The 72,089-nt window shown below is 44.9% G+C and overlaps 2 protein-coding genes and 1 non-coding gene across 4 annotated transcripts; 1 reads left to right on the top strand and 2 right to left on the bottom strand.

Annotated features, from left to right (window-relative positions):
• Nucleotides 1-4,662: 4,662 nt before the first annotated feature.
• Nucleotides 4,663-4,733, bottom strand: TRNAG-GCC. Its single transcript has one exon. It is a non-coding gene; the product is annotated as a tRNA-Gly (tRNA).
• Nucleotides 4,734-47,653: 42,920 nt separating this feature from the next.
• Nucleotides 47,654-51,512, top strand: LOC125534653 (probable LRR receptor-like serine/threonine-protein kinase At3g47570). Its single transcript, XM_048697819.1, has 2 exons — nucleotides 47,654-50,735; nucleotides 50,886-51,512. Exons 1-2 carry the CDS (start codon nucleotides 47,657-47,659, stop codon nucleotides 51,284-51,286), a joined length of 3,480 nt encoding a protein of 1,159 aa, XP_048553776.1. The 5' UTR covers nucleotides 47,654-47,656; the 3' UTR covers nucleotides 51,287-51,512.
• A 2,331-nt stretch (nucleotides 51,513-53,843) lies between these two features.
• Nucleotides 53,844-58,389, bottom strand: LOC125540510 (receptor homology region, transmembrane domain- and RING domain-containing protein 1-like). Of its 2 annotated transcripts, none has more exons than XM_048704121.1 (5): nucleotides 58,193-58,389; nucleotides 56,843-57,145; nucleotides 56,191-56,415; nucleotides 55,476-55,889; nucleotides 53,844-54,913 (listed from the first exon to the last, which is right to left on the bottom strand). In XM_048704121.1, exons 2-5 carry the CDS (start codon nucleotides 56,982-56,984, stop codon nucleotides 54,111-54,113), a joined length of 1,584 nt encoding a protein of 527 aa, XP_048560078.1. In that variant the 5' UTR covers nucleotides 56,985-57,145; nucleotides 58,193-58,389; the 3' UTR covers nucleotides 53,844-54,110. The 2 variants fall into 2 exon arrangements, with proteins under 2 accessions (XP_048560078.1, XP_048560080.1); XM_048704123.1 differs by having other exon boundaries at nucleotides 55,476-55,880.
• Nucleotides 58,390-72,089: the final 13,700 nt, after the last annotated feature.

Genomic DNA, 72,089 nt, shown 5'->3' with positions numbered 1-72,089 from the left:
GAGGTCAAGAACGCTTTGTTTCAAATGTTTCTCACTAAAGCGCCGGGACCGGATGGGTTCCCGGCCCAGTTCTATCAGCGGCACTGGGAGGTGTGTGGGGATGATGTGACCAACATTGTGCTCAAGATTGTAAGGGGGGAGGAGAGTCCAGAATGCATAAACGACACTGTCCTTGTCCTCATACCAAAGGTTACTAACCCTAATTTGCTCTCACAGTTCAGGCCTATTAGTTTATGCAATGTCCTCTACAAGATAGCTTCGAAGGTGATAGCAAATAGATTAAAACAAAGAAGAAAAAAATATGATCCGGGATGGACCGCGTCTTGCGTGGCGGACTAACCAGACGTGTCCGCGAGCCCACGTATATGGTCTGAGTATGAGGGTTTGTGAACTGACGGGACATATAGGAACAAACTAGGGACGTCTGGTTGGGCCACATTTTTCCTTGAACGAGGCTACACACATGACGTCATCTGACCGATTTATGCACGATGATATTAATCAAGCCATTGATGTGAGAAAGCAGCATCCAGAACATCGTGCGATTTTGCTTCATGCATAAATCGGGCACGCACCCATCGTGCGTAAAGTATTTTTGGTTTTTTTTCCATCTCTCTCCTATCCGGGCAGTGACCGGGCTATCTGCCCAGCTGTTTTATAAAAAATTGTGAACTTCTGTTAAAGTAGTGAACTTCTTTCCAAATTCATTAACTCGAGATTTTTTCAAATTGATGAATATTTTTGAAATTCATGCATCTTTTTAGACTTTGCAAACATTTTTTGGACGTGTGAATTTTATGTCAACTGTTTTGTAAAACTCAACGGTCGACAACTTAGTCAACAAACAATGGTCCGCCATGCTCCATTCAGCCGCCCAACGCTGGCGAGACCCTGCGCACCCGCCACGCCTCTTCATTCCTTCTCCTTCCTTCATCATCCCTCCCTCATTTTGTTTTCTCTCTCTAAATAGTCATGGCCGCCGCCCACTCGATCTTCGGAACCACAGGCGATGTGTGAATGTTTTGTAATTTGAATATGTGTGAACTTTTCTTCGAATTCACAACATTTTGTTTTTGTATTCAAGACTTTTTTCCAACTTGTAAATTAATTAAAACGACCAAACAAAAGATGAAATGAGAAAACCAAATCAAATTGGCGTGTGCCATCTTACGGAGCCCGGCCTATATCACGTTGGAGACGCGGGCGACGCGCGCGTATCGCTCGCAACAAGTGATCTGGACCAGCGCCCTTGCTTAAAGTCATAGGAAAGGCAAATAATTGCACCGGATGTCATAGCACGTGTGGGCTCGTCTACCTTTCTTTAAAAAATCCCCTTTTTCTGGATACCTTCTTATAATATATTATCCATAGGAAAGGCAAATAATTGCACCGGCGATCGCACGAACGTATTGTCTCTCTTTAGTACAATTTAGTATTTATTACTTTTCTGTGTTTGCCTCGGTCTTCATGTATGATCATGCTTCAATGCTCGTCTCTTTTGTCCATACTAAACTCTTCATTTCTGAGCTATGCTCGTCTCTCTTGTCCATACTAGACTCTTCATTTCTGAGCTATACCGAAAAAGAATCTGATTTATGCATAATCATAGTCGCACAAAACACATTACAAGTAGTTCACATAGACGGAGAAGAGCCCGATAATAGAGTTGATGCCACCCTATCCATTTCCCATCTTCACTCCCTCTCGCTGCCGCCTGGCAAAGCCCACATGGCGGCTACGGCTGGGAGATCATGTTCGGGCGTGGGCCGATCTTGATGCTCGGAGGGAGATGGCGAGATAACGAAGGAGATGTGTGTTCGAGTGATCTACGTAAGGCGTGCTCAACGACGGTATTGGTGAAGCCGCCGACGGCGATCTTCAACGATGGCCCGGCCTGGCTAGGTCACCGGAGAACAGGGCGTCCATGCATGTGTCCTTGACGGCAGCGAGCTTGACGCCATACCCGGACCTGTCGTGCACCGGCATGGATGATTTTTTGGGGAGGTTTCTTTAGGGAGACTTCACGGTTTGAGACGGCGAGGCGGCGACGTTGTCCCAGAGAATAATTTTCTCCCCGCCCTTTCCCCATTTCGTTGATGTGCTCGTCACCTGCGGAGGGCATACAGAGTCGTGTCTCCGATGGGCCTTCCGGCACTGGGTCGGTTTAGGTTTCTGATGGATTCGCCCAGCGTTCGTGGTCTTGGCGTTTTCCTCTCCGGACGGTGATCCGTTTCGTATATCGCGATCGTCGGCGCCTCCTGGTCTGCATCGATAACTTCCCGGTTGCCACTTCTACAAGCTCTTGTGTTTATAAAAGTTTGCTCCCATGAGGTAGAGGCACAGAGGCGGCATCAAGCTATGCTTACGGCGCGCCGCTGGTGGATGCAGAAGGAAGAAGACTTCGGTCCGAAGAATTTGATTGTACTTTTATCTTTTTATATGGGTCTGTCTGCAGGGACGCATGATGCTCGATATATGGCCTTAGACATTTTTCCAAAGAAAAAAGTTGACGTGTGCAAGCTCTACTGACAAGTTCTTCTATATGGGTGTGTTTGGTAGGGTGTATGATTCCAAAAGTTCCCTTCTCGATCCACTTTTGAATGTTTGGTAGAGTGTATGGAGGGTACATGAGTCCACACTGGTTCAACACAAATACACTAGGAGCATGCATGAAGAAAGCAAGAATGAAGAGGGGTCTCTTATTCATTAGTCTAATTGTTGATCGGCTTAAATGCAAGAATGATACTCCCTTTAAACAAGATTGTAAGTCGAGAGAACCACCGCAACGCGATGGTTTAATTACACCCTCATGAACTTTTGTTCTGTGGAAATAGCCAATTATCGAACGCGATAAATTGCTCCCTTAATTATCCTACTTAATACCACATCTTTCAGTCTCCACGCAAACCTAACTAGACCACCTCCTAGTGCATGCATTGGCACTACTTAATTTTAACGAGCCATGCAAAGTGGAGTAACCATTTAAGGAGAAAAATAAGGAAAACACATCGGATGCTTCCCCCAAATTAAAGATCACATGACTTACATAACACGAATATCTGGTGCCAACGAACCGACTACAATTCCCATTTGGAGGGAGTAGTGGCAGTGGTGGGCAGTAGATGGGGTAAATCTTTTTAAGTGAATTTGTTTGGTGATAGTAAGATGAAAAACACGTATAATATTGTATCTGCCTCACCTGAATAAAAGAAAATAATTGACTCATTGTCTCCATGATGAGCTAGAGGTGAGGGAAATGTTACTACCTATAACTAGATGATACCCCGCCGTTGTTGCGCAAATTCAAGCCAATAAATTTAGAAAGAAACTTATGGACAAGTATGAAATAACTTCTGAAGTGGGGAACACACTCAAAAGGCTTCTGGCCAACTGATTAATTTGATGTTGCCTATCATATATTTTGCCTTTCTCATTCTGTACAATCCTAAGTGACATTATGCCTTTCTTACCATGAAGTGGTCTGGCGACTTGAGCCTTCGAGCCTCTTCTCCACCGGCTCACTGTATGGAGAGATTTTCAAACCACTTACGCCTTATGACCTCTCCGGTCTTTGGAAGGCTCGGCTTCCGGCTAAAATAAAAATATCATTGTGGCAAGTGGCCCGTAATAGAATAACATGTGGGGATCAGGTGCTGAAAAGTAGAGGCTCGGGCGATGGCAAATGCATTGGGTGCGGTGAATGTGAAGACCACGACCATATCCAGTTTCGATGTATCATGAACCGGTTTGTGTGGAGTGTTGTTAAGTCAATGACGGGGGATCTTCATGGAATCCGAGCAGATACTCGGCATTCTATAGACTGGTGTCGTTCACTGCTGGACCGGGTAGGCAGATGGCCTGGTGACACTGACGGTCTTGCGGGAGCACTGGCTGGCTGCATATGCATTCCCGGTTCCTCCTGTCGCCGGCGAGGCGGCTCCCAACCACCTAGCTAGAGCTAGCGAGGTCCCTGGCTGCCAGCGACCTCTGTACTACTGCACTGCGGAATGGCGCGGCAAGTAACTACAGCGAGGTCACTCTTATTTTCGCGAATCCGCCGCTGCACCTATAGGATCGGCGACACCGGGCGTGCATTCATATCGGACGGTGAGGCGTATCCATTTAAACCAATTCAAATTTGCGCGTCTGCACTGTCCAGATTGAACTGTAGTAGGAGTCAGGCGTGTTTCACGTTGAGAGAGTGCAGACTGACTGGTGAGTTAGGGCAGATGCCAAGACCGGGTGGGCCTGGGAATCTGGTCGCGGGGCTTGGGCTCTGCAGGCCGTACCTCCTCCTCACGGGGCGTTTTGCAGAATGCAGAGTGGCCCAGCTTGGTGTCAGTCATGTTACGTCTGGTCCCAGGTGGTTTTGAGGCTTTTGGAATCTCAAAACAAATAGTAGTACTCGCAATTGGTCTGTACCGCGTATGAAGTTGTTCCTCAGAACGTGTGAAAACAGTGCCACTCAAAAGAAGGTGAAAACAGAACACGGAGGAACGAGAACGGCGGCAAAGCATTTTCGGAAGGAGAAATATGAAGTTGTTCCTCAGAACATGTGAAAACAGTGCCACTGAAAAGAAGGTGAAAACAGAACACAGAGGAATGAGAACGACGGCAAAGCATTTTGGAAGGAGAAAAAAAAGCCGAAAAGAAAAGAGAGAGTGCACCAGCCGGGAATTGAACCCGGGTCTGTGCCGTGGCAGGGTACTATTCTACCACTAGACCACTGGTGCTTCCATGCGTGATTAGCTCACTAATCTTCTTCGCACGCCTCGCTTTGCTGTTCCTGCAACCGTCACATCGCTCATGTACCCGCAGGTAGCTTGTCTATCAATAGACCAGCTCGCTTTGTTGTTTACACGCTACGGGTAAATTTTCAACCGTATGTTACAAATCATCTTCTATTGAAGTAGCAAATCAATACTTGTACTGAAGGAAAACTATAGTTCAGCCTAATGCAATAAACTGTACTTCAGGAGCATGTATACAATAAAGCTGAGCATGGGAACTGCATTATTTTCAACTTGGTTGTTCTTTGCTTACGCCTAATATAAACTGGTCTTTAAGGTTTAAGCCTAACTATATAGTATGAACTAACAATGCCCCTGTAAAAATGTTAAACTTGCACATCACACTGTTAAACTTGAAAGTTGAATGAAAAGCATTTCCCTGACAAAAATAAGAGGATTGAAGAGCATACCGGTGATGTATAATTATAGCGACGCTGCTTCGCCAAGGGAAGCAGCGATCTCATAATACAGCTCCTCGAACACCCTGCACAGCCAAGGGGCAGCACACGGCCTGCCTGGAAGACGAGGAGAAACCAAAGCACGCATACGAACAACCATCCCCCCGACATTGCGCCTTCGTAGCTGCCGCTTGACTGAAGTACGACATACAGGGCAGTTGAGGAAGGTCCAGATGGTCGGACAGCAAGGCCAACAACAGAGACGAGTGTGGCGTGGAGGTCGGAGTCAGAACTGCGCCCCAGGATGGGAAGAGGAAGACATCCAAATTCTACAGCAGAGGAGCAGAGCAACGCTGAGCGAAGGCGGGGACGGCGCAAGACCAAAGGTCGAACATGTGGGGTGCAGCACCCTGGGCGAAGCAGAGGCAGGCGCTGCAGAAAGAGGTGTTGGCGGGGAAGACATCCATGGAGGCGCTCCAACTTGTGCAGAGCCCAAAGAACGCTAAGCAGCCGCACCAGAGCAGAGTTGGGAAGCCCGCCGACAGCGAGAGAAGGCAGAGAGCACTATGGTACCCTGTTCAGATCGTCAAGCTTGCGCCGCCGGTGCGTGACGGCCCTAGTGGAGGGGGCGCCCCCCTCCGCCACCTCCGCCGCCACCCTCCCCGCCGTCGAATGTGGATGGCCACGAGCAGGATCATCTTGGCAGCTCGGTGCAGCCGGGGCAGGACGCTTCCGGCGAGTCGCAAGGATCCACGAAGGCGCCGGAGCCGACGCAGAGAAGGGTCGCCCACGGGCGTGGAGGTGGAGTTGCGAGCCTGCCGCTCGTCGGTGAGACCGGCAGCGAGGGTAGGCCCTCTGACGTGGCCGCTTGCGTCCAAGGCTCTGCTTTGCAGGTGGCCCCTCCCCCCCGCCCGGCTTTACAGTTGGCCCCCCTGGCCTGGAGTGTTGTGGGCGCGCGGCTTCGTCATGCGGTTCAAACGGGGAGGCGGACGGCTGCGTCCCTGTGGATGGCCTGGGCTCCCCGACATCTGTCTGCCTGAGCAGGTGGAAGCAGGGCGGGTCAGGCAAGGTCAGTCCTGCCGTTCTTTTGACCAACGGCCTTGTGGAGGGGGATCCGATGCGAGCCGAGACGGATTTGGCTACAAGACACGGCATCAGGCAGATACAGGTGGCTTTCATCGAGGCCGCGGGATTCGAACCTTGGGTGGGGCACGCTCTGAGAGGGCCAGCGACCATTTGCTGGATCCGGACAACGACAAACTAGCGCGAGAAGACGATTGGGTGGACGCGGCTTTTGAGGACGCGCTCCCATGCAGCGGATGCACAGGAGATAGCTCTCCCCTCGATGCGGACCGGTGGGGAGCATGATTTGCGTGCCCCTCTCCAGCGCTCGAGATGCTCCTACCTGTCCACCCAGGGATGGTGGATCGCCATGCAGTGTGGGTAGCCCATGCACGTCGCCCCAACCAGCCAAGTGGATGATTTGTGCGCCCAGTTGAGGAAGGCCGTTGCGCCGGTTTTGTCGACCCCACCGGCCAAGCCTCATGCAGTTTCACAACGGCGTACTAGGCAGAGGAGAATGCCGGTTTCCAACCCACGGAGGAGCGCCAGAATTGTTAGGGGCGTTGGGCGGGGCTCGACAGCCACAAAACAGCAAGGAGTGCTGATCCGGAAACTATGCCTAGCAAACGAAGCGGAGATCATCACTGACGAAGCGCTTGACGCATATGCTCAACTATTCGACCAGCCACTTTCCGAGGGCCACATCAAGGCAATCCTAGCCTTGTTTGGATGGGAGCCGCTTGGGGACGCGGAGTTGGTGGTGGAGGACCGGCTTTAGGGTCGGTGCTGGTGGTTCCCTGGGTAGGCTTGCAAAATGTGTACGCCATCCCTAAAGACCCTAGTGTGGAATGTGAGGGGCCTCAACACCCCGGCACGTCAGAGTGCAATATCTCAGGTGGTTTACTCGGTCGCACCGAGCATTGTCTGTCTCCAAGAGACTAAAATGGAACATGTATCGGCGGAGGTGGTCGCCCACTGCCTTGGAAATAAAATGGACAACTTCTACTACTTGCCCGCGATAGGAACGAGGGGAGGCATCCTTATAGCTTGGGATACAACCGTGGTCAAACTATCCAACCCGCACTACACGACGAACGCCCTCACCGCGCTAGTCACGCACGCGGGAGGGGCGCAATGGTGGATGACGGGGGTCTACGGCCCACAACATGACCATGAAAAAGTGGAGTTCATGCAGGAATTGGTGGATATCCGTGAACTGATCGCTGGGCCATGGACTGTGATGGGAGATTTCAACCTGTTGGTTAACCCGGAGGACAAAAACAACACGTTGGTGAACAGGCGGATGATGGCACGCTTCCGTGCAAAGCTCAACAATCTTGAACTCAAGGAGGTTTATTTGAATGGCCGGAGGTATACTTGGTCCAACGAACGGGCACATTCGACAATGGAGAAGATTGACCGAGTTTTCACCACGTCACCTTGGGAGGATCTGTACCCGACATGTCGGCTAACTGCCCTGGGCTCCTCAATTTCGGACCACTGTCCTCTCTTGATGGACATGGAGGCAGATCTGCGCATGGGTAAACGGTTCAAATTTGAGGCGTTCTGGACAAGAGCGGAGGGTTTTATGCAAAAGGTGGAGGAGTTGTGGACCTCCGTACCCAGGGAAGAGAACCCCTATGTCACGCTAGATCTCAAGCTGCGAGCCACGGCAAAAGGGCTCAAGAAGTGGAGCGACCGCTGGATAGGAAACATCAAGCTGCAGATTGGCATTGCCATGGAGATAATTACACGTCTGGACAAAGCAATGGATACAAGAGCTCTATCCCCCCAGGAGAGAGATTTGCGACGCACTCTGAAGCTGAAGTTGCTCGGCCTTTGCTCTCTGGAGCGATCAATTGCGCGGCAAAGATCCAGAATTCTCTCCCTCCGGGAGGGAGATGCAAACACAAGCTTCTTTCACCAACATGCTTGCCACCGGCAAAGAAGGAACATGATCACGACAATCCACAGCGGAGACACCACGGTCTGCACGCACGAGGAGATCGCTTCGGAGGTGGATGACTACTATGCGAACGTGTTCGCTGGCACCCTAGGAAGGGCGCACACCATTGATCTGGACCTCCTAAACCTACCCACCGTGGATCTGTCGCATCTTGAGCAGCCTTTCACCATGGAAGAGGTGGAAAAGATTGTGAAGAACATGCCCATGGACAAGGCACCGGGTCCAGACGGCTTCACAGGCCGATTTTTTGCAACTTGCTGGCCTATAATCAAGGAGGATCTAATGAGAGCACTTCACGCCTTTCACCAAGGGGACATGAGAGGGCTGCATGCAATTAACAAGGCGATTGTATCCCTGCTGCCCAAGAAGGATGGTGCTGTGGACATCCGAGATTTTCGACCGGTGAGCTTGGTCCATAGCGCGATCAAGATCTTTGACAAGACTTTGGCCACGCGGCTGGCCGTGGACCTCCCTTCCATTGTGGGGAACCACCAGAGCGCTTTCGTGCGGGGACGTTCGATCCACGACAACTTCATGCTCATCCAATGCACAGCTAGGAGGCTACACGCCCTGCAGGACCCGGCCATCATGCTCAAGCTGGATATATCAAAGGCGTTTGACTCGGTGCATTGGCCTTTCCTACTGGAAGTGCTGCGCAAGGCAGGTTTTGGGGAGCGTTGGATCACGTGGATCTGTGGATTGCTGGCAAGCTCATCAACTAGGATCATGATCAACGGTATGCCGGGTAGACCAATATACAACACCATGGGCTTACGGCAAGGTGCACCATTATCTCCAATGCTTTTCATCCTTATCATGGAGCCCCTACACTGCATGTTTGAGCTCGCGACCACTAGGGGCTTGCTGGCTCCCTTGGCGAGAACCGGACTGCACCACCGCCTCTCGATGTTCGCTGACGACGTAATGATCTTCCTCAAGACAAATGAGCGGGACTTGAGCACCTGCGCATCTCTGCTTACTCTGTTTGGTGAGGCATCGGGCCTCCGTGTCAATTTGGCCAAAAGTGCGGTCTACCCTATACGCTGCTCCGCCGAGACCTTGGAGATAGTGGAGCGGGCGCTTGGGTGCCCACGAGGTACGTTCCTGTGCAAGTACCTTGGATTGCCGCTCACACTCAGAAAACAGTCCCATGTTCAGCTATCAGGCCTTGTGGATCAACTTGCCATGGCGTTGCCAAAGTGGAAAGCTACGAAGATGCCAAAGAGTGGAAGAATGCTCCTTGTACAAACTGTCCTGTGTGCGATGCCGTTGCATGCGATGATGGCACTCGACCTCCCGCAGAAGACAATCTCAGCGATGAACAAAATATGCCGCAGTTTTCTTTGGTGCGCGGAGGCGAACTCATCTGGTGGCAGCTGCGCGGTCGCTTGGGAGTCGGTCTGCGCCCCGAAGTGGGCAGGTGGACTAGGCATCCCCAACCTAGGATGGATGAACAAGGCGGTGCAAGCAAGATGGCCCTGGTTGCAACGTGCGGATACAGCAAGACCATGGGCAGAGTTTGACATCAGGGTGCCAAAAGCCTCAACACAAATCTTTAACGCGGCTGCTCGCTGGACCCTAGGGGATGGAAATACGGCACTCTTCTGGGAAGATAGATGGCTTGAAGGCCACAGGATCGGAGAGATCGCACCCGCGACCTACGGGCGAGTCAGGAGGAAAATAAGAAGAACATGCACCGTCTCCCAAGCGCTTCTGAACGACAACTGGGTCACCCAGGTGAGCCCGGAGGTCACTGCTGAATCGTTGCATGAATACCTGCAGTTGTGGACGATGATACAACGAGTCGAGCTGGACCCAGCACAGAATGATGCCATCTCTTGGACGTGGGAGGCTAACAGATGCTTTTCAGCGCGGAGTGCCTATGCGGCCAAGTTCTGGGGCAGGCAGGTCGTTCCCACGGCTGAGTTCACTTGGAAATCAAGGGCACCGGCGCCATGCCGTTTCTTCACATGGCTCGCAATCCAGAACAGGTGCTGGACCACCGATCGACTAGCCAGACGTGGACTGGACCATCAAGAGCACTGCCCTATGTGCAGCCAAGAAGATGAGAGCATAAATCACGTTCTACTTGAATGCGTTGTCGCGCGGGAAGTGTGGACAGCGATCTGTCATCCCTTGCGCAAGCCGGAGTGGATACCCTCTGCGAGTGAAAGCCTCGGGGCGTGGTGTCAAGACAAGGGAGGAAGAAGGCCGGCCGAGAGGGACGCCAATGCAATCATCATTCAGGACTATGGCAGATATGGAAGCACCGCAACTCGATTGTTTTTGACGGAGCCACACCCTCGAAGAACAAGATCATCCAAGCAGTCGTCCGAGAGGGCGGTATATGGAAGCAAGCGGGCATACTACGAGGAGACACGAACGCCTTCTTTGCAGAGGTGGAGGAGTGGGCAGGGGAGTGTACGTAGACATAGGAGAGGAAGGTGGAGGGTGGAGTTAGTGTTCAGTGTATATTTGTAACATGTAACACTAACGTGGACGGGTTCTTTACCCCGATTCCTTCTTTATAATATAGTATGCACACTCGTGCGTATTCGAGAAAAAAAGAGAAGGCAGAGAGCACGCAAGGCAAACTGTCGAACAGGTGGCGGGCATCACCATGGCCGAAGCAGAGGACGGCGCTGGCAGGGCAGATGGGGATTGGGAGCTCGGCACGGCGGCCGGGAACGAGCAGGAGGGATTAGGAGCCGTGGAGGGGCGAGGGTTGGGCGTTGGCACGCTGCGGCCGGCGACGGCGAGCCAAGAGGAAGGCGCCGGCATAGAGGGAGGGATAGAGCGGCCATTCGCGCCGTCTGCTCACCCTACTCATCATGCATCTCTCTAGTCTAAAATTTCATCTGTTTGTTGTTGTTCATGGATCCGTGGTAGGTGCTGCCGTGTTGTTCTAGTCCGCCCTTCGTAGTCTGCCCAATTTCCCCTCTCCATTCTGCTCGCCTGTGTTGTGTAGGTGCTTGTAGTTGCAGGTTCTAGGTCTGGTAGATGGTGGAGGTAGGCGTACTGGTAGTTGCAGCGGTTGTCAATTTTTCTGCTAGCCTGTGGTGTCTGTTCCCTTGCTGTTACTCACTCCGTTCCAAATTACTCGCCGCAGAAATGGATGTATCTAGAACTAAAATACATCTAGATATATCTATACATGCGACAAGTAATTCGGAACGGAGGGAGTAGATGATAGTTGTAGGTGGCTGGTCTGTTCCTTTGTTGTCTGAATTTCATGCTTCTATTACTGTGTGTTTTTACCCCCAGATTTGTAGTGTACCTCAGAATTTCAGTGTATGTTGCAGAACCGAACTGTAGTTTCCCCTACATTTACAGTGTAATACTCCCAATATTACAGTGTCATACTTTTCTATTTGTACTGGCTGGAGGTAAGCGTACTGGTTGTTGCAGCGGTCGATTTCCCTGTATTTTTCTGCCAGTTCCTTTTCCGTTAGATGATAGTTGGAGGTGATCTGGCTTTTTTTGCGTGATTATGCGATGTAGTTTTTGTAGTTGTAGGTGGCTGCTCATGATTTTCCCCTGGTAGCTCAGGTGTGCGTGGTTTCCACTGAAATTTCCAGTCGAATTTTAGTTTCCTTTCACTATATTATAAGTGTATTTTATAGTCTAATATCAGTGTACTTACCTTGTAACTTGCACTGTTATATCAGTGTACTAACTTTTGTAACTACACTGTAATATCAGTGTATTTACAGTCTAATATCAGTGTACTTACTTTGTTACTTGCATTTTAATATCAGTGTACTAACTATATAATTACAATGTAGTATCAGCGGACTTACACTGTAAATCACAGTGTAATTTCAGTGATTTTACTTTTGCAATCCTAGTGAGTTCAGCATGTGGTGCTTCCTGATTGACTGATTCCTATGATATTTAGTTAGTTATGCAAGTGGATCTCTCTGTATTGTAGCTCAAAATTACAATTGTTCTTACCCCCCAGAATTTCAATGTAACTACTGTGTAATATGTTTACAGAACCTCAGTGCTCTTGCTTTTACAGTGTAATACTCCCATATTTTTACAGTGTAATCATCACATTTTACAGTGTAATTCTCTCATATTACAGTGTAATTATCATGCTTTTGCAATCCTAGTGATGTCAGTGTAACTCTCCCATTTTACAGTGTAATTCTCTCATATGACAGTGTAATTCTCATGCTTTTTACACTTCTCCCATGTTTGTAATTACAGTGTAATACTTCCAAATACTCCTAGAATTACAATGTAACTTTCCTCCCAGAATTACTTTCTAATTTATCATTCGGTTACAGTGTAAATTGTCCTAGCAGTACTGTGTAATTTTCCCCGTAATTCCAGTGTAAATCCTGATTACAGTGTATATCCTGAGTTATGCAAGATTTTTCAGTGTGTATGCAGATTTTCAGTGTATTATGCCATGGAATCACTGTGTAATTTGTCATAGCATTTACACAGTAATTTAGCCCAACTACTCATGTAATTTGCAGTGTATATGCCCAGATTTACAATGTATTATGCACTAGAATCACTGTCTATTATGCACTAGAATCACTGTAGTTTACTTAGTAATTTAGCCCAAATACTCTTGTAATTTACTATGTAATTTGTTGTAGAATCATTGTTGTTTACCCTCCATTTACAGTGTAATACTTCCATATTTCAGTGTAATTTGTGCAAGAATTACTGTGTAATATGGCCCCAAGTTTCAGTGTAATTTACCACTTATTTTTAGTGTAGTTTTAATGTTTCAGTTATGTAATTCCTGATTTTTTTTCTTCTATTTCTCAACTGTGCCCTGTTTACATTGTAATTTCCCCAAGAATTCCCATGGTTTCCACCCCCCCCCCCCATTTTGCAGTGTATTTTTCTTTATTCAGTTATGTAATTCCTGAATTTATGGCTCTCAGTGTACCCCTAGTTTTATACTGTAATCGTCTTTCTTAGTTTATGTATTTATAATGTATTTTTTGCGTCTATTTTGTAGTGTAATGTTCATGCTTTTAGCTCTGTAATTTTCAGGTTTAGATTTATGGGAAAGCATCGGAAAGTCTCTCACTAGGACGTTCCGTTAGTGTCATCTTTTGAGAGTGCAGATTCTATTCGGGAACCATTCGTGCCTAATGACTTTGCGGAAGATGGATCATATCCAATGTCTTCGGTAGTTATTTTTCTCTTATTTTCTTCTAGTTATATTTTCTTTTTGAGTTTATGTAATCAGTTTATTTATCTTGGCTTTGTTGTCCTTTTCTTTTTTTTTTCAGGAACTTTCGGGCCGATGAAGGAGCCTTTGACAAAGCTCTTTTCAAGTTCTATGTTAATCAAGTTGGTTATCTGCTTTCTTTTTCTTGTTCTTGCTATTTTATGTTGTTGGTTATTTTCTATTGTTGAGGTGACTTTCATTTTTATGTTTTTTCAGAAAGTAAAATCATTGAAGAGGAAGTTGTCTTTTGCTGGTAGAAGAAATGTGGTTAGTCCTCCTTCTTTTGCCATGCTCTCATACGATTTTTAGTTTGTTAATATAATTATTTTCTGTTAATATTTCTTGAGTGATGTAGTAGTGTTCTTTAGGATCTTATTTTTTGTTTTATTGGTTTTAGTATTTTGATATATGATCTTTTTGTTTGTTGTAGAGGCAGAAACGTTCTACCGATTACCCTACTTGTTTTACCTTGACTAGATACTCTGGAAAAAAATCTCTGGAGTAGTAGATGGTATGTGTCCTAGGTATAAGAATGTCATCGAAACTTGTGGCATGGGGTGTCTTCTTAATTTTGTGAGGATTGAGGTTCCTCTCAGACTAGTTAAGTGGCTTGCCAGTAGGTTCGATGTCCCTTCTTCTGAATTCCAGTTGAAAAAGAAGTTCATTCCAATCACCAAATATGATATTCACAATATCCTTGACCTCCCAGTAGATGGTGAGCCACTCCTTTGTGATCCCGAGTCAGGACGTGATTTTGTCCTCTCTCTCATTTCAATCTGTCAAGTATTCCTCCAGTCTCTTTCTTCACCAAGAAGCTTAAATCTTCCGAAGTCGAGTTGCCTGACGATGATATTTTCGTATGCTTCATGATTGTTCCTTTCTCCTCCTTTCTATGTCCAAACTCTAGTCTCAGTCCTAGTCCAAAGTACCTACACATCTTCAAGGATTGTTGATCTGTTTGCAAGTTGGATCTGTCCCAGTTTGTTCATGAGTGGTTGCTGTGAAGTATTAAAAAATTCAAGGATTCTACTAAAGTTGCTTCAAAAAGATCTGTGACGTTTGGTGGATGCCATTATGCTTTTGCTGTAAGTTTGATTACCTCTAGCTCATTCTATTTTTTCCTGTAATGTTGTAAGTAGTACTAAAGTTGTAAGTAGCTCTCTTATTTTTGTCAGATCATGGTAGTCTATCCAAATTTTTGTCACTTACTATCGAATGGACTGATGTGTTGTTGCTGTTATGTGTTCTGTTTCTCGATTCACCTCCATTTGTTGAATGTACCTGTAAGAAACATGTTCATTAAATATAGTTCTTGCTGTATTATCACAACGAATGAAACCCATCTCTTTTCCAAGAAGCTGTAAAAGTAATACTGTTATTGTAAGAATATTTTTCTTACCTTGTATATAATGTCTGATTGTAGGAGCACAGTAAAACAAAATGATTCCTGCAGTGTTTTTGTGTGTCAGAATTTGTTTTTGATGTACTCAACATTCTCTTCTCAGTTTTCAACATTTATTGGTACTTAAATTTAGGATGAGATCTTCCTGTGACATTGACAGTGGTTCGTCTTCTGTTATTGCCCTTGTCATGCTCCCCATCTGCATTGTTGGAAAAGAATTGTGAGTATTAGTACAGCAAACATATGTATAGTCCAAAGGCTTCTCTCTTTTCAATGTGCATTGTAATTATTGTTGTATTTATAGGGGATTTGCACTGTAATTACTGTAATCTCTAGGGGATTTCCCCATCTGCCAATGAGTTACAGTATAAGTCGAAAAATTCTGCTAGTGTATTAGAAATGTGTTACAATTTCTAGGACATTTCCACTGTCATTCATTGGCTATTTACATTGTAATTCCTTTGTATTTTTACCCTATGCACTTAACAATGCGAATTACTGTAATTGCTACGGGATTTATACTGTAATTATTGTTGTACTGCAGATTATTTCATAGGTAGTTTCAGTGTAAGTTGACAAGTTCTAGTATAAATAAATGTGTTAAAAATTACAGGACAGTTTCCACTGTAATTCAGTGGCAATTAGATTGTAGTTTGTTACCAATTTACTTGTGCATTTTAACAAGCAATGTGATTTTCCATGTAATTGCTATGGGTTTTACACTGTAATTATTGTTCTGCTGCACTTCAATTCATAGGAAGTTTTTAGTGTAAAGAGTTGTGTGCTTGCAGTGTCATTCCTGTAACTATCCAAGTTTTTTCGCCTGGTGCTTGGGTCGCAAGTTGATGGACAGCTGGTAGTTGTGGTCTAGGGAGGTTTACGGTCCAGGTTTAGTTCCAACGGTTCCAAGCGGGTCAGGGTTTACCCGCCCGGTTTCCTCATAAATAGGAAAAAATACAGTAGACGGTGGAGGGTTTTGGGACATACAGGTGTCAACTTTTTATTTGTCTGTATTTTTGATTGTTGTCGAATTGAAAAACAGTCGAATGTCAAATAGACAGTCCCATAATTTAAGGACCATCTTCAATCAGCTAGAAAAAGATTCCAAACCGGTCATTTCACTCTGCACCGTTAGATCGGAATCCAACGGTTCACCCTTTTTCTTTAACCTCCAGCAGTTCTTCTCCCACACAACCCTGTACCACCCGGCTGCGCACACATCCCCCATCTTGCCCTGCCCTTATTGTGTTGTTGTCGCCCTCGGCCGTCCTACTCTACAGCCATGATTTCGTCGCCATCAACCAGCACACACTCGAACCCATCGAAGCACCGACTCGACACGCCGCATCTAGTTACGTTGTTCATGCCATGGCCGGCTGCGGCGTCCCATCTCCTCCCCTGGCGCGCCAAAAACTGTTTTCAGTTGACTGACAAATCTGATGGTTGACAGTTAAGTATTTTGTGATGAAACCTTCAACCATGACTCCTCTCTCGTTATCAGTCACATAACCCAAAAATCTGATATTTTCCGTAAACAGCGTTACGCTTACTCATCTACTCCCTCCGTCCCATAATCGCTAGTGTCAAAAACGCTCTTATATTATGGGACGGAGGGAGGAGTACTTAAAAGGAGGATGGCAAAATGGCCCGAGAGGAATTTGTTCTGTAGTACAAACATAAGATGAGCGCTCATCATCAGATTTTTACTAGCAACCTTTTTTTCAAGTTGCAATATTATTTGATGATTTGAATCTACAAAGGTTGTGCCAATTCTTTGGTGCAGCTTAAAAATTAAGTTATCTCTCCCTAGCTTAAAAAGTAAGTCTCTCCCAAAATTTGTTGAGCCTTCTAAATTAGTTATCTCATAACTAATTCAGAAGCCTCATTGAATGAGATAGGCGGCTTATGAAAAAAGCTGTGAAGGAGCCGGCTTATTTTTTTAAGCTGCCAAAAGAACTTGGAAGCTATAGCACCAAATTCAACACAAAATATGGTGTGATTGGGAGATTATATGTTTTTGAGGTTCCCTAATTCCCAGGCTCTCACCCAAGCTTGCTTCACATATACTTGATGCAGCAGCTGTTGCCAGGAAACCTGACACAATCCCTATTGAAAACACTGCAACAAAGGAGCTCTTTTTTTTGCTTCACTTTACGAACACCTCATGATAAACTCGCCAAAGTTGATTAAGTTTCCACATGTTTCTCGATAAATCTGGTCAAACTTAAATAAGTTTGATTTAAGACAAGATAAATGAACCCCGTAAACCAGGACAGAGAGCAATGATCAGACAAGATCATATGTACTTTAGGACTGATGCATCTAAAACCAAGTTTACCATTACTTTCACTTCCATAACCACCAAGGCAAAGCTCAAAAACATCATCCCTACGCTGTCTTATATACCTGTGATGTACATCATAAGCGCGGAAAATAAATCCACACAATCACTAGAAACACAACAAAAAATTCCAGAACAAAACAGGAACAAAATCTATGCAGTTCTCTCTCCCTCATTGAGTCACTCCTCAGGCAACCAATTGCCTATGTTACAGTTACACGCCGCCCTGGATGTATTCACAAGCCACACTGTCTCTTTCACGCGCAACAAAGAAGAGTTCAGAGCGAGCTTCGACTCGCCATAATCAGCATCCCGGCAGAGACTGCCCTGACGAAGCCATGGCGGACAGGCCTGTGCCGACGACGCGCCCGCCAGGTTCAGGCTCGCGTCTGAGTCGCTCCCGTGCCGCAGCAGCTGGGGCTGTTGCTGCTGTGGTGACTGAGGGGCCATGGTGGACAGGCTCGGAACCGACTCCCAACAGTGCCTCAGGTACGCCGAAGACCGGTGCTGGCTGGATGAGCCCAGGTAGTAGCCCGACGATGATCCATATCCCGAATTGGAGATGTATTAAGAACCGGCCTGCGGGCTGGGCGACCCATAGCCAGGTGGTTACCGACCAGGGAATTGTAGATGGCCAGCGCTACAAATCATCCGGCAGATCCCTCGCCGGGATAAGCCGCCTTCCCAGCTGCTCGATTGATATACTCATGAGTCATGACCGTTAGATGAAAAGATCAACTCGTTTTTTTGCTTTCACGCGTCACAGCCGCTCGCCCGTTCGCATTCTCAAATACATAGCTTCCTGCTCACGCACTAGTGCTCATGTACGCGTCTCCGGCTTTGTAGTGGCATGCAGCATCGTCCAGTGGCATGCAACATCGTTTGGAAGGACGCTCGCTACAGCGACAACAACCGCTTCAAAACCACCGGCGGAGTGGCTGCTGCAGACGAGGTCCGACGAACTGTAAGCCAAGACGGTGATGCTGCGAGGGTGATCTGGCTGCTACGAGCGTCACTGTGAGGCCGGTTGGCAGTGTTGCGACCCTGACGGCAGTCTTTGTGGTACCCGACTGCTTCAACGGTTGCGGCGACGCTACGAGGCATCCTGCGACGGCCCCAACTATAGCGCGGCGATATGTTTTGAACACCAGTGGTGTGCTTTGATGGCTGCGGTGATGTTGCATCGACGTCCCGGCTGCTTCGAGTATGTTGCGACGACACGCTTGGATGGCTGCAGCGATGATGCATCAGCATGCTGCGATGGCCACGGCGTTGGCACAATGACATGCTTCAAACACCCGTGGTGTGATTTGAGGGATGCGGTGATGCCACAATGACATGCTTTGACGATCGCGGTGATGCCACGCGGCATGCTGAAGCAGCCACTGTGATGCCACGATGACATGCTTTGAACGCCAGTGTTGTGCTTCAACGGTCACAAATGATGTTGCGATGGCATGCTTCGACAGCCATGGCGATGTTGCGACGGGCATGCTTCGAGGACCACGGCAATGCTGCGTCGGCATGCTGAATCGGCCACTGTGATGGCACGATGACATGCTTCGAACGCCAGTCTTGTGCTTCAACGATCACAAATGATGCTGCGATGGCATGCTTCGACGGCCACGATGATGTTGCGACGGGCATGCTTCAATGGCCACGGCAATGCCGCGTCGGCGTGCTGAAGCGGCCACTGTGATGGCATGATGACATGCTTCGAATGCCAGTGTTGTGCTTCAACAATCGCAAATGATGTTGCGATGGCATGCTTCGACAGCCACGATGATGTTGCGACGGGTATGCTTCAATGGCCACGGCAATGCTGCGTCGGCGTGCTGAAGCGGCTACTATGATGGCATGACGACATGCTTCAAACGCCAGTTTTGTGCTTTGACGGCCGCAATGATGCCGCGATGGCATGCTTCGACGGCCATGGCGATGTTGCATCGACGTGCTTCAAACAAACATGGTGATGCTACAACATCATGCTTCGACAGCCGCGGCGACCCTAAAACAGATGTCAGGCTGCTTCGACGTTGCTGCAACAACGTGTTTCACAGACGGGGCAGTGTGTGATGATGGGCATGGCTGCTTCGATGATGGTGCCATGGTGTGCTTCTTCAACCGCGCGATGCAGCGATGGTAACCCAGCTGCTCCGTGATGTTCCGATGGCATGCTTCGAAGGCGGCAGCAACGACAGCGGCGTCAAGGACGCCATGTCCAAAGCAACCTTGAATCCATGAGCTTGCTAGTACCAGATCAAACCAACTCCCACCAGGTCCAAAAGATGGTGTTCTAGAAATCCTCCTTTGGCGCTTGTTGTGCCATAACAACATATAGCTACGTAGCAACAGCGCACCAACCTGTGGTTGAGATGGTTAGGTGGACAGTTGTATCCCCAACCCATTAGGGTTCAAATCCTGGTGCTCGCATTATTCCTAGATTTATTTTAGAATTTTCGGCGATGTGATTTCAATGAGAGGAGACGTGAGGTGCTCATAGGGATAGGGTGTGCGTTCATAGGCGTGAGTGTATGCGTGTGTATATGAGCGCTTGTGTCTGTACTGATGCTCTATAAAAACAGCGCAGCCTGTGCGTGTAAAAAGGATCGTCAAAAAAAGTCACGGAATCGCTGCTACAGGTCACGCGAACGCACGAAAGGGCGTTAGCGTCACGGACATGAAGGCAGTGCACACCACACGATCGCGTGGATCAGACGGCGCCAGACGTTGCTGAAGAAGACAGGAAATCATCCGGTTGATTTAGAACGTTTTTCATTGCAGATGTATGAAGAACTAACGCGTGTAGATGTAGAACCGCGCGTTCGCTGCCAGCAGCGACTACCGCCCGTCCTCCCGCAAATACAGGAGCTCGTCCCGGAGCCTGGCCGCGCGCCTGTAGTCCTCCTCCTCGATCGCCGTCTCCAGGTCGTGGCGGAGGGTCTCCTCATCAACAACGGGGGCTCCTGACGTGAGGGAAGAAGCTCCTGGCTCTGCCTGTCATTTGAAGTCCCGTACTGCTAGAAATGTTTAAAGATAAATTGCAACATGGTCAACACATTAATCATAGTAATATTCCTTGCAACAAACAGACACCATGGCAACATGTTCCAAATTTCAAAAGGGTATAATCGATGTGGAAGTAGACTTTGACATAATTGTTCCTTAACCTAAACAGAGTGAAAGGAAGCAACTCAACCAAGTGGCAAATAATTCGATCAATAAGAAGATGTTACACCGAGGACTAAGCATACCTCAGTTAGACTACCACATTGAGACTAAGGAAAAAGTAGTAAAACAAAGCTATCTACTGGTATGCTGACTGCAATTTTCACTTTAATTGGGACTCGAATTCCTTCCAGGCTAAAAACTCCGAAGGCTCATTTTCCGATGGAGGAGGACAATATAACTCGAGCAGCGATATGAATGAAATCGCCATGATCGACCAGGCCGAGTTCTTGAATGTCGGTATTATCCACACCTCCAAATCAGTACGGCCTGAAAATTTCTTCAGCACCTCCCCTGAGACCTTTAAGATGAACACGGCGTAGACATGAATACCACTTGAGCTTCCAGCCACTGTTACACCTAGTTCTCAGTTAGAAAGTGCAGAGAATATATGATCCGAACAATATTAAAAGAAACTATTGAAAACTATAAATATAGGAACAGTTCCCAAAAAATAACACAATTTCAAAATGTTCATATTTTCAAACATGCTCGGGATTTCAAAAAATTCTCACAATTTCTGAAAATGTTCACTAATTGCAAAAAAATATTCCTAGTTTTTTGGAAGGTACTCAGAGTTTATTGTTTTTTACAAATTGTAAAAACTTCTCGGAATTTCAAAAAATATTTGTGTTCTACAGTACCAACAGGCCAGCCAAGTTGAGCATCCTTACACACCACGCGCGCTGTTGGATACGGCAAACCCTATATGGCGCCTTCTGCGTTCGATACAGTGTATTTTGCAATTCTACGCACACCCTCCTTCCAGTGTTCTGGCCTCGCCCCATTTTCTTTTCTTTTTCTTCGTTCTAGCCTTTCAAAAATTAGAACTGTGTGGGAGAAATTGGAACTTGAGACCTCCTTGATCAGTCACGACAGCGGTAACCTCTGGGACAGCACACTTTGTCCTGTGCACATCATTCTTTCTCTCTTCCTTTTCTTTCTAGTTTTTATTCTATTATAGGCCGTTTTCCCTGTGATTTTTTTGTTTTTTGTTTTGCTTTATTTTTTGTTTTCTTCTCTTAATTTGCAGACTTTTTCATTTCAAATTCATGAAAATTTAAAACTATTCGTGAACTTTCCTTTGAAAATCCATGATTTTTTTTCTATTTCGTGATATTTTTTGCCAAAATTGAATGAACTTTTTCTAATTTGTGAACCTTTTTTTATAAAATAATGATGAATATTTTCAAATACCTTAAATTTCTTTGAACATCGATGCGATTTACCCAAATTCGATGAATTTTTCAAAATCTTAAACCATTTCAAATCTTTGACTTTCAAAATCGATGAACTTTACTCAAATTCAATGTTTTTCCAATTGATGAACTTTTTTCCAAATTCAATAACCTTTTTCAAATCGATGAACTTTACTCAAATTCAATGTTTTTCCAATTTATGAACTTTTTAAAAAATTGATGAAGTTGTTACCAAAATTTATGAACATCTTTCTAATCCACTGGCTTTTCTCATTTGCATGAATTTGTTTTCAGTTTTTTACGAAAAGTTTTCAAATCCGTGAACTTTTTTCAAGTTTGGGTTGTTTTTTCGATTTTTATGCGAGTTAGCTTCAGCTTTACTTTTTTTTTCAATTTTTTATGAACATTTGCTAAAGTCAATAGTTAACTAGTTAGCACTTCAACATGTCAACAAGGAGAACTCCCGATTGAGCGAGTGCAACAACCACAATGATTGTTTCTTTACCGGAGCGCAACGATCGTTAGTGGAACAGGTGAAACAACCAGCCATTTTTTTGCATATAATGGGCCGTCCCACTCCGCGTCACGCCCGGGCGCCAACAGCGCTAAGTGGCACCGAGAGCACCGAACAGGCCATCCCATTGGATACAGTGGGTGTCTAATAGTAGCACCTGTAGCTATGACACATAGAACATTTGGTTTTTGGGCTGGCCTGTTCTACCGCACACTTTCTTCATTGCACCTTTGTCAATTGGTTTTCTACCAAAAAATATCTAGTCTTTGGTTTTACGGGTTTTCGGATGGTTTGTCCATTTTGTTTTCCCGACAACACAGATATTTATTTATTTAAAAATTAAACATATTTTAAATTTATTAACATGTTTTAATAAATTTGTACATATATTGAATAATCATGATCATTTTAAAAAATATATGAATATTTTCTGAAAATTCTAAATACTTTTTGAATTTCATATGTTTTTTATTGCCTGAAATTTTTACAAAATTTTTGTATATTTTTTAAATCTCATAAATATTTATCACAAAAATACAATATTCTTATCAGGAGATCGTAACATTCTTCTCTTGAGCTTTCATTTTTGTTTCCATTTTCTTTCTTTTCCCTATACAATTGGCGTGCTCTCATCCTTTCTCTATCAATGAAAACACAGCTCTCCTGTGTACTTTCTATGCAGCATTCCTGTGTGCGTTCTTTTAAACTTGATACATGAACTTAAATACTAAGGTTGAATAGATGATATATGATACAAGGATAGAAACGCGTACAACCTTAGCTTAGCTCCCTAAATCTGTTACTTTTCTAGCGAATCATACCGGATGAAGTAACTTTGGAACATCTATATAAAGCTATATGTGACATGTAAACATCTCAAAAAAGTCGGACAGAAAGTGAGTGGCAAAAATGAAGTGATGTCTATTTTTCCTTTCCTTGTGACCTCACTAGCCTCGTTGTTCAGAAATGGTGTTCCATCCAACCACGATCAGTAGAAAATGGATCATACTATTAAACAATAAATAGTTCTAATAGCATAACCGACCAGTAGTTCTGATTTATCAATAGCTTTTGGTGGAACATGTTGCAGACGACATCAATCCGTTATAATGTTGATTAGATTAGAAAGATGGAGGTAGCAGTCTGCTAGGAGATGTGTGTGATGGTACCTGCTGAGGATGGTCGTTAAAGTGGCCATCCATGGAGGCCTCCTTATGAGAGTCGACACATGACCTCATCCATTGGTGTCAGACTGACGTGTGCAGATTCCCCACAGCTCGTTTGTGCTCTCGGTGTGGTGGCTACTGGGTTGATCCATCTGTGCTCGTCCGACCGTCCGCTGCAGCACTTACCCCATGATAGAAATAATGCATGGATAGGAAGATGATGGTATGATGGACATCGATCGGGTGAAGACTCTTTCCGCAATTGCCTCTCGACCCGATCGACCCCGAGGTGCCCTCCTTGGCAACCTCCTTTGGTGACGCACGGCGGCGATCGGATCAACCCTGAAATTTGTCATTGTTTCAGAGCTTGCCAGCCTGGCGCTGCGGCATGCAACGGGTCACTGGAAGGGGGGGGGTTCTTTCTTTTTCCTTTTTTCGTGAGGCAAGTGAGGTGGGCTTTCTTGTGCGTGTGAGGAGGTGGGGGTGGATGTTTTTCCGTCAGGGGGATCAAGGAGAGAGGAGTCGGACGTACCACATGCAGTCCCAAACTCCCCGTTAATAGTAGAGACACGGTTGAAAAAACTTCTTACTATTAATTATCTTCATCCCTAATTATGTGTCTAACTAATTAATTAATTGCATTAATGGATTGATTTCACAATTGATTTATCATGTAAAAATCCCTACTTAAACAGACTTGCACATGTAATTAATTGTCTTGCTAATTAATTACATTAATGGCTTGATTTCCATATTGATTCAGTCCTAGGTTTCCAATTTTTTTGTTTTTTTTTGCATGAGGCAAGAGAGGTGGGTTTTCTTGTGCACGTGGGGACTTGGGAGCCGATGGGTCTTTTCGTACGGGCATCAAGGGTTTAATAATAAAGATACGATCGAGAAAACTTCCTACTATTAATTATTTGCATCCCTAATTATGGGTCTGGCTAATTAATTAATTAATTTCATTAACAGATTGATTTTATTATTGATTTGGAGCTAAAAAATGCCTACTCAAACAAAGTTAATTAATTACACATGTAATTAATTGTCTAACTAATTAATTGCATTAATGTCATGATTTCCAAATTGATTTGGTTCTTGGTTTCCAAATTGTTTTGCATTAATGACTGGTTGATACTTTCCATAATTAACGTGATCCTCCCATTCAAGGTTTGATAATACTTTCCATAATTAATTAGATACCCACTTCCAAAGAATGATACTCTCTGCAATTAACGTGATCCTTCCGTTCAACACTCAGTGATATTTTTTATAGTTAACATGGTCAAAAATACTCTACATAATTAAAGTGATCCGACTGTCAAACAATGAGAATACTTTCCATAACATGATCCTCCCATCCAAATAATGATACTCTTCATAATTAATTATTTTTCCGTCCAAAGAATGATATTCTTCATAATTAATGTGATCCTCCGATCCAATGCTCGATTATACTTTCCAAATTAAATGGACCTATTAACTGGCTGGCTAATTGACACACATAATTAACTGGTATGGCTAATTAATTGCATGCAACTGTGCGCAAGGCTGGAATTGGACAAGAGATAACTGAGATGATTTTTGGGCATTAGTGGCTACATGTGCAGCCAAACCAAACGACGTACCAACTCCTCCTTTAGAAGTAGAGATTAATGGTCGATGTTGACTCAATAGGAGATAAAATTATGTCCTGGATACCAAGTCTCGGTACCCGGTTACGTACATTTGCCTGACCACATATTTTTCTTATATTTATAGGCAATCAGTGTAGTTTGCTTATTTTTACATGCATTACTGGTCATAGTACACCAACCTCCAACCATGGCTACATCTTGATTAGTTTTTTTTGTTATACTTGCATGCGACAAATACAACTTGATCTATAAATTAGTGGTCGAAGTTGACTGAATGAAATACATAACTTTGTCTCGGATACCGAGTCTCCATGACCTGTTGTAATATTCCATACAGTTTTCATTAGCACGTCCTTTTCTTATTCTTGTAGGCAATTAATGTAGCTAGCATACTAACATGCATTATTTGTCATAGTACAAGAATCTTCGCCCATGATTACATCTTGACTCGTTTTTGCTATACTTGCATGTGATCAACACAAGTTGATCTATAAATTAATGGTCGATATATAACTTTGTCCCGGGTACTTGTCTTGATACCCTACTCTCATATTAGACTCGGTACAACTTTCAATAACATGTCTTTTTCTTTATTCTTGGAGGCAATCAATGTAGCTAGCTACTAATACTTACATGCATTAATGGTCACATTACACTAACCTCCAGTCATGGTTACATCCTGACTCGTTTTTGGTTATACTTGCATGCGATTAATACAACTTGATATATACACTAATGTTCACAGTTGACTAAATAGGGCATAAAACTGTGTCCTAGATACCAAGTATCTATACTCTACTATCATATTAGATTATGTACTCCCTTCATCCAGGTGCATAGGACGCGTACAGAAAATTAGATAATCCAGGAGTAGAAGTTGCCATGCATCTTCTGCGCCTCATTCTCCCGAAGCGATTATTTCATCCATAAAAATTGTGAACCAACACCCACAATAACCTTAATTCCTATGATTAATTTCCCTTTAATTACCATGATTAATGAAGCCAAAAAAAGATGAAACTGCCATGCATAGGTGAAAGCGTTCGTTGTGTAGTACCTAGGAAATTAATTACGCATGCATGATCCGATTAACACCCAGGAAAACTTCCAAGCATTGATGCAAGCGCAATCATTTATTAGAGGCAGAGATTAATTGTTGCTTTTCACTTAGAGCAAGGCTAATATTTATGGCCAACTGCTGGCTATATGACGTTGTCACATCATTTATAGTCAAGCTTATACTGGCAATGATGCCTTTTTATTCCTGTAGGCAATCATTGTAGCTGGCAAGTAGATATATGCATTATTGGTCACATTAAACTAACCTCCAACCCGTGGGTACATCTTGACATGTTTTTTGTTTTACCTGCATGTGATCAATACAACTTGATCTATACATGAATGTTCAAAGTTGATGGAATAGGATATAAAGATTTGTCCCGGATACAAGTCTCCATACCCTATTGTCATATTAGATTCTGTACAATTTTCACGATCTTTTTTATTCTTGTAGGCAATCAGTGTAGCAAGCTGATATTTACATGCATTTTATGGTCACAATACACTAACCGCCCACTTGTGGTTAAATGTTAGACTCGTTTTTTATACGCAGGTGATCAATACAACTTGATATGTACATTAATGATCAATGTTGACTGAATGTGACAGAAAACTTTGTCCAAGTTACAAAGTCTCGATATCCTAGATTTTCAAGACTGCATATTTTTATTATTCTCGTAGGAAATACATACAACTAGCTACTACTTCCATGAATCAGTAGTGGTTACATCTTGACTCTTTTTTTGGTTCTACTTGGATGAACTCAATACACCTTGATAAACATTAATGGCCGATGGTGACTGAATAGAATATAAAGCTTTGTCTAGGACAGAAAATCTCAACATCCTCGTTGTGCTTTCGCAAAATCCTTGAAAGTGTGTACTCTTTTTATTATTTTTATGGACAATCAGTATAACAAACTATTATTTACATGCATTAGTGGTCACATTACCACCTCAGTTAGTGGTCATATCTTTGACTCATTTTTTGTTATACTTGCTTGCAATCAATACAATGCGTTATTGGTCGATCTTGACAGCATAGAATATGAAGCTTTGTCCATGATAAGTCTCGATACCTTGTTGTCGTATTAGAATTTTCAAGAGTTTGTCTTGTTTTATTCTTGCAGGCAATCAACATAAGTAGTTAATATTTCCATGCACTATAGGTCAGTGTTGACATAATAGAATAAAACTCTATACCGGACACCAAGGCTCGCTATCCTTATTGTCATATTAGATCAACTTTAGGTGATTCCCTAATAAAATGGAGCCTTTAAAATGCTTAAAGGACTCTTTAAAACCATTTCAAATGTTTTGGAGCCCTATAATTTTTTCCAGATTCCCTAAAGTTGCAGCCTTTATAACCTTGTCTTTTCTATTTTTCTTATGTGTGTGAACAAGCTCTATTTTTACTACAATCTTGCATCGATGTTTCGACATTACACAACTACATGATATTATACTTTAAATCCATAATTTCCAACTCCAACATAAATACATTTCAAATGCAACCAATGACCCAAATAAAGCATGAACAAGCAAAATGAAACTATTATCCATGTAGCTATCACTAATGATAAAATATGTTCGCAAGTCGCTCATGTGCACCCCACTCTTGAATCCTCTAGTACACTTCAAGAAATCTCTGGAGCCGGCTCATGTTCCTACAATGTGTGATGATTCGGCCCACGTAGACGTACTCATAATACACATCAATTGTCCTTGTCTTCTCTATGATCATGTTGTGGAGGAACACACAAGTCGTCATGATTTGCACATGCCTCTGTCTCTCCTTTCCCCGCATTGTCCCGTACTAAACCTTGTAGATAGTAAAACCTTCCATATCGAATGCATCAAAATAGGTGATCTCTACTAATATATTTCTCTTAACATGCAAGCATTCCAACTCAATAGACATGCCACCTTAACATGCAAACATGCATGAATTTTTTTTCCAATCGAATTCATTCTATTATGCTATATATTCAATAAATAGTTTACAACTATAAAATAACCAAATACAATAAATCATGTGTCGGTGTACTAAAGTAGGGGTACCTTAGTACCCCGAACTTGTGCACGGGCAGTCGCAGCGACCCGCGGCAAGGCTTGCCGGGCGACCGCCAAAACCCTCCGTGGTTCCTTTGGAGCCATTCGAGAACAAAGTATCCAAGAGCAAAACAAGGCCTCGGCAAGAGGAGCTTGCCGGGAAGGAGACAAGGCCCCGGCAAGAGGAGCTTGCCGGGAGGGAAACGAGACCCCGGCAAGAGGAGCTTGCCGGGAAGACCAACCAAAGCATCTCAAGAAGCTCGCTGCGGCGCACCGCGCGCCCCGACAAGGCCAGGGGGGCGACAAGCTCCCGGACGCGACAAGACAACATCCGCGGCAAGGCACTTGCCGCGGCAAGCTACTACCCCGCAGCCCGCGCTCCAGCTCACCCACCAACGTGTCGCCCTGGGACCATTCCTGGCGTACGTGGCGGGAGGCTGGGTAGCCAGGGGCATGCGGTGGCAAGCAGACGCTGACAAGGAACCATCGTGGCAAACGGTGGCATTCCTAGCGGTCCCTCTCTAGGCCGTCAAGGTGACACAGACGGGCATTTAATGCCCTTGTCCCCTGCCGTCAGAGTTAGGTAGGATGCGACATGTAGGCGGTGGAGCCAACTACCACCCACCCCTTTTACATTTTTACCCTCACCTCTGTTGCCACGTGTCGGTGACCCCTTAGACATATAAAAGGAGGCCCATGCGCAACAGAGAAGGGGAGGACGCCATTCTCACGCTCGGTCTCGCCAGCTGCTTGAGTGTACTGTAGCACTCGCCGCTCCCGAGCCAAAACTCAATACAACCACCAAAGCAGGAGTAGGGTTTTACGCATCCGTGCGGCCTGAACCTGGGTAAATCGATCGTCTCGCTTGTGTGTTTCGCCTCGATCTGCTCTATGTGCATCCACCGCCCCCTGCCGAACCAAAAGGGGCTCGGTCCGCCGATCCCCATAGGTGTGCGAGGGATCAGACACCCCCGACATCTTTGGCGCGCCAGGTTTATCTCTCGGTCTGCTGAGCGCGCCCTACCCTTTTTCAAAATTTTGAAAAGGGCAGGTCCAATGAGATGAACTCCGAAAGCGGAGGCTGCGCTGCAAGACTTAAAGAGATACCTATCCTCCACTCCAACACTTGTTGCACCTAAACCACAAGAGAAGTTGCTGCTGTACATAGAGGCAACCAATCAAGTGGTTAGTGCTGCGCTAGTAGCGGAGAGGGAGGCAGACGACGAGCCAGCGACCGCGGCAAGCACGTCCGGCGACAAGCAGGGGGCTTCCCCGACAAGCTCTGGTCCCGACAAGGATGGATCTGGGCAGATGCAAGAGGAGGTGCAGAAGAAAATGGTGCAGCGCCCAGTTTACTTTGTCAGCTCCCTTTTACAGGGGGCTAGGTCAAGGTACTCTGGTGTGCAGAAGCTGCTTTTCGGCCTTCTCATGGCCTCGAGAAAGCTGCGCCATTACTTCCAAGCACATGAGATCACAGTCGTCACTCACTTCCCGCTGAAGAGGATATTGCAAAATCCGGAAGCAACAGGCAGGATTGTCGAGTGGGCACTGGAACTGTCAAGCTTTGGCCTCAAGTTTGAGAGTACATCAACAATCCAGAGCAAAGCATTGGCAGAATTCATAGCAGAGTGGACACCAACTCCAGACGGCGAAATTCCGGAGACGAGCATCCCCGCCAAGGAAGCAAGCAAAGAGTGGCTCATGTACTTTGACGGTGCCTTCTCGCTGCAAGGCGCCGGTGCTAGTGTACTGCTTGTCGCACCCACCGGAGAGCACCTCAAGTACATAGTCCAGATGCACTTTCCCAAAGAGCAAGCGACAAACAATACTGCAGAGTATGAAGGCTTGCTTGCCGGTCTCAGGATCGCGGCAGAACTTGGGATTAAGAAGCTCATTGTCAGGGGTGACTCGCAGCTTGTCGTCCGCCAAGTGAACAAGGATTACCAGAGTCCGTTGATGGAAGCTTATGTCGATGAAGTGAGGAAGCTGGAAGAGCGCTTTGACGGCCTGCAAATGAAACATGTTCCAAGAACTGAGAACGACATTGCCGATGGCCTGTCAAAGTGCGCAGCACTTAAGTTACCTGTGGAACCAGGGATCTTTGTGCTCAAGCTGACTCAGCCATCCGTAACACCATCAACTGGACAGAGCAAGAAGAGGAAGTTGGTCTCTGGTGACTATCTTCCGGCAGAGCTCCCCGAAGCCGCCGCCAAGAAGGTCCCCAAGATCGACGCCAAGAATGCTGAGGAGCGGTCTGCTCCGGCAAGCCCCAGGGTTTGTTCAGTTGCAGCAGATTCTCCCAACAAGTTTTGCTTCGGCAAGCTTGCCGGGGAACGTCAAGCTCCAGCAGAGCCACGAGCTCTTGCCGTCGACGCGGACGTTCCCGCAGCAGCAGATGTGCCTTTAGTCCTTGTTGTCGAGCCACAGGCTCCGACATGGGCGCAGCAGATTGTCCGTTTCCTTCAGACAGGAGAGCTTCCCGAGGAACCAGAAGAAGCGGAAAGAGTAGCCCGGCAGTCTAGTATGTACCAGTTTGTCGACAACACACTGTGCAGAAGAAGACTCAACGGTGTGAAATTGAAGTGCATTCCTCGGGAAGATGGACAGAAGTTGTTGGCAGAGATACATGGAGGCATATGTGGTCACCACATCGGCGCGAGAGCCCTTGTCGGAAAAGCATTCCGGCAAGGCTTCTTCTGGCCGACAGCCCTCCAGGATGCAGCTGCACAAGTAACCAAGTGTGAAGCGTGCCAGTTCCATTCCAAGCAGATACACCAGCCAGCTCAAGCTCTCCAGACGATCCCTTTATCCTGGCCATTTTCGGTCTGGGGGCTCGACATCCTCGGCCCCTTCCCCCGAGCAGTCGGGGGCTTTGAGTACTTGTACGTTGCAATCGACAAGTTCACAAAGTGGCCGGAAGTGGAACCAGTGAGGAAGGTGACGGCGCAGTCCGCAGTCAAGTTCTTCAGGTCGATTGTTTGCCGTTTCGGAATCCCTAACAGGATAATCACCGACAACGGTACACAATTTACGAGCCGCACCTTCATGCAGTACGTCCAAGATCTCGGCGCCAAGGTCTGCTTTGCTTTTGTCGCTCACCCGAGAAGCAACGGCCAAGCTGAGAGGGCAAATGCTGAAGTGCTGCGCGGGCTCAAGACCCGAACCTTCGACAGGCTGCACAAGCGCGGACGCAACTGGATCGAGGAGCTGCCAGTGGTTCTTTGGTCGATCAGGACGACGCCAAATCGAGCCATTGGACAGACACCCTTCGCTCTAGTCTATGGAGCGGAGGCAGTTATCCCCACGGAACTCGTATACGGGTCACCTCGAGTGCTCGCTTATGATGAGCTTGAGCAAGAGCGGCTGCGGCAAGATGAGGCGCTGCTCCTTGCGGAAGATCGTCTTCAGGCTGCTGTGCGAGCCGCTCGCTACCAGCAAGCTTTGCGCCGCTATCATAGCCGCAAAGTTAACGCCAGAAGTCTCGAGGAAGGCGACCTTGTTCTTCGGCGCGTTCAGTCCGCCAAGAATTCCAACAAGTTGACGCCGAAGTGGGAAGGCCCTTACCGGGTGAAACGAGTCACCAGGCCTGGCGCTCTCCGCCTGGAGACCGAAGATGGCGTACCAGTGAGCAACTCCTGGAATATCGAGCTTCTCCGTAAGTTTTACCCGTAAGGCGCGGTTGTCGGACCCTGTCCGGCAACCACCCTTTTGTACAAGTCTTGCCGCTGTTGCATGTAATCCTTTGTACAAAGCCAGGCGCAGACCCTGAGCACAAGATAATGAAGCGCTGGCGCCCAGAGTTACAGCATGCATGCTAGGTCGAGTCGAGTCCTCGGTTAGGGTTGATAGTGGCTAACAGCAGCTAACCCCTAAATTAGAGGTCGAGTGTGCGTCCATTTGCCTGTCTTTCGTTTCCTTTGATTCGCAGGGCTCGCATACCCTTGCCGGACCGCCTGAGGACGAAAAGGAGAGGAAGGACGCGCCGGCATCTAGACCCCGGCAAGCCAGTGTTGCCGGGGGCTGCAAGTGCCAAAGTTCACCCTACGGCAAGCCAGAGTTGCCGGGGGCTGCAGTCTCAGATAAGTCTTTCATCCCTCTTCATGCATTCTCTTTTGGACTGGGAATACGAAGCCTCGTTTCTTCCCGAAAGCCACCGTGCTCCCTTAGCTCTGGTCCCTAGGGCCCCAGGGCCAAGTTTTGGTCGTAGTCGCGGCAGGAAAGGGATGAAATGAGGGGCCGCACCCGCCTCGTCCCTGCCTCCGTCAAGAGCGTGAGAAAGGTCGAGCAACGTGGAAAGCCGGCAGGGCCTGTTGCCGGGGAAGGAGTGTCTATCTGAAAGATACCAAGGATTTGCTCCTTGGCGTGGGTTCTACCCGCGAGACAAATAACCCGGCAAACATCCCCTTTTCATTAAAACATTCCACGCAGGTACAGTCCATAGAGAATGAAAGACATGAAAGAGAGGATTACAAGTTTTAAATGCAACTAAGGCCCGAAGGCTTACAAATTAAAAAGATAAGATGCCCGTAATCCTTTTCCTGTCCCTCTCTTCAGGAGGTAGGTCAAGGAGGCGAGAAGGGCAAAAGGAGCGCCTAGGCGAACTACGGGTGCCAGAAGACACCAAGAGAACATCCCGGGGGCCGTCAAGGCTGGACGGTGATGGCAGCGCCGGAAGCAGGGCTCGAAGACGAGGCGGCAGGACGTCAGCACGCTGTCGAGGGCACCTCGCCATCGTACTCCGACCTGACGGCCTTGCCGCCCGCCCTCTTCCTCTTCCGCAGCCTCCCTACGCCAGCCGCCCAAGGAGACGCCCCCGGGGAGTTCAAGGAGCTGGCGACCCGGATGATGCGGTTGCCGGTGCCGCACGGGGCGGCGCCCGACACCTAGTCGGACCCGCCATCCTGCCGCCCGCTCCCCTCGTCGTCGCTGTCGCTCCCCTCCTCGTCACTCTCACTCGAGGAGGAGCCTTCGCTGTCGGAGGAGCTTTCCACGCAGCACCGGGCCCGGACGCCGAAGCACCCGAAGACCTTGACGGAGAGGAGATAGCCCTCCACCAACTTGAAGTGGAGGGTGAGCCCCGGCGTCAAGCTGTGGATGCGGGCGAACGTCTTCCACCCTCGGCCAAGATACATCACGCCGGGGGCTGGGAATTCGGCACGGACCCGCGCCGCTGATCCCACAGCCCCTCATCTCCAGTCTCAGCGTCTCGGGCGGGTCCAACTCCACCACTTCCGCAAACGGATCTGGGAGTCGGAGGCGACGACGAGGCGCCCGGTGCAGCCTAACGAAGAACTCGCAAGGGTCGTCCCCAGCATGGGCCACCGCGGGAAGAAGAGCCGCCGGCGGAGGCGAAGCCGACGCGCCGCCTCGTCCACCTCTTCCCCAAGTGCCACGGCCTCGTCCTCGACCTCGTCCACGACCTCGCCCCCTCCCTCTTCCCCTTGCGGCTGGCTCCGCCACCACGGGTGCGGGAGAGGGAGGGATGCGCTGCCTGGCGGCAACCCTTGCCGCCACTGACGAAGGGCTAGGGTTCCCTTTCTCCATGGCGAATGGGAGGAAGGGGAGCAGAAGCTGGAGGAAGAAGGAGATGGGAGGATGCGGGCTCCCGTCCTCCCCTTCCGCTCTTTATAAAGGAGCGAGGTGGGGGCTCGGCCGCCCCGCTCAGCGAATCAAGACGCGGGGAGCTGGGGCCGACCCGCTGCCTCGACCCATGACGGCCCCGTTTCCTGCCTCCGCCGTCTGCGACCCCAAGTGCATGGGAGCCGCGTGGCGGGCGTGCAGAGCTGAGGCGACGAATGGGGTGGCCTCTCCCCACCCCGTGATCGTGGGGAGTGGACGCCTCGAAAACCGCCCACGTTCTCTCCCACGATGCCGCGTTTGACGCATGCCATTTGGGGAGGGCACGGTGGATGCGGAACGAGTTATGGCGTGACCTAGGCCGCGCGTGCCCGTGCACTGTTTTGGGCCTGGCCCAACAACGCTCGGCACCGTGTATAGCCCAGGCCCGGGGGCTCCTGTCGGTGTACTAAAGTAGGGGTACCTTAGTACCCCGAACTTGTGCACGGGCAGTCGCAGCGACCCGCGGCAAGGCTTGTCGGGCGACCGCCAAAACCCTCCGTGGTTCCTTTGGAGCCATTCAAGAACAAAGTATCCAAGAGCAAAACAAGGCCTCGGCAAGAGGAGCTTGCCGGGAAGGAGACAAGGCCCCGGCAAGAGGAGCTTGCCGGGAGGGAAACGAGACCCCGGCAAGAGGAGCTTGCCGGGAAGACCAACCAAAGCATCTCAAGAAGCTCGCTGTGGCGCACCGCGCGCCCCGACAAGGCCCGGTGAGCGACAAGCTCCCGGACGCGACAAGACAACATCCGCGGCAAGCTACTACCCCGCAGCCCGCGCTCCAGCTCACCCACCAACGTGTCGCCCTGGGACCATTCCTGGCGTACGTGGCGGGAGTCTGGGCAGCCGGGGGCATGCGGTGGCAAGCAGACGCTGACAAGGAACCATCGTGGCAAACGGTGGCGTTCCTAGCGGTCCCTCTCTGGGCCGTCAAGGTGACACGGACGGGCATTTAATGCCCTTGTCCCCTGCCGTCAGAGTTAGGTAGGATGCGACATGTAGGCGGTGGAGCCAACTACCACCCCTTTTACATTTTTACCCTCACCTCTGTTGCCATGTGTCGGTGACCCCTTAGACATATAAAAGGAGGCCCATGCGCAACAGAGAAGGGGAGGACGCCATTCTCACGCTCGGTCTAGCCAGCTTCTTGAGTGTACTGTAGCACTCGCCGCTCCCGAGCCAAAACTCAATACAACCACCAAAGCAGGAGTAGGTTTTTACGCATCCGTGCGGCCCGAACCTGGGTAAATCGATCGTCTCGCTCGTGTGTTTCGCCTCGATCTGCTCTTTGTGCATCCACCGCCCCCTGCCGAACCAAAAGGGGCTCGGTCCGCCGATCCCCATAGGTGTGCGAGGGATCAGACACTCCCGACATCATATATATTATATGTTTCATTTCTCATATTATTAATCAAAGTATTTATGTTTCATATCAAATTTCATCAAAAAATTATTGTAACCTCCACAGCAAAGCGCGAGGTATCACCAAGTTAGAATAGATATCTTGCTCTCATTGTTTACCTGCACATTGTTTGTGAACTATATTTGATAAAAATGAAAAATGATATAAATATTTTGCCGCTTTATTTCATGATTTATGGAGGAAAATATATAAGTTGTGGTTTTGTCTTAGAACTGCCCCCACATGTGGCTTTGTATAATTTACTCTGTTTTGTTATATAATTTAATAGCTCCCATTTTATTTTCCAATGTCATAATTGATTTTTATAGCCTTATGTATATGAACTAAATTAACATTTCATAGTATGGTCTATTTGATAACCTTACGAAAGGTGCATATGAGTATAGGTTCACGAAATTTGCTTTAGTGATGTTGACAGACGACATAATCTATGGATATAATCTTACCATCACCTTAGGCATTGTCTGATCTTGTACGATTTTGTTCTTTGCTGACATTTTATATTGTGCTCTGTGTTGATTTTAGTTGTGTGCATACTAGTCATGCAGAGGTCGAGTGTGTTTTCGTTGTCTTTGTTTCCTCTAAGTGTGATATTATAAAGCCAGTAACAATTTATACAAAAGAAATACGATGTCCACATGTGCGCATGGATACTATTTAATGATTTTTTATGAATTGAATGGGAGAAAACAAAATGAGAAGATTTTTTTCTCTTGACAAATGAATGTTACCGAAAATACAAACATATGGTCCCGCCACATCTGGCGCATCATTCTTTTAATACTTGTTGGAAATATGCCCTAGAGACAATAATAAATTCGTTATTATAATATTTCCTTATGCATCATAAATGTTTATTATTCATACTAGAATTTTATTCACCGGAAACTTAAATACATGTGTGAATACATAAACAATACCGTGTCCCTAGTAAGCCTCTACTAGACTAGCTGATTATCAAAGATTGTTAAGGTTTCCTAACCATAAACATTAGTTTTCATTTGATAATGGGATCACATCATTAGGAGAATGGTGTGATGGACAGACCCAACCATAAGCTTAGCATATGATCATGTCACTAAGTTGACTTTATCATAGCTTTTTTAATGTCAAGTATCTGTTCCTTAGACCATGAGATCATGCCACTACTAGAAACCGGAGGAATACTTTATGTGCTATCAGACGTCACTTCATAACTGGGTGATCACAAAGGCGCTCTATAGGTATATCGAAAGGTATTTGTTGGGTTGCATGGATCGATACTAGGATTTGTCACTCCGTGTGATGGAGAGATATCTCTGGGCCCTCTCGGAAATACAACATCTCAAGAAGCTTGCAAGCAAGTGACTAATGAGCTTAGTCACGGGATCCTGTATTACTGAACGAGTAAAGAGACTTTCCGGTAACTGGTTTGAACTAGGTATGGAGATACCAACGACCGAATCTCGGGCAAGTAACATATCACCAGACGAAGCGAATTGCATAGGGGATTAACTGAATCCTTGACATCGTGGTTCAACTGATAAATATCTTCGTTGAATATGTGGGATTCAATATGGGCATCTAGATCCCACTATTGATTATTGACTGGAGAGGAGTCTCCGTCACGTCTGCATGTTCTCGAACCAGTAGGGCCACACACTTAACATTCGGTAGCGCTAGGTTAGCATTCTAGGTTAGCATTCGGTAGCGCCGGAGGGGAAACCCATCACCGGTGGCGATCTTCATCATCCCAGCGCTCTCCATGACGAGGAGGGAGTAGTTCACCCTCGAGGCTGAGGGTATGTACGAGTAGCTATGTGTTTGATCTCTCTCTCTCTCGTGTCCTCTCTCGTGTTCCCTCTATGGCACGATCTTGATGTATCCCGAGCTTTGCTATTGTAGTTGGATCTTATGATGTTTCTCCCCCTCTACTCTCTTGTGATGAATTGAGTTTCCCCTTTGAAGTTATCTTATCGGATTGAGTCTTTTATGAGAATACTTGATGTATGTCTTGCCGTGCTTATCTGTGGTGACAATGGGATATCATGTGCCACTTGATGTATGTTTTGGTGACCAACTTGCGGGTTCTGCCCAAGAACCTATGCATAGGGGTTGGCACACGTTCTTGACTCTCCGGTAGAAACTTTGGGGCACTCTTTGAAGTACTTTGTGTTGGTTGGATGAATCTGAGATTGTGTGATGCATATCGTATAATCATGCCCACGGATACTTGAAGTGACAATGGAGTATCTAGGTGACATTAGGGTTTTTGTTGATTTGTGTCTTAAGGTGTTATTCTAGTACGAACTCTTTTATAGATTGATCCGAAAGAATAACTTTGAGGTGGTTTCGTACCCTACCATAATCTCTACGTTTGTTCTCCGCTATTAGTGGCTCTGGAGTGACTCTTTGTTGCATGTTGAGGGATTGTTATATGATCTATCTATGTTATTATTTTTGAGAGAACTTGCACTTTTGAAAGTATGAACCCTATGCCTTGTTTCCTATCATTGCAATACCGTTTACACTCACTTTTATCATTAGTTACCTTGCTGTTTTTATATTTTCAGATTACAAATACCTATATCTACCATCCATATTGCACTTGTATCATCATCTCTTCGCCGAACTAGTGCACCTATACAATTTACCATTGTATTGGGTGTGTTGGGGACACAAGAGACTCTTTGTTATTTGGTTGCAGGGTTGCTTGAGAGAGACCATCTTCATCCTACGCCTCCTACGGATTGATAAATCTTAGGTCATCCACTTGAGGGAAATTTGCTACTGTCCTACAAACCTGTGCACTTGCAGGCCCAACAACGTCTACAAGAAGAAGGCTGTGTAGTAGACATCAAGCTCTTTTCTGGCGCCGTTGCCGGGGAGGCTAGGTAAAGGGCACTCACTCACACCCCGTCAACTAAGCTCTTTTCTGGCGCCGTTGCCGGGGAGGTGAGTGCTTGAAGGTATATCTTTAGATCTTGCAATCGAATCTTTTTGTTTCTTGTTTTATCACTAGTTTAGTCTATAAAAGAAAACTACAAAAAATGGAATTGAGTTTGTCTCATTCGCTTCATCTTTTTAATATCTTTTGTGAGAATGATGGAAAGGAAAATTGTGCTCAAGTGCTAGAAGAAGAATGAATTAAAATGCTTGGTACTAGATCTTTGTATGATGAGCATGATTGCAATGTTGTTAGTATGAACTCCTTGAATATCCATGATGCTAATGATATGCAAAGCCACAAGCTTGGGGAAGCTATGTTTGATGAATATGATATATTTTGTCCCCCACGCTTTGATGAGCAAAATTATTTTGATGATAGCATGCCTCCTACTTATGATGATTATATTGATGAAAGTGGGTTTGGAAGAGTGTCAACTTTAGTAAGTAGTGATCCCACTATTTTGGAGGATGTTGAATCTTATTGTGATGAATATGAAAGTGGATTTGGAAGAGTGTCAACTTTATTTAGTGATTCCACTATCATGGGAGAGGTTTCAATCGATTATGATGAGAACGAAGTTGCTACTTATGATGATTATTGTGATGAAATTTATGCTATAGAAAGTAGTGATGATTATATTTACAAATCTTGTCATGATTATGATTACCCTTTTTCTGAACATTACTCTTTTAATGTGGAAACAATTTTTAGTGTTCAAGTCTCTTATGATACTCCCGCTATTTCGAATTCATTCATGATGCTACTGAAAATTATTATGAGGGAGGAATATATGCTTGTAGGAATTGCAATAATGTCAAGTTTCCTCTCTATGTGTTGAAAATCTTGAAGCTATGCTTGTTTTACCTTTCTATGCTAGTTGATTATTGTTCCCATAAGTTATTTGCTCGCAAAATCCCTATGCATAGGAAGTGGGTTAGGCTTAAATGTGCTAGTCATATGCTTCATGATGCTCCCGTTATGTTTCAATTCTTATCTTTTATGTGAGCATCATTGCCATCATCATGCCTAGCTAGAAAGGCATTAAAGAAAAGCGCTTGTTGGGAGACAACCCAACATTTATACTTACTGTTTTTGTGTGTTCACATGATTATTCTACTGTAGTAATCATGTTTTATAGCTTTTGTTTCAATAAAGTGCCAGGTAAGACCTTTAGGATAGCTTACGGTGATAGTTGTGTTGATCCTGCTGAAAATCAGAAACTTTTGCACCAGGTAATTTAGTTTTGTTAATTCACAGAAACATTATTATGATCTGATTCTTTTTGCTCTGGATTGGTACACGAATTGCTTAGGACTTCCTAATTTGGTAGGATTTTTTGAGTTCCACAAGTATACGTTTGATACAGATTACTACAGACTGTTCTGTTTTTGACAGATTTTGTTTTCTATGTGTTGTTTGCTTATTTTGATGTATCTATGAGTAGTATCGGAGGGTATGAACCATAGATAAGTTGGAATACAGTAGATATTACACCAATATGAATTTAGAATGAGTTCATTACAGTACCTAAGTGGTGGTTTTATTTTCTTATACTAACGGAGCTTACGAGTTTTCTGTTGAGTTTTGTGTTGTGGAGTTTTCAAGTTTTGGGTAAAGATTCGATGGACTATGGAATAAGGAGTGGCAAGAGCCTAAGCTTGGGGATGCCCAAGGCACCCCAAGGTAATATTCAAGAATAGCCAAAATCCTAAGCTTGGGGATGCCCCGGATGGCATCCCCTCTTTCGTCTTCGTTCATCGGTAACTTTACTTGGAGCTATATTTTTATTCACCACATGATATGTGTTTTGCTTGGAGCGTAATTTTCTTTTGTTAGTATTTTCTGTTGTTTAGATTAATGTTTTGCATTTTTATTTTCAATAAAAATTTCAAGGATAGCCTTTGCCATGCTTATTTTGCTAGTATACATGTTGCTGTTTGAAAACAGAAAGTTTACCGTTGTTGCAAAAATTCCCTAGAAAATTCAGAGAATGGTATAATGTTGAAACCTTTTGCATAATGAGATCTGATAAATTTACTACAGTGGGAATTTTATTTCATAATTTTTGGAGTTAGGGAAGTATGTTGAATCTTGCATTCTTTACATACTGTACTGTTTTGACAGATTGCTGTTATGCTTGCATTGTTTGCATATGTTTGCTTGTTTAATGATTCTATTTGAGGATAGGAGTATTAAATATGCAGAGGCATTTAGTATGAAATGTTGAATAATAATGTTAGTGATTTGTTACAGTAGAAAACGATAAGGTTTTGCAATGGTTTATACTAACCTATCTCACGAGTTCTTGTTGAGTTTGTTGTGGATGAAGCCTTTAAGAAAAAGAGAAACCATGATATGAGAGGAACTAAGGAGACACAAAAGTTCAAGATTGGGGATGCCCAAGGCACCCTGAGATAATATTTTAGGAAGTCTCAAGCATCTAAGATTGGGGATGCCCCGGTAGGCATCCCACCTTTCTTCTTCAACAACTATCGGTTAGTATCGGTTGAGCCTAAGTTTTTGCTTCTTCACATGAGTTGTGCTATCCTTGCAATGTCAATTTATTTTGCTTTACTTGCTGCTTGATTAGAATACCAAGATCTGAAATTCCTTAATTCTATAGAGTCTTCACATAGTTGCACAATTATTCGACTACTCATTGATCTTCACTTATATCTTTCGGAGTAGTTTGTCATTTGCTCTAGTGCATCACTTATATCCTTTAGAGCACGGCGGTGGTTATATTTTGTAGAAATTTCTAGTCTCCCATGCTTCACTTATATTATTTTGAGAGTCTTTTAGAACAGCATGGTATTTGCTATGGTTACAAAATTGGTCCTAGAATGATGAGCATCCAAGTTGGGTATAATAAAAACTATCATAGAAAGTGAATTGGATGCTATGATCAATTTGATACTTGATAATTGTTTTGAGATATGGTGGTAGTGATATTAAAGTCATGCTAGTTGGGTGATTATGAATTTAAAGAATGCCTGTGTTGAAGTTAGCAAGTCCGTAGCATGCACATATGGTTAAAGTTGTGTAACAAATTTGAAACATGAAGTGTACCTGGCTTGTGCATCCTTATGAGTGGCGGTCGGGGACGAGCGATGGTCTTTTCCTACCAATCTATCCCCCTAGGAGCATGCGCGTAGTGCTTGATTTTTGATGACTTCTAAATTTTTGCAATAAGTATATGAGTTCTTTTGACTAATGTTGAGTCCATGGATTATACGCACTTTTACCTTTCCGCCATTTCTAGCCTCTTCGGTACCGTGCATTGCCCTTTCTCACCTTGAGAGTTGGTGCAAACTTCGCCGGTGCATCCAAACCCCGTGATACGATATGCTCTATCACACATAAACCTCCCTATATCTTCCTCAAAACAGCCACCCTACCTACCTATTATGGCATTTCCATAGCCATTCCGAGAAATATTGCCATGCAACTTTCCACCGTTCTGTTCTTCATCATCATGACATACTTTACTTTTGTCATATTGCCATTGCATGATCATGTAGTTGAAATCGTATTTGTGGCAAAGCCACCATGCATTATTTTTCATACATGTCACTCTTGATTCATTGCACCATCCCAGTACATCGCCGGAGGCATTCATATAGAGTCATATCTTGTTCTAGCTTCGAGTTGTAATTCATATGTTCTAATCAATAGAAGTGTGATGATCATCATTATTAGAGCATTGCCCAAAAAAAGAAGAAAGGCCAAAAAAAAAAGGCCCAAAAAAAAAGAAAAAAGGAAAAATAAAAGAAAATACATAAAAGGGCAATGTTACTATCTCTTTTTCCACACTTGTGCTTCAAAGTAGCACCTTGTTCTTCATGTAGTGAGTCTCATATATTGTGCTTCAAAGTAGCACCTTGTTTTTCATATAGTGAGTCTCATAAGTTGTCTTTTTCATACTAGTGGGAATTTTTCATTATAGAACTTGGCTTGTATATTCCTACGATGGGCTTCCTCAAATGCCCTAGGTCTTCGTGAGCAAGCAAGTTGGATGCACACCCACTGGTTTTCTTTTGTTGAGCATTCATTTATAGCTCTAGTGCTTCCGTTGCATGGAAATCCCTACTCCTCATGTTGACATCAATTGATGGGCATCTCCATAGCCCGTTGATTATCCTCGTCAATGTGAGACTTTCTCCTTTTTTGTCTTCTCCACACAATCCCCATCATCATATTCTATTCCACCCATAGTGCTATATCCATGGCTCACGCTCATGTATTGCGTGAAGATTGAAAAAGTTTGAGATTATTTAAGTATGAAACAATTGCTTGGCTTGTCATCGGGGGTATAGAAGTTGGGAACATCTTTGTGTGACGAAAATGAAGCATAGCCTAACTATATGATTTTGTAGGGATGAACTTTCTTTTGCCATGTTATTTTGAGAAGACATGATTACTTTGATTAGTATGCTTAAAGTGTTACTATTTCTTTTATCAATATGAACTTTAATTTTGAATCATTTTGGATCTGAACATTCATGCCACAATAAAGAAAATTACATTGAGAATTATGGTAGGTAGCATTCCACATCAAAAATTTTGTTTTTATCATTTACCTACTCGAGGACGAGCAGGAATTAAGCTTGGGGATGCTTGATACTTCTCCAACGTATCTATAATTTTTGATTGTTCCATGCTATTATATTACCCCTTTTGGATGTTTATGGGCTTTATTTTACACATTTATATCATTTTTTGGGACTAACCTACTAACCGGAGGCCCAGCCCATATTGTTGTTTTATTGCCTGTTTCTGTATTTCGAGGAAAAGGAATATCAAACGGAGTCCAAACGGAATGAAACCTTCGGCAGCGTGATTTTTTGGAAGAATATGATCCTGGAGACTTGGAGTCCACGTCAGAAGATCCTCGAGGAGGCCACGAGATAGGAGGCCGCCCCCCCCCTACTGGGTGCGGCCCCCTGTCTCATGGACCCCTCGAGCACCCCACGACCGACTTCTTTCGCCTATATAACCCTACGTACCCTAAAACCCTCGAATATCAAGATAGATCGGGAGTTTCGCCGCCGCAAGCCTCTGTAGCCACCAAAAACCTCTCGGGAGCCCGTTCCGGCACCCTGCCGGAGGGGGAACCCATCACCGGTGGCCATCTTCATCATCCCGGCGCTCTCCATGACGAGGAGGGAGTAGTTCACCCTCGGGGCTGACGGTATGTACCATTAGTTGTGTGTTTGATCTCTCTCTCTCGTGTTCTCTCTCGTGTTCCCTCTATGGCACGATCTTGATGTATCCCGATCTTTGCTATTGTAGTTGGATCTTATGATGTTTCTCCCCCTCTACTCTCTTGTGATGAATTGAGTTTCCCCTTTGAAGTTATCTTATCGGATTGAGTCTTTTATGAGAACACTTGATGTATGTCTTGCCGTGCTTATCTGTGGTGACAATGGGATATCATGTGCCACTTGATGTATGTTTTGGTGACCAACTTGCGGGTTCCGCCCATGAACCTATGCATAGGGGTTGGCACACGTTCTTGACTCTCCGGTAGAAACTTTGGGGCACTCTTTGAAGTACTTTGTGTTGGTTAGATGAATCTGAGATTGTGTGATGCATATCGTATAATCATGCCCATGGATACTTGAAGTGACAATGGAGTATCTAGGTGACATTAGGGTTTTGGTTGATTTGTGTCTTAAGGTGTTATTCTAGTACGAACTCTTTTATAGATTGATCCGAAAGAATAACTTTGAGGTGGTTTCGTACCCTACCATAATCTCTATGTTTGTTCTCCGCTATTAGTGGCTTTGGAGTGACTCTTTGTTGCATGTTGAGGGATTGTTATATGATCTATCTATGTTATTATTGTTGAGAGAACTTGCACTAGTGAAAGTATGAACCCTAGGCCTTGTTTCCTATCATTGCAATACCGTTTACGCTCACTTTTATCATTAGTTACCTTGCTGTTTTTATATTTTCAGATTACAAACACCTATATCTACCATCCATATTGCACTTGTATCATCATCTTTTCGCCGAACTAGTGCACCTATACAATTTACCATTCTATTGGGTGTGTTGGGGACACAAGAGACTCTTTGTTATTTGGTTGCAGGGTTGCTTGAGAGAGACCATCTTCATCCTACGCCTCCTACGGATTGATAAACCTTAGGTCATCCACTTGAGGGAAATTTGTTACTGTCCTACAAACCTGTGCACTTGTAGGCCCAACAACGTCTACAAGAAGAAGGTTGTGTGGTAGACATCACCGGTAACGGGATTGAACTAGGTACGGAGATACAACGATCGATCTCGGGCAAGTAACATATCGCCGGACGAAGGAAATTGCATACGGGATTAACTGAATCCTTGACATTGTGGTTCAACAGATAAATATCTTCGTTGAATATGTGGTAGTCAATATGGGCATCCAGATCCCACTATTGATTATTGACCGGAGAGGAGTCTCGGTCACGTCTGCATTTCCTCGAACCAGTAGGGTCGCACACTTAACGTTCGGTAGCGCTAGGTTAGCATTGACATATTCATATGGTGAATTCTGAAAGTACTTCAGAGTCCTGGATGGGATCCGGGACATCACAAGGAGCTCCGGAGGTAAAGATTTATATATGGGAAGTCATATTCAGGGTTCCAGAAAATGTTTGAGTTTTTTAGTATTGTACCGGGAAGGTTCTAGAAGGTTTTGGAGTGGGGCCCACCTGTATGGGGGCCCACATGGACGTGGATAGTGGAGCAAGGTTCCACGCACCTGGTCTAGGCGCACCAAGATCCTCCCCAGAAGGAATACGATAAGATCGAGATCCCTAAAAAGGGGATAGTGATCGGTGGGGAAGGACGGAAGGGATTTCCTTCCTCCCCCTTAGCCAACGACCCTAAGGGCTTGGAGGGCAAGCCACCACCCCCCTCAATTCCTAAATAAAGGTGGGTAGGCGTTGGGGGCAGCCACCGACACTTTCCCGTCTCCCTCATGTTACACCTCCTCCACCTCGCGCAGACGCTTGGTGAAGCCATACTGCAGTTCCGCTGCTGCCGCCGCCACCACGATGTCGTGTTGATTCGGATCTCATCTACCTCCTCTCCCTCGCTTGCTGTATCAAGGAGAGGACGCCACCTAGCCGAACATGTGCTAATCTTGGAGATGCCGCACGTGCGGTGCTTGGATCGGATTAGATCGCGATGCGAGTACAATTACGTCAACCATAATATTTAGATCGTTAACACTTTCGGTCTACAAGCGTACGTAGACACACACTTCTCACTCGTTTGTAGCGTCTTCATAGATACATCTTTGGGTGTTTCGTAGGATTTTATTTTTATTTTCCATGCAAGCGTTCCCCTTCATTCATCTCCGTTTCCAGTTGTAATACATGCCTCGCTGTTCTTTTTTTAACACAGTAAATTTATGGACAAAGCTATACAATCGTTGTCCACCAGCTCACCCTTCTCAGCTAATTGTAATCGCTACAAATTCTGATTTGTGTACGAAGTTTTACTTACGACTTGCGCACGACACACTGATCCTGCATTTCGTTTTGATGTAGCGATGTGATCTCACGGTTGTTGATTAGTGTCAGACAAACATCATACAGAAAATGTCGGATGTCTAGCAATACTCTTCTTAGATGCACGCAAGCTTTCTAAAGATAACACATAATATAATGCTTTCCGTTGCAAATTTTTGATGGCATGAGGAACACGCATTCCCCAGCATGTTATCATTATTACTAGATTATACCCGCATTTTGTCGTGGACTCTATATTTTAATAAAATTTGGTTGCTTCGAACATGAATATTTGGAGTAATCATATGAGAACGAAAACTGAAATCCATATGATTTATTATGTTTGATTATTGTATATTTGTAGTATATGCATTAGATATAAATAGCATAATAGAATGGAAATTCTCATGCATGTTGGGATGGACTTTCGTTATGCATGGTTGAATTTTGAGGTGGATCTTTTTCAATGGATGTTGCATGTTGAGGTGACATGCTTGCATGTTGAGAGAAATAGGTTAGTGGAGCCTAGATACTTAGATATAAAAGATTGGTCATCCTTTGATTATTATTTTGTCATAGTTCTGCTAATTTTAACTTAGTTCTTTTCAGAAAAATCATAAATTTTTGTACATCATTTACGCTAAATTTCCACAACTGAAAACCTGCAGTTCTAACAAAATCCAACTGCAGCTTCTAGTCCATAGGTTATATATGAAGTGAAATGGAAATGATCATTGTTTGATGTTCTTGGTCCAAAACAGGCTAAGAAAATAACTGAGAAGCAGTACCATATTCAGAAAAACTTCAAAATATATATTGACTGGGCTTTCGGAGTAGAGTTGGGCTTTATTTGCTGGTACATGGCACTCAATTTCTGCCTATAAAATTGAAATGGCAAGCTCATGTATATTCTTTCACTAATATATAAAATTGAAATGGCAAACTGCAGCTTCTCCCAAATTAAGAAAAAAAATCTTCAATTGCTTAAAAAAATCATCTTAGAAATTACAAGGTATAATCTCGATAAGCAAACTACAGTTGCAGAAGTAAATAGTTGAGGTATGGTGATGAACGCTAAACTTATAGGCGGAAGACTTGGTGCGCAATGGATCGTGGAAACATTAATAAAACCGGCTTGTCCAAATGACAGATGCCTCGGACCAGTGGCCATCCATATATTCGCACGCTCCACAGTCTAGAACCAGTACCATTCCTATCAGCAGATCGGTGGTTCGCAGGGAGCGATCGGTATGTAGCCTTTGGGCTGGCCTGTTACGATTTTGATAATATCAGACTGCAAGTACGAGAGAGGAGCAGAAATAAAGAGGTAATTATGTGCATCAGCTTTACTGTTAGTCTGTTACTAGACAGAGAACTACGCCCCTATACTGCGATTTGGTTTAGAAAGCTGTACTACTATGTCAAAACCTTATACAACACGAATAATTACCGTTAGAAGGTGAAGTGGAGCCGTCCGGGGGTTGGTAGAGTATACGGTTTCTCCGTGGGGAGTGGTTATGCTCACCTGGTAAAAACATCAGGGCCTGTGAGCAAATGAAAGGCCTGTACTACAAGGTTAAAACATTATAAAGCATGAATACTTACTGGTATAGGGCAAGCCGGTTGCGGTTGCGGCGCCTCTGGTGGCTGCGGGATTGACCTGCGGCAAACCGCTCGAAAGCAGGCAGAAGCAGATCACAAGGAACAACATGAGCATGGTAAGCAACTGAATCAAATGGCAAGTGCTAGGTAACATTCTTCCTGAATCGCCTTTGTGATGGCAAATCCTAGTTAGTTAGCACCAAGATGGAACAAAATATTTGCCGGCATACTGGAAATCATCAACACCTATCTATTTATATATTAAAGCTCCAGTTTGAAGTGAACTTTGACTGGAAATAGTGGAAGCGGGTATATTCCCTGGTTTCTTCATTGATCGAGATGACATATGCACTTGGCCGTGTCTTTCAAAGAAATAGTCAAAGTCTCTGCAGACTAGACAAGTTTGAATGGGAATCGGTAGTTGCAGTACTACTACGACAACTACTAATACTACTTGTGTTTCATATGTACATCAAGCATTGGCAGTCCTGCCCATCAGCGTTCTATAAATATACTAGAGAACCCATATCTCAATGTATCATCCGTCCACTAGAGCTGTAGAGCACAAGTTCTCATGTGTGATAGGAAGCATATATCTCATGCGGGAACACTCGGTTCCTCGCAGTCACTATCTCTAATCCTTGTCCTATCCTCTCTTCTGACATGTTCATTAGTAGGTTCCACAGCTCTACACGACCATGGTGATGCTACCACCGAATTTCAAGCCCTTCGTTGCCTTAAACTGCATCTCAGCACTTCTTCTGCTGCACTCCCAGCCTCGTGGAAAGGTGATAATTCCCTACAACAGTTCTGCACTTGGTCCGGTGTTACATGCAGCAAGTCTCGTGTTGTTGCACTGGACCTCGAGTCGCTCCACCTTGATGGACAAATACCTCCTTGCATTGCAAATCTCGCTCTCCTCACAAGAATCCACCTCCCAGACAATCAGCTTTGGGGCCCAATCCCGGCTGAACTTGGTCAGCTGAATAGGTTGCAGTATCTTAACCTTAGCTTAAACAATATTAGTGGCATGATCCCAAGCAATTTGTCCGCATGTTCTCAGCTTCGAGTAATTGATCTTGGGAGTAACTTCATAAACGGTGAGATCCCACCAAACCTAAGCCAATGTCTAAATATGCAGCAGCTGAACTTGGATGACAACAAGCTCACTGGAGGCATTCCAGAAGGGTTCGGGGCACTCCGCAACCTTTCAGTTTTGAGTCTTGCTGGAAATACTCTCACAGGCAATATTCCTCTTTCACTTGGAAATAGTTCTTCTCTTCGCTCTGTTTATCTCACCAACAATAGCCTCACAGGACCTATCCCGTCTCTCCTAGCTAACAGTTCTTCACTCCAGCTTTTGGTCTTAACTAACAATCAGCTTGGTGGAGAGATTCCACCTGCACTATTTAATAGCACATCACTCGAAGTCTTGTCCCTTGGAAAGAACAACTTTACTGGGTTCATACCAGCTGTTTTCCCGAATATTGCTGGCTCACCATTGCAGTATCTTATCTTGGCATCAAATAACCTTTTTGGCGCAATACCTTCTACTCTAGGGAATTTTTCTTCACTTTGCTGGCTCATGCTTGCAAGAAATAATTTTCAAGATAGCATCCCAATGAGTATTGGTAAGCTTCCCAACCTACAAGTACTAGACCTGAGTTACAACAACTTGTCAGGGAGCGTCCCAGTCTCTACTTACAACATATCGACACTCACATACCTCGGCGTGGGTGCAAATATTCTGGCAGGGGAAATTCCAACTAACATTGGATACACCCTTCCAGCCATCCAAACTTTGGTTATGGGAGTGAACAAATTCCATGGCCGAATCCCCACTTCACTAGCCAACACAACGAATCTTCAACACATTTACCTCGGTAACAATTTGTTTCATGGTGTTGTGCCTTCTCTTGGGACACTTCCCAACCTAGTCTACCTGGATCTAGGCGTTAATCGTCTCGAGGCAGGAGATTGGTCTTTCTTAACCTCATTGACCAACTGCACCCAACTGGTGGAATTATTCTTGGATGCAAACATCCTTCAGGGAGATTTGCCTAGTTCCATTGCAGGCCTTTCAAAGAGCTTAGAGGTATTGTTATTAACAGCAAATAAAATATCAGGCACTATACCACAGGAGATAGAGCAGCTCACAAACATCAAACGTCTTTACATGGAAAAAAATCTGCTTAGTGGAAGTATCCCTCGATCACTTGGAAATCTTCATAACTTGTTTGCCCTAAGCTTATCCCAGAACAAATTTTCCGGACAAATTCCACTATCAATTGGCAGCCTCAGCCAATTGAGCGAGCTATACTTACAGGAAAACAATTTGAGTGGCCCTATCCCAGGAGCTCTAGGAGACTGTAAGAAATTGGACATACTGAACCTCTCTTGTAACAGCTTTGATAGCAGCTTACCAAAGGAGCTCTTTACTCTTTCCAACCTTGCAGAAGGTTTGGACTTATCTCACAACAAACTCTCAGGAGAAATACCATTGGAGGTTGGCAGCTTGGTCAATCTCGGCCCATTGAATATTTCCAATAACCAGTTGTCTGGACAAATACCTTCCACTCTAGGTGAGTGCGTCCACTTGGAGTCACTGCACATGGAGAGGAACAATTTTCATGGGAAAATCCCTCAAACTTTCATTAATTTGAGAGGCATCATTGTGATGGATCTATCTCAAAACAACCTGTCCGGTGACATCCCTGACTTCTTCGAGTCCTTTAGTTCCATGAAGTTTCTCAATTTGTCGTTCAACAACCTTGAGGGACCAGTACCACCAGGTGGAATGTTTGAGAATGAAAGTGAGGTGTTCATACAAGGGAACAAGAAGTTATGTGCCAACACCCCATTGCTAGATTTGCCAATTTGCAATGAAGTGATATCCAAACAAAAGATGTACACCTCCAAGATTCTGAAGGTATTAGCGATTACTGCTCTTTCTTTGGTTCTGTTATCATGCTTTGGTGTCATTATTTGTAACAAGAGAAAGAAAGCCAAACAAGCAGCACATCCATCTGTCAAGGAGTTAAAGAAGTTCACATATGTTGATTTAGTGAAAGCAACAAACGGTTTTTCTTTGGCCAATTTGGTTGGTTCGGGAACATATGGATCTGTGTACGAAGGCATAATCGAGTATGAAGAAAGAGTTGCCATCAAAGTTTTCAAACTTGATCAACTTGGAGCAACAAAGAGTTTCCATGCTGAATGTGAGGCACTGAGAAACACTCGTCATCGTAATCTTGTAAGGGTGATCACCGTATGCTCGACAAGTGACCCAACAGGAAATGAGTTCAAGGCTCTTATTCTTGAGTTTATGGTAAATGGCGACCTAGAGAGTTGGCTCCATCCGACACTACTCCACGAGCATCATCCAGAAAGGCCGTTGTGTTTGGGATCAAGAATTGCAATAGCAGTGGACATAGCTGCGGCTTTGAATTACCTCCATAACCAATGCATGCCTCCTATGGTCCACTGTGATCTGAAGCCTAGCAATGTCCTTCTGAACGATGTCATGGGCGCATGTGTTGGTGACTTCGGGTTGGCTAAGTTCCTACATGGTTATTATTCTTCTTCTGGAATTGATGGTTCTACTTCTACAAGCTTAGTGGGGCCAAGAGGATCAGTTGGATACATTGCACCAGGTAACGATTTCTCAATACAAAACGTTGTGTTTTTTGAAAATGTCTCATCTGCAAGTAGTATAGATTACTTTATTCCAAGAAAATTTTCCGATTCTTGTGCTCCAATCCTTTTGTGTTAATTAATTGTTTGAATAATTATATATACTGCAGAATATGGATATGGGAGCAAAATCTCGACGGAGGGTGATGTTTACAGCTATGGAGTCATCATCTTAGAGATGCTCACGGGGAAGTGTCCAACTAACGAGATGTTTAAAGATGGCCTGAGCCTTTACAAATTTGTGGAAGATTCATTTCCAGAAAAGATTTCCGAGATTTTAGATCCTAGAATCATCATCCCCTATTATGGGAACCGAGATGAAGAAGAAGCGGGCAGTTCTTCAGGCCAGGAAAATCATCAAATTGCTGCTGGAATAATGGGCTGCATCACGGCTCTTGCTAAGCTTGGCCTGCTGTGCGCTGCGGAGACACCTAAAGATCGCCCAGCAATGCAGGACGTCTACGCTGATGCCATCACAATCAAAGAAGCATTTTCAGCACTGCAGCGCTGAGGAGAAGAAGGATTTCAACCGTATCTATGTACGACTAGTTTTTCTTTACCTAAGGCTTCATTTATCTTTGTTCAAAGGATGCTATCTATGTTATGAATCATCCTCTGTTGCAGTAGCAAATCTATATTTGTACTGAAGGTAAACTATAATTCAGCCTATATAAAATAAACGGTACTTCAGGAGCCTGTATACAATAAACTGTACTTCAGGATTCAGGTACATTTTATTTTCAACTTGGCTGTTCTTTGCTTACGCCTAATATAAACTGGTCTTTAAGGTTTAAGCCTAACTATATATGAACTAACAATGCCCCTATAAAAATGTTAAACTTGCACATCACACTGTTAAACTTGAAAGTTGAATGAAAAGCATTTCCCTGACAAAAATAAGAGGATTGATGGAGAATTATAGCGACGCTGCTTCGCCAAGGGAAGCAGCGAACTCATAATACAGCTCCTCGAACACCCTGCACAGCCAAGGGGCAGCACACGGCCTGCCTGGAAGACGAGGAGAAACCAAAGCACACCAACAAACAACCATCTCCCGACATTGCGCCTTCCTAGCTGCCGCTTGACTGAAGTACGACGTACAGGGCAGTTGAGGAAGGTCCAGATGGTCGGCCAGCAAGGCCAACAACAGAGACGAGTGCGGTGTTGGAGGCCGGAGTCAGAACTGCGCCCTAGGACGGGAGGAGGAAGACATCCAAATTCTACAGTAGAGGAGCAGAGCAATGCTGAGAGAAGGTGGGGACGGCGCATGACCAAAGGTCGAACATGCGGCGTGCAGCACCCTGGCCGAAGCAGAGGCAGGCGCTGAAGAATTCAGAAAGACGGGTTGGCGGGGAAGACATCCAATCCAGTGAGGCGCTCCAACTTGTGCAGAGCCCAAAGAACGCTAAGCAGCCGCACCAGAGCAGAGCTGGGAAGCCCGCCGACGGCGAGAGAAGGCAGAGAGCGCGCAAGGCAAACTGTCGAACAGGTGGCAGGCATCATCATGGCCGAAGCAGAGGACGGCGCTGGCAGGGCAGATGGGGATTGGGAGCTCGGTACGGCGGCCGGGAACGAGGAGGAGGATTAGGAGGCGTGGAGGGGCGAGGGGTGGGCGCTGCGGCCGGCGACGGCGAGCCAAGAGGAAGGCGCCGGCAGAGAAGGTGAGCTACGACGGCCATTCGGCTCACCCTACTCATCATTGAATCTTGTCTCTAGTCTAAAATTTCAGCCTGCTGTAGCTATCGATTTTTCAGCCTATCTTTCTATTTTTTTGTTGAAAATTTCGTCATTTTTGGATTGGATTCTCTATCTTCCATGTGATGATTGATATATCGTGTTCCCCTCACTTTGATTCTGAATTCACCGGTTGATTTAACACGGGTTCTATGCTTTCTAGCCCCATTTGACAAAAATGAGCTTTCCCTATCTTTTTTATAGGAATCTCATTCGTGTATAGCATTTCATGCTTCCGCTACTTCCTCAGAGAGATCCATGAAAACTGGAAAAAAAATGGTCGGCATTGTTCATACGATAGCCTGAAAAGTTAGTTCTCGGGTAGTACTATGATTTAGGACCGTCTTCAGTCAACTAGAAAAATATTTCAAACTAGTTGATTTGCTCTAAAACCATTAGAGCCCACGCGACCACCCAACCCTGTACGGCCGGCCGGTCCGATCACTGCTTGAACCGACGCATCCGTCATGGTTACCATCGCCCTCGTCCATATCTTTATATAGAACCCACCGACGCCATGATGGACCCCGGCGTCCCGTCTCTCACAACCTCAGGCGCGATCCAAAAACTACTTCAGTTGCCTGACAAATAGCAAATGTGATGGTTTAAAGAGAACCATTTTTTCACGAAACCTGTGAGCATGACTACACTATCATTATCAGTCACATAACATACCTAGTGTCTGTGTTTGCCTGATTAGTTGCTATCTCCAACGAACAAACACAAGGGTCCACGGATTAGTATATCGTTGCACTTACGCTTTTCCTTCAAGTTGCAACCATTTGAATATATAAAATATAGGACCCCTTTAACTGACAAACGTTCGCTAGGAGGGGTGGCATTTGCAGACGTTTTGATGGCATTTTTGGTTGTGTGTTGGATGACAGTTTCTTCGGAACAACATGACATTTTCTAAGATGGAGGCTCAAAACTGTCTTCTAATGTTCAAGATGCCACCTCTCCCAGCAAACGCCAGGCAGATAAGATTTCCGTAAATTTAAGGGTTGTGCTGGTAGACTGAATCCACTTACAAAAGCAACCCTAAATATATATGTTGACATTAGGAGATTATATGTTTTGGAGGTTTATCCCCAGGCTTTCATCCAGGCTTGACATCACACGCTTCATGATAAATCTTGGCCAAAGTTAACTAAGTTTACACATGTTTCTCGATAAATTTGGTCAAACTTAAATAAGTTTGATTCAAGACTAGATAAATGAGCCCCGTAAACCGGACAGAGAGCAGTGATCAGACAGGATCATATACATACGCCAGGACTGATGCATCTAAAACCAACTTTACCATTACTTCCACTTCCATAACCATGAAGACAAAGCTCAAAAACATCATCCCCCATGCTGTCTTATATACCTGTAATGTACATCCATATGCGCGGAAAATAAATCCACACAATGACTAGAAACACAACAAAAAAAATCCAGAACAAATCTATGCAATTCTCTCTCCCTCACTGGCTCACTCTTCAGGCAACCAATTGCCTATGTTACAGTTTCACGCCGCCCTGGATGTATTCACAAGCCACGCCGTCTCTTTCGCGCACAACAAAGAAGAGTTCAGAGCGAGCTTCGACTCGCCAAAATCAGCATCCCGGCAACGACTGCCCTGACGAAGCCATGGCGGACAGGCTCGCGTCTGAATCGCCGCAGTGCCGCAGGTAGGACTGTCGGAAGGACTGGGCCGACGACGCGCCTGCCAGGTTCAGGCTCGCGTCTGAGTCGCCGCCATGGCGCAGCAGCAGGGACTGTTGCTGCTGTGGCGACTGAGGGGCCATGGTGGCCAGGCTCGGCCCCGACTCCCCGCAGCGCCTCAGGTACGCCGAAGACCGGTGCTGGCTGGACGAGCCCAGGTAGTAGCCCGACGACGATCCATACCCCGAATTGGAGATGTATGAAGAACCGGCGTGCGGGCTGGGCGAAGCGTAGCCGGAATTGTACATCTGCGGTGGGGCATAAGCATAACTTATGTTGACTGGTGGAGACAGGTGGTTGCCGACCAGGGAGTGTGTGGAGCCTCCGCGGAGGAGTGAGGTGCGGAGGTAGGGCGAAGACATGTTTGCGAGGTCTGCGCTGCTTCTGCTTATGCTCATGGCCAATGAGTTTCTGAAAGGTCTTTGGGTGTTGAGAGAGTGCGGGGTGCCGGAAGCAGAGTAGACCCGAGATATGGACTGCGATGAAGGACGCCGGCTTATTGGTCTGGGAGGGGATGCTCCCACGCTCGACCGAAATGAGGATGACGGAGAAGGCAGGTGAACCGCGGAAGCAAACAATGGGGTGGTCTCCGAGGCAGGAGGGCCTGTCATTCCAGCACCTGCGTCTCGCTTGCATACGGGGCAGAATGATCTCCAGGATGTGAGCCACATGTCCACACAGGCTGCATGGAACTCTGCAAGGCAATTCAAGCAAAATATCAGACCGCTGCCTTAGGAAAAAAATTACCGATACAGATAAGCTGATTGTATAAAAGGAGAGTTGTCCAATTGGTTCGATTTGTAGTACTTTCTTTCTGGTAAATTTACAGTGTTAATGATTTTGACAGAAATGAATTTACACACACGTTGTTACAAGGAAATTTACAGTGCAGTACCAGTATTTTATATTCTAATGTTCTTAAGGATTTTTCAAGTTCTAACTACATGAAAATAAATGCACAGACTACTTAAGTACTCCCTCCGTAACAAAATATAAGATGTTTTTTATGCCCTACGCAAAACCAAAAAAACATCTTACATTTTGATACAGAAGGAGTAAATTTTATCACACAGACACTGTCATCATGCCAACAGATTCAAAAACTAGCACAGAACATTATTTTGAATACCAAATTCGAAGGTCGAAGAAGTACAGCAAATAGAGGTGACTAGTTTTGCCTAAAATACTATGGGATGGCAAAGGATCAAATATGCAAGGTACTAGTTTTTAGAAGACAGAGAGTTTGCGAGACATACTGTGACGGCAGGGCAGCACTCTTATCTGTTCTCCGACAGTGTAATCCTCCAAGCAAATGGCACACATCGACGACGTGCAGTTGTCCTCTTGCACTTTGGTGAAAATAAGGCTTGGCATTGCCTTAACTAATTGACTGCTCATCCCATGGAATTCTCGGGAATCTAGATTTCTAGGCCGGTCCCGCCTTATTCGATGTCTTCTCACAAAGAAACAGGTAGCTAAAACAGCAGACATGGCAAGCAGTGATATGAATGAAATCGCCATGATCGACCAGGCCGAGTTCTCGAATGTTGGTATTATCCACACCTCCACATCAGTACGGCCAGAAAATTTCTTCAGCACCTCCCCTGAGACCTTCGAGATGAACACGGCGTATATATGAATACCGCTTGAGCTTCCAGCCACTGTTACACCTACTTCTCAGTTAGAAAGTGCAGAAAATATATGATCTGAACAATACTAAAACAAAATAGCGAAAACCACAGATGTAGGAATAGTTCCCAAAATCATATCAACATCTACAGCTATTTCTAGCTTTTAATAATCTGCATAAGTATTTCAGCTTCATCATTATGGAGAACAGATCTGAAAGCATTTTCTGTGCATCTCAGTCTGTTCCATCTCTACTCAATATGTGGTCATCTACAGGACATGAACGGGTGCCAAATAGAAAGGAAATAAAGGAGAACAAGTGAGAGGGACAAAGTACATTACTTGAAACCAGAACTCCACTATTCTCGTTGTCATACACTATTGCAGCTTTGAATCCAGCATCCTGCACGTTTTTCACTTTCTCATCAAATGTGCAGCCACCTCTTATAACCAGTGCAAATGGAGATGGTGGACCCTCGACTGCCTTGATTGTCAATGCACTGCAGGCATTCAAAGGTTCAGCAGTATAAACTAAGCCATTAACGCCTGACCCTTTTACTGCCGGAGCTGCAAACAAATTTAAATGGCATAATGAGTCCTTCAGATAACATGATGCAGAGTTGCAGACTCCACAGAAAAGTGCAAAGTAGATAACATAATGCAGAGTTGCAGACTCCACATTAAAGTGCAAATAGAAGAGAACAACTTATAATGCCAATGCACCATGAGTACATGGCACAATCAACGAAATAACAATCAAGCTTAATGTTTTTAAGATAGTTGGCAGGGCATGGATGGAATAACATAATAGGATTATTGCAACATATTTTGCGTGCCACCATAAATCAAAATCGCAGCCAAGAAGTATGCAGCCAGACATTACACCTAAATATGCCATAAGCAGTAGGTTGAGAACAGGAGAAGCATGCAAACAAATGTAGCGACAGCCAAATAGTAGAATTTGCTAGATGATTGTAAGATATCGAGAACTTACAAAAGTTTGCCTCAACATCATCAAATGATAAAGTAAGATTATTCCCCATCAGAACTACATTGGCAGCTCCTATCTGAGCCATGAGGCATACCACTGCACAGAGACAGAAAGGAGATAACAGTGCTCCTCGAATGCTCTTCATCTTATCAGCTCCTGACAAACCCAACTTGTTTTACAGGTTAAGCTACACAATGAAAAAGCCACCTAACACTTCAATGCTTCAAACCCACGTCTCCGCGAGCACACGACGACCACTATGTGCTCTGAATCTGCAGCTCGAAAGCATCCAATCAGCTACAATTCCTGCAATGGAAGCCGGCAATGTTGAGATTCATTTGGCGTTTTATCACTCACATTAAGCCAAAAGGAGCAGGACTTCTACACGGAACATAGAGAATTCCAGACTTTGCGCCCACAGGTTCTAAATAATTACATACTTTAAAAGGTAACAGATCGCAAATACGACAACAAACAGAATCTGTAAATCCGCCAAAATTATTCTACAGTGAAGACCTTTTTATTTAAGGAATCAGTAGAGGCATTTCACAGGTATTTTCCTTTTCCATAAACACAATTAAAATGGCAAGTGCACAGCCAACAATAAATTTCCAATAACAAGACCTCTCCAACGTTATACACAAATAAGTCAAAAATAAGTTTACGGTGCCTAGAACTCCAAATCTTCAGCAATTTCCTCAACTGATTACGTGGTGAGTGAGATTAGCACTACTAGTAACCAGGCTTATCACATTCCGCCAAAACGACCGGTACTTTTCATCACCGCCAAGCAAACAGGAATAAAAGTTCCGCCGACCGACCGTTTCACGCATAATTCCACCTGTTTCATTCAACTGGAATATACTATCCTGTCTGGTTCATTCCAAGCTTCCGGCACTCCGAAACCTCGTATCCCGACAAGCAGAACCGAATCACCAGCATACCGGATTTAGCGAGTATGATGTGGGCATATGCATCCGGCGGGTGGCTTGGGGATGGAAAGGCCAATCAAATCTGGCCACAACACTAAAAGATCAGCGAGGAGCTGGATATGCTCTCAAGTCGGCATCTAAATCATCACCACCACTGCAATCCAGCTCAACACCACTGGAAACCCAACGACGGAAGCGAATCTGCCTTTCACAGCGGTCGCCGCCGTCCGTCAAATAGTCAGCGCACGCAACTCGAATCGCCGCCGCAAGACTAAATCTTTATAATCTAAAAGGGGATGGAATTGACGAGGCAAGAACGAATCTTTGACAGGGCTTGACCCGAAAAGGAAAAGGGGGAACGGGCACCGGAGGGGAGATGTGAAAGGGGAATCGGCGCGGATGGGATGGATGGATGGGATACCTGAGGGCGGAGCACGGGGGTGGCAATGGCGACGTCGGCTTCCATCATGTGTGAAGTGCGGGGTGGCGGAGGAGGGCCGGGATCGGCGGCGGCGGCGGCGGGCAGGGGCCGGGGGATCGAGCCGAGGCGCCGCGGGCAGTGGGGAGGGGGGGAGGTGGACAGGGCAGGGGAGGGGAGGGAGCCTATCCGTACTTGACCAGCCTGCAGAAAAATGAAGACCCTCTTCTTTTTTCTGGTAGAAAAAAGATATGATTTTTAACTTCTCTATTTCTTTTTAAAAAAAAATGTGTGTCTTGTTCCTCCGACAGAAAATGACGCCGGAATTGTTTTTGCTGGAGTAGTACCCTAATCAAGACAGAAACACCATTTACGCTACCTCTTCTTTTCTACTCCCTCTGTCCGAAATTAGTTGAAACTCAAACAGCTGTATCCGGCAGAAAGTGCTATGTAGAAAGATTTTTTTAGCAAATTATCTTCTTTTCTGATAGGAGAGGAAAGTTGCTTTTTTTCTGTTATGATGAAGCGGATGGATGCGGAGAATGGTGCGAATGGATATGCTCTGAGGCTGGAGGGGACATCCATCCATCCATCATTCATTGAGTTCAGTTGGGGTGTGATTTTGACGCCTAGTGATCTAAGATTAGTCCAAGTGGCCCTCGACCGTCGAATGGGCATGCATCAGGAGCGTACTTATTTCTTTTGTCCTTGGGAATGAAAAGGACAAGGAACCTACCTGTATTTGTAGCGTGGTATGGTGGCTTATTATTAATTAATGATTAGACTGGTGTTAGTGATACCTAACCTCGACTCAAAACCATGGTTAGCATCTGGTTTAGTGCATGGGGGCCAGATCGGCTGTTGTTCGTAGTGTTTTTTTTTTTTTGAGTAACGTTGTTCGTAGAGTATATAAGATTAAAAGTCATGTAGTAGAGTAATTTCTCTGTCCCAAGGCGACTTGGGAAAGTCTTCTTCCCCTCAATCTTCGCCGGCGAGCGTGTGGACTCGCCTCCCCTCCGCCTGCCGCTCCGGCGGCCGGTGGCGGGGAGGAAAATACTGGTGTCTTGACTTCACTAGTAGATAGGTAGGGCTTTAGTCCTTGCATGGGCGGCGTTTGGACGGATGTCGACACTCCTTCTTCGAGTCGGTCTTCCTAGCTCTGGTCCTCCTCAAGTTTGTCCGTGGGGATGGATTAGAAGGAGCTCCGGCTTCGACTCCTGCCAGCTCCTTGGGGAAGCAAGGTTAGGATATCTCGCCGTGCGTACGCAATGGCGATATTTAGTGTTAGGTTCTTTAGATCAATTCAGGGATTCATAGGCGACGATTACTACTTCAGGGCGCTGGTCCTTAGGGGCACGTGCAAGAAGACTTCCCGATTTTCATCGACAAGGTCAGGCCAGCTCCGGTATGGGAGCGGCGACAGCGGTGCGTCGGCGGTTCGTTCTGGCAGCGACAATGGGCCTCGATGTAATTTTTATTATGTTTGAGCGGTGCTTTGTACTTCCGGTGAATCTTTATAATAGATCTGATCCTTTTCACACAAAAAGAGTCGGCCAAAGAAAACAACGAATCATATGGATATAAGGGCATATCAAAGGGTAACCATCAAATTGCCACCCCATATGTCCACAGTAAGCATTGGTTTGTGCCAAAATAAATTCTCCACTCTAACAACATACACCATTTATCCTCCCCCATTTTCATGCATCTTTCATGGGCATCATACATAGATAGGGACGCTCCGTGCTGGAGTGTCGAACGAGCTAGACGCATTAATTAATTGTCGCTACTCCACCAGTGTCGAGCTGCCGGGGACGGAGCGCTGCCACTTGACTCATGCCACAATGGGGACGCTAGGTTATCACTCAGCGCCTGGGTGCCGAGAATGGTCCACTTTCACTGCTTGTGCCGGGGTGACAGGAACGGCGTGCAGCTACTGAACCAACATTGGGGTGATAGGGATTTGACATATGTCAAGTGGCCTCTAGTGTCCACCATCAGACGGTGGAGCGTGAGCTCCTCATCGCCCCCTATCGCCAGGAGCTCCCAACCGACATGGTGCCCCTTGTGTTGGCAGATCGGTGCTATCCATGTAGACGACAGATGGTGGGCGAATTGAAGCTAGGGTTTGGGGGAGTGTTAAGCAAATGATATAGTAGAGAGAGATTGTGAGGGCCGAACATGGGGGTTGTTGGGTTTGGGATGGGCCAAGTGTGTTGCCGTCATGGCGGGCATGTACGGACAACTCTATTTCACCCCTCTATATGGACCGACTTTGGGAGGGTTTGGACAACTCAGACATTTTGCCCAGCTTTGGGGAAGCTCATAGTGTTGGAAATATGCCCTAGAGGCAATAATAAATTGATTATTATTATATTTCCTTGTTCATGATAATCGTTTATTATCCATGCTATAATTGTATTGATAGGAAACTCAGATACATGTGTGGATACATAGACAACACCATGTCCCTAGTAAACCTCTAGTTGACTAGCTCGTTGATCAATAGATGGTTACGGTTTCCTGACCATGGACATTGGATGTCGTTGATAACGGGATCACATCATTAGGAGAATGATGTGATGGACAAGACCCAATCCTAAGCCTAGCACAAATATCGTGTAGTTCGTATGCTAAAGCTTTTCTAATGTCAAGTATCATTTCCTTAGACCATGAGATTATGCAACTCCCGGATACCGTAGGAATGCTTTGGGTGTGCCAAACGTCACAACGTAACTGGGTGGCTATAAAGGTACACTACGGGTATCTCCGAAAGTGTCTGTTGGGTTGGCACGAATTGAGACTGGGATTTGTCACTCCGTGTAAACGGAGAGGTATCTCTGGGCCCACTCGGTAGGACATCATCATAATGTGCACAATGTGATCAAGGAGTTGATCACGGGATGATGTGTTACGGAAGGAGTAAAGAGACTTGCCGGTAACGAGATTGAACAAGGTATCGGGATACCGACGATCGAATCTCGGGCAAGTATCGTACCGCTAGACAAAGGGAATTGTATACGGGATTGATTAAGTCCTCGACATCGTGGTTCATCCGATGAGATCATCGTGGAACATGTGGGAGCCAACATGAGTATCCAGATCCCGCTGTTGGTTATTGACCGGAGAACGTCTCGGTCATGTCTGCATGTCTCCCGAACCCGTAGGGTCTACACACTTAAGGATCTATCTAGGGTCTACACACTCCTTCAACCCCGTTCTCTTGAACGCTTCCGCTTAGCGATCTACAAGGGTATGTAGATGCACTCTCCTTCCCCTCATTGCTGGTCTCTCCATAGATAGATCTTGGTGACACGTAGGAAAATTTTGAATTTCTGCTACGTTCCCCAACACATAGAGCGGGCATTTTTCTCTCTAGGCATATGTTTAGGGGGAAGGGGATGGGCTTTGCCTTTCACTGGTAGAAAAAGGGGCTTTCGTTCGGGCCTCGCCAGCCCATTAGTCCCGGTTCTGCCACGAACCGGGACCAATGGATGCATTTGTCCCGATTCATGAGCCCAGGGGGCCGGCCGGGGCCTCATGGCCATTGGTCACGGTTCGTCTGGGCCCATTTTTCCCGGTTCTTGGCACGAACCGGGACCAATGGGCCTCGCTCCTGGCCCACAACCATTGGTCCCAGTTCGTGGCAGGAACCGGGACAGAAGGATGGCCTTTAGTCACTACTAGGGAAAACCTTATACGCAGAATCTTAGCAGCAGCGCGGTCTAAAAACAGACGCTACTGCTAATTAGCAACAACGAGCTTTAGAAAAAAGCGCTGCTAATGACTGAGTAGTAGTAGCGCTCTAGGTGAAAAGAGCGCTACTACTATAATTGCCACGGTGTTGCCTCCAGGCTAGATATAGTAGTAGCGCCCTTCCCGTGGACGCGCTACTGCTAAAGAAATTAGTAGCAGCGGTTTTGCTCAAAACTCGCTGCTGCTAAGTATGACCGCAACTAATTAAGTTTAGTCCCATACTGCTAAGCGAACAAGGTGTTTACCACCTTAAATATGTTGCTTCTCAACCTATCTCGAGCACTTGGTCTTCATTGAACTATATGTGTATGATTTGTGGTTGCAATTTGAATCCTCGCCTGTACCTATACAGGTACAGTGAGGATTCATGTTGACTATTTAGATTATACACAAAAAGATCAATGATGACCAATGTATATTTTTGATGTTTCTACTAAACAAAAGAAATAACTGCTTCCATTAGCAGTAGCGGTTTTCCCTAAAACGCGCTGTAGATAAGTTAGCTATAGCGCATTTTCTGTACGTGCGCTACTGCTAGTTCGAGTTAACCACCCCCCGCATCAAAATTTCGCTAAGTCCTCCTTTCCCCCCCACCGACCTATTCCCCTACTCCCTGTCGCCGCCGCCCGAGCCCGAGCGCGCCTGCGCCTTCACCGCCGCCGCCGCCGCCCGCCCTCAACCTCACCGCCGCCGCTCTCGACCACACTGTCGCCGCCCTCGACCTCACCGCCGCCGCCCGAGCCCGCCCTCGCCGCCCCTCCGTCGCCGAGCACCTCCCCGCCACCGTCTCTCCCTCTGTAAGCCCCCTCCCCAACCCCCTCTCTCTTTGCTTAGTTAGTAGATGATTTTAGTAGTAGTAAGATGTTAATTTAGGGTTCATAGATAATGATTTTTAGAAGTAGTGGATATTAATTACTAGTAGTGATGGTAAACTAGTTGTATAATTAGCAGTAATACATGTTAATTAGTAGTAGATGTAGTAGTTAGATGTTAATTAGTAGTAGTAGATGTGCTAGTTTCTTTCTATTTATAGTAAGTTTATATTTAGTAAGAACTAGTTGAATTAATAGAACTAGTTTAGTTTTAGTTGAACTAGTTAAGTTTTAGTTGAACTAGTATAGTAAGTAAATTAATAACTAGTTGAACTACTTCATTTTTAGAAAGAACTAGTTTTTTCTTTTTATACTAAGTTTATATTTAGTAAGAACTAGTTGAATTAATAGAACTAGTTGAATTAATAGAACTAGTTGAACATGCCATATTTGGTGTTATTTTTTAGTTTAAGCAATTATTTCATGTTTTGGTTACACCTCCGAGTGGCCTATGTTTTGCCGGAGTGTTGATTAATTTCCGTTCCGGCAAATTTCAGGCGCTCGATATGTCCCTTTTTAGCAAAGGTCATGCCGGATTTTTTCGTGAATTCTGGCATGACTTGTGCTAGAATATGTACAAGTTTAATCTTTGAATTATGAACGTAGGAAATGTCATACTCGGACGACGACAGTCTCCCGGGGGAGTGCAGTTGGTGCCACGATGATCGAGGTATGTGCGACAGGTTCGTTCAGCTGGATGAAGATCGGCGCTTCAGCATTAAGCTCGAGGAGACCTTCGATGTTGAAACGGTACGCAACAACGACAAGTGTTTTTTTCGTAATTAAGCATGACTTCAACTATTTCAACGTCTAATTTTCATCTTTTACAATTCGACTAGCTTATCCCATGCCATGCAAGACGCTATGTCTTGGAGAGGATGGGTTTTGAAGACCATGAAAATTTTCAAACAAAGAAAATACACCTAAGCACCCATCATGATATCGATTTTGAAGTAAATCTGTACAATTCTCAGAGCGTAACCCATTTTGGTTGCCAAAATTGGGAGGCACTTTGCAAAATGTATGGTTTTTATGAGGGTATGATTGTCAGCATGGATCTTGGTGATCCTGACATCGAGCAAGACAATATGGACATTTGGGTCCTTGTTGATACACTTCCGATTCTACCGCAATGTGAGTTTCTCAAACATAGTTATTAACTAATTTATATTGTTTATTTCAAAATAGTTGACAGCTTATTTCTATTGACAGCTTATTTTGAATCTTCAAAGAATGTGCAGAAGATGGTAGACAAAACCCACTACACTGATGGCTCCGAATTAACTTATAAAGAGAAAAATCATCTGATTGCTTATTGTACTTTTTTGAGAATTACAATACCTATTATCGAACTCCTCCAAATTATGGTGAATACGTGCCACTAGTGCACGTGTTGAACCACGATAACTTCTATGGAGATACCCTAGTAAGATATTTTACTATTACGACATCCGTGCATCTTTTGCATACTTCTAAAACTAGTACATCATTGCTAACTATGAAGTTATTACTATGTTTTTCAACAGAAAATCCCGATGGATTGTGTGCCTCATCTGATGTATTACAATGGTCGCCTTGAAGTTCTGAACCTACACACAGGTCATCCTACGGATCTCACCTGTGCACATCGAATTTCTGAAACCGGTGAACACATGCTAATCAAAGAGTGGAAAAATGTTTGGACATTCGTAAGGAGGTTCTTGGAAGCAACATTAAGCGAAAGGCAAGAATTGGAGACAGGATAATCTGCATTCTCCATAATGGAGAGCGAGGGGCTATCTTGTTTTTTGCTATTTTACCTTAGAGAATATAGTAGGTCCTAAGAGAATGTAGTAGGTCCTATGAGGTACAATATGTTTATTATGTGATACAATGTGTTAGAGTTGAAGATGTGAGGAGTACTTGTGATTACAACTAGTGACCAATGATATGATGATGATGATGATAAGTTGTTAATGATATGATGATGATGATATTTATTATATCATTGGGTGAAAGAACCGCGGATTAGTTTCAAGTGGATGTCCGTCCACTTGAAACTAGTCCACACGGTTCTTTCACCCCGTGATGTAAGAACTCATTATGATGTAAAAACAATTTGTAAATTCCTGTTGTATGAAAATTTGTGTAAAGGTGTACGAATACAACATAAAATAAAAAAGAAATAAAATACGAAATAATAGTAGCAGCGCGGGTAGAGAGAAGCGCTACTACTAATTACCAGCAGCGCTCCTCCTGGAACTCGCTGCTACTAAGTCGATTTAGCCGTAGCGTGGGTGGAGGCACGCTACTGCTATTCGTTAGCTGTAGCGCCTTATCAGTAGCGCACCACCCCGCGCTACTGATAGGTCTAAAACCCGCGTTGCTGCTAGCCTTTTCCCTAGTAGTGAGTCCCGGTTCCAGCCACGAACTGGTAAAAATGAATTGCCTATATATACCCCATCGCCGGCGAGCAGAGCACTCCACAGTGCTCTGTTTTTTGCTGGCCAGCGAGGAAGGGCATTTGGGTACTCTAGCTCACCTCTTATGCATGTGAGGTGTTCGATGAAATGCCCGAGCCACACTAGTTAAGCTTTCTCCTCTCGAAGCTCGACCTCCGAGCTCCATTTTTCCGAGATTTGTCTAGGTTTAGCGGTCCGTCATGCCCCGTCCTCGTCTTCACCGCTGTCGAACGCCCGCGCCAATCTCGTCGCCGGCACCACCGTGGTGAGCCTCTTGTTCTTATCTTCTTTCTGAAAGAAAAAATTCTTACTTTAGATAGATACTTGTCTAATTTTCTTACTTTTGACACACATAATTATATATAATGCGCGTAGATGAACCGGCAATGGATGTACGGTGACAGACACACCTCCGAGTACATTAGGGCGTGCATAAATTTCTCGAAGTGGCTGAGGCAAACAAGTGTTGTCCATGCCCTGATGTGGGAATACGAGGTCTTACTCTGACAAGAAAATCCTTCACACCCACCTGCTTTATAAGGGTTTCATGCCACACTATAATGTTTGGACGAAGCACAGATAAATAGGAGTTATGATGGAAGACAACGAAGAATAAGAGGACGACGACAACTATGTGCCCCCTGAATACGGTGATGCTGCAACGAGGGAAGCTGAAGATCAAGAGGAAGCTGAAGATCAAGAGGAACCAGACGATGTGCCCGATGATGATCTCCGCCGGGTCATTGTTGATGCAAGGGAAAAGTGCGAAAATGAAAAGGAGAAGCTGAAGTTCGATCGCATGTTAGAGGATCACAAAAAGGGTTGTATCCCAATTGCGAAGATGGCAACACAAAGCTCGATACCGTACTGGAATTGCTGCAGTGGAAGGCAGAGAATGTTGTGTCTGACAAAGGATTTGAGAAGCTACTGAAAATATTGAAGAAGAAGCTTCCAAAGGATAACGAATTGCCTGACAGTACGTACGCAGCAAAGAAGGTCGTATGCCCTCTAGGATTGGAGGTGGAGAAGATACATGCATGCCCTAATGACTGCATCCTCTACCGCGGTGCGTACAAGGATTTGAACGCATACCCGGTATGCGGTGCATTGTGGTATAAGATCAGACGAGATGACCCTGGTGATGTTGAGGGCGAGCCCCGCAGGAAGAGGGTTCCTGCGAAGGTGATGTGGTATGCTCCTATAATACCACGGTTGAAACGATTGTTCAGAAATAAAGAGCATGCCAAGTTGATGCGATGGCACAGTGAGGACCGTAAGAAAAGACGGGAAGTTGAGAGCACCCGCTGACGGGTCGCAGTGGAGAAAAATCGAGAGAAAGTACTGGGCTCAGTTTGCAAGTGACCCAAGGAACGTATGGTTTGCTTTAAGCGCGGATGGCATTAATCCTTTCGGGGAGCAGAGCAGCAATCACAGCACCTGGCCCATGACTCTATGTATGTATAACCTTCCTCCTTGGATGTGCATGAAGCGGAAGTTCATTATGATGCCAATTCTCATCCAAGGCCCTAAGCAACCCGGCAACGACATTGATGTGTACCTAAGGCCATTAGTTGAAGAACTTTTACAGCTGTGGAATGAAAATGGTGTACGTGTGTGGGATGAGCACAAACAGCAGGAATTTAACCTGCACGCGTTGCTGTTTGTAACCATCAACGATTGGCCCACTCTCAGTAACCTTTCAGGACAGACAAACAAGGGATACCACACATGCATGCACTGTTTAGCTGACACTGAAAGTATATACCTGGACAGATGCAGGAAGAATGTGTACCTGGGCCAACGTCGATTTCTCCCTACCAACCATCAATGTCAAAAGAAAAGCAAGCATTTCAAAGGCGAGGCAGATCACCGGAAGAAGCCCGCCATGCGTACCGGTGATCACGTACTTGATATGGTCTCTGATTTACACGTAATCTTTGGAAAGGGTCCCGGCGGACTAGCTGTTCCGAATGACACTGAGGGACGCGCACCCATGTGGAAGAAGAAATCTATATTTTGGGACCTACCCTACTGGAAAGAGCTAGAGGTATGCTCTTCAATCGACGTGATGCACGTGACGAAGAACCTTTGCGTGAACCTGTTAGGCTTCTTGGGCGTGTATGGGAAGACAAAAGATACACCTGAGGCACGGGAGGACCTGCAACGTTTGCAAGAAAAAGACGGCATGCCTCCAAAGCAGTATGAAGGTCCTGCCAGCTACGTGATGTCTACTACACAACCTTCTTATTGTAGACGTTGTTGGGCCTCCAAGTGCAGAGGTTTGTAGGACAATAGCAAATTTCCCTCAAGTGGATGACCTAAGGTTTATCAATCCGTAGGAGGCGTAGGATGAAGATGGTCTCTCTCAAGCAACCCTGCAACCAAATAACAAAAAGTCTCTTGTGTCCCCAACACACCCAATACAATGGTAAATTGTATAGGTGCACTAGTTCGGCGAAGAGATGGTGATACAAGTGGTATATGGATGGTAGATAAAGGTTTTTGTAATCTGAAAATATAAAAAAGCAAGGTAACAAGTGGTAAAAGTGAGCGTAAACGGTATTGCAATGCGTTGAAACAAGGCCTAGGGTTCATACTTTCACTAGTGCAAGTTCTCTCAACAATAATAACATAATTGGATCATATAGCTATCCCTCAACATGCAACAAAGAGTCACTCCAAAGTCACTAATAGCGGAGAACAAACGAAGAGATTATGGTAGGGCACGAAACCACCTCAAAGTTATTCTTTCCAATCAATTCGTTGGGCTATTCCTATAAGTGTCACAAACAGCCCTAGAGTTCGTACTAGAATAACACCTTAAGACACAAATCAACAAAAACCCTAATGTCACCTAGATACTCCAATGTCACCTCAAGTGTCCGTGGGTATGATTATACGATATGCATCACATAATCTCAGATTCATCTATTCAACCAACACAAAGAACTTCAAAGAGTGCCCCAAAGATTCTACCGGAGAGTCAAGACAAAAACGTGTGCCAACCCCTATGCATAGGTTCATGGGCGGAACCCGCAAGTTGATCACCAAAACATACATCAAGTGGATCATAGAATACCACATTGTCACCACAGGTATCCCACGCAAGACATACATCAAGTGTTCTCAAATCCTTAAAGACTCAATCCGATAAGATAACTTCAAAGGGAAAACTCAATCCATTACAAGAGAGTAGAGGGGGAGAAACATCATAGGATCCAAATATAATAGCAAAGCTCGCGACACATCAAGATCGTGCCACCTCAAGAACACGAGAGAGAGAGAGAGAGATCAAACACATAGCTACTGGTACATACCCTTAGCCCCGAGGGAGAACTACTCCCTCCTCGTCATGGAGAGCGTCGGGATGATGAAGATGGCCACCGGAGAGGGTTTCCCCCTCCGGCAGGGTGCCGAACGGGTCTAGATTGGTTTTCGGTGGCAACAGAGGCTTCTGGCAGTGGAACTCCCGATCTATTGTGCTCCCCGATGGTTTTAGGGTATATTGGTATATATAGGAGGAAGAAATGCGTCAGGGGAGCCACGAGAGGCCCACGAGGGTGGAGGGCGCACCCAGGGGGTGGGTGTGCCCCCTGCCTCGTGCCTTCCTCGTTGCTTCCCTTATGTACACCCCAAGTCTTCTGGGTTGCTTCCGTTCCAAAAATAAGTTCCGTGAAGTTTCAGGTCAATTGGACTCCGTTTGATTTTCCTTTTCTGTGATACTCTAAAACAAGGAAAAAACAAAAACTGGCACTAGGCTCTGGGTTAATAGGTTAGTCCCAAAAATAATATAAAAGTGTCTAATAAAGTCCATAGACATCCAAAACATATAATATAATAGCATGGAACAATCAAAAATTATAGATACGTTGGGGACGTATGAGCATCCCCAAGCTTAATTCCTGCTTGTTCTCGAGTAGGTAAATGATAAAAACAGAATTTTTGATGTGGAATGCTACCTAACATATTCATCATGTATTTCTCTTTATTGTAGCAAGAATATTCAGATCCATAAGATTCAAGACAAAAGTTTAATATTGACTTCAAAATAATAATACTTCAAGCATACTAACCAAGTAATCATGTCTTCTCAAAATAACATGGCGAAAGAAAGCTATCTCTACAAAATCATATAGTCTGGCTATGCTCTATCTTCACCACACAAAATATTTAAATCATGCACAACCCCGATGACAAGCCAAGCAATTGTTTCATACTTTTGATGTTCTCAAACTTTTTCAATCTTCACGCAATACATGAGCGTGAGCCATGGACATAGCACTATAGGTGGAATAGAATGGTGGTTGTGGAGAAGACAAAAAGGAGAAGATAGTCTCATATCAACTAGGCGTATCAACGGGCTATGGAGACGCCCATCAATAGATATCAATATGAGTGAGTAGGGATTGCCATGCAACGGATGCACTAGAGCTATAAATGTATGAAAGCTCAACAAAAGAAACTAGTGGGTGTGCATCCAACTCGCTTGCTCATGAAGACCTAGGGCATTTTGAGGAAGCCCATCATTGGAATATACAAGCGAAGTTCTATAATGAAAGATTCCCACTAGTATATGAAAGTGACAACATAGGAGACTCTCTATCATGAAGATCATGGTGCTACTTTGAAGCACAAGTGTGGTAAAAGGATAGTAGCATTGCCCCTTCTCTCCTTTTCTCTCTTTTTTTTTGTTTTTTGGGCCTTCTCTTTTTTTATGGCCTCTTTTCTCTTTTTTTATTTGGGCTTCTTTGGCCTCTTTTATTTATTTATTTTCGTCCGGAGTCTCATCCCGACTTGTGGGGGAATCACAGTCTCCATCATCCTTTCCTCACTAGGACAATGCTCTAATAATGATGATCATCACACTTTTATTTACTTACAACTCAACAATTACAACTCAATACTTAGAACAAAATATGACTCTATATGAATGCCTCCGGCGGTGTACCGGGATGTGCAATGACTCAAGAGTGACATGTATGGAAGAATTATGAACGGTGGCTTTGCCACAAATACGATGTCAACTACATGATCATGCAAAGCAATATGACAATGATGGAGCGTGTCATAGTAAACGGAACGGTGGAAAGTTGCATGGCAATATATCTCGGAATGGCTATGGAAATGGCATGATAGGTAGGTATGGTGGCTGTTTCGAGGAAGGTATATGGTGGGTTTATGGTACCGGCAAAAGTTGCACGGTACTAGAGAGTCTAGCAATGGTGGAAGGGTGAGAGTGCATATAATCCATGGACTCAACATTAGTCATAAAGAACTCACATACTTATTGCGAAAATCTATTATTTATCGAAACAAAGTACTACGCGCATGCTCCTAGGGGGATAGATTGGTAGGAAAAGACCATCGCTCGTCCCCGACCGCCACTCATAAGGAGGACAATCAATAAATACATCATGCTCCGACTTCTTAACATAACGGTTCACCATACGTGCATGCTACGGGAATCACAAACTTCAACACAAGTATTTCTCAAATTCACAACTACTCAACTAGCATGACTCTAATATCACCATCTCCATATCTCAAAACAATTATCAAGTATCAAACTTCTCTTAGTATTCAATGCACTTTATATGAAAGTTTTTATTATATCCCTCTTGGATGCCCATCATATTAGGACTAGTTTCATAACCAAAGAAAATTACCATGATGTTTAGGACTCTCAAATAATATAAGTGACACATGAGAGTTCATCTATTTCTATAAAATAAAACCACCACCGTGCTCTAAAAAGATATAAGTGAAGCACTAGAGCAACAACAAACTACTCCGAAAGATATAAGTAAAGATCAATGAGTAGTCAAATAATTATGCAACTATGTAAAGACTCTCTAACATTTAAGAATTTAAGATCTTTGTATTTTATCCAAACAGCAAGCAAAACAAATTAAAATAAAATGACGCTCTAAGAAAAACACATATCATGTGGCGAATACAAATATAGCTCCAAGTAAAGTTACCAATGAACGAAGACGAAAGAAGGGATGCCTTCCGGGGCATCCCCAAGCTTAGGCTTTTTGTTGTCCTTTAATATTTCCTTGGGATGCCTTGGGCATCCCCAAGCTTAGGATCTTGCCACTCTTTATTCCATAATCCATCAAATCTTTATCCAAAACTTGAAAACTTCACAACACAAAACTTAACAGAAAACTCGTGAGCTCCGTTAGCGAAAGAAAACAAAACACCACTTCAAGGTACTGTAATGAACTCATTATTTATTTATATTGGTGTTAAACCTACTGTATTCCAACTTCTTTATGGTTTATAAACTATTTTACTAGCCATAGATTCATCAAAATAAGCAAACAACACACGAAAAACAGAATCTGTCAAAAACAGAACATTCTGTAGTAATCTGTAACTAACGCAAACTTCTGGAACCCCAAAAATTATAAAATAAATTTCTGGATGTGAGGAATTTATCTATTAATCATCTGCAAAAAGAATTAACTAAATATCACTCTCCAATAAAAAATGGCAGTAATTCTCGTGAGCGCTAAAGTTTTTGTTTTTTACAGTAAGATCAACAAGACTTTCCCCAAGTCTTCCCAACGGTTCTACTTGGCACAAACACTCATTAAAACATAAAAACACATCTAAAAATAGGCTAGATGAATTATTTATTACTAAACCGGAGAAAAAATCAAGGTGCAAAAATAAAATTGGGTTGCCTCCCAATAAGCGCTATCGTTTAACGCCCCTAGCTAGGCATGATGATTTCAATGATGCTCACATAAAAGATAAGAATTGAAACATAAAAAGAGCATCATGAAGCATATTGCTAACACATTTAAGTCTAACCCACTTCCT

The sequence above is a fragment of the Triticum urartu genome, chromosome 2 (genome assembly GCF_003073215.2).
Source record: "Triticum urartu cultivar G1812 chromosome 2, Tu2.1, whole genome shotgun sequence".
In the NCBI taxonomy this organism is placed as follows: Eukaryota; Viridiplantae; Streptophyta; class Magnoliopsida; order Poales; family Poaceae; genus Triticum; species Triticum urartu.
The sequence above is the reverse complement of the archived record's forward strand: the minus strand, read 5'-3'. Positions and strand labels throughout refer to the sequence as shown.

Coding starts and splice junctions, on each gene's coding strand:
- LOC125540510 (XM_048704121.1), bottom strand. CDS start 56,984: ATGAAGAGCATTCGAGGAGCACTGTTATCTCCTTTCTGTCTCTGTGCA. Junction 55,890..56,190: donor TAGTGGAGTTCTGGTTTCAA/GTAATGTACTTT, acceptor ACTGAGAAGTAG/GTGTAACAGTGGCTGGAAGC. Junction 54,914..55,475: donor AGTGCTGCCCTGCCGTCACA/GTATGTCTCGCA, acceptor ATTGCCTTGCAG/AGTTCCATGCAGCCTGTGTG.
- LOC125534653 (XM_048697819.1), top strand. CDS start 47,657: ATGTGTGATAGGAAGCATATATCTCATGCGGGAACACTCGGTTCCTCG. Junction 50,736..50,885: donor AGTTGGATACATTGCACCAG/GTAACGATTTCT, acceptor TATATACTGCAG/AATATGGATATGGGAGCAAA.